Below are 72,089 nucleotides of genomic sequence, written 5' to 3'. Positions count from 1 at the left end.
TGCCATGAAAAGGAATGTTGTCTTTTGAGACTTTTTTTTTTTTTCCTTACACTTTTCCGGCATAAAAGTTAAAGGAATTCATGTTGAAAACACAGATTTCTCTTTTAATTGCTATTGGCTAGCATATACCCTGAAACAGGCTGAGACAATACTCTACTTAAGCCTAACTGTATAATTACGCCCTATGTCTTTAATTTTCATCTCCTCAGAGCAGCCACCTGGACTGAGCCTGTCAAATAGCAAACTACCCCTGGATACAGGAGTTGAAGTTTCATTTGCAGGTATTTTTATACCAAAGGATAAGATTATTATAATTCTTGAGTGGAAGGATACAAAGCTTTAGCAACGTTCCTGAAAATGCAGGAAAGCTGCTATTTAACTTAGATCGTTTCTTAACTGACCAAATAGGCAGGATCAAGTTCACCTTTATTTTATGTAGCAGTACATAAAAAAATAGCCTACCTGAGGTGGGAGCCTGTTCTTCTTCTGTACTCAGTAATCCACAGAGAGCTCTGAAGTTTGCATACCTTTCTGAAGGTTCCCGTGAAAGAAGATTAGACTTTTAACGCATCATCAAAGACTTAGAGGTATGCATCTGCACTTAAATGCCCTTTCTTTTCACTTAAACCATTAGCTTCAGTTTGAAACCAGTGAAAAATAAGAAACTTCAGCATGAGCCTGGCAAAATGAGGCTGCCAAAGTGTGTTTCAGATAGTTTTACTTATTCTATTTTTAAAGATTTAAATTTATTACTGACTTTTTTATTATTCATATTATTGCCCTGAATCTACTGCCTTTATTAAGTATCTCTACAATAGCTTCTTATTTTTAGTGTCACTTACAGGTTATAATAGATCAGAATTAAGGAAAAACAACAGTTCTAAAATTAATATACCATGCCAACTTCATTTTTTTAAAAAAATACTTTTATGAATACAGTATGAAGTTATTTTGATCCACATTTACAGTATGTGTGTGAGAGAGTCTTTCAAGACATAAAATCTTATTAATATTGTATTTCTCACTATTGGAATAATAGAGTATTTTATGTCAAAGAGTATTAACTTTGGTTATGATTATAGAAGCAACCCCAAGGTTTTTAAGATTCTATTGAAACTTATTCTGATGACAATAACAGTGAACATGTGTTTCCTTTGAAAATGCTGAAACGTACGGAACAAGCAGTTACGTGAGTAGATATCCTTAAATAGGAAAGATTACCTAAGCTGACATGAAACAAATGATAGCTACTCTCCATACTATGGAAACATTTTCTAACTTCTTAGAAACAAAACAGAAAGGATGCTCTTCTTTACGACTGTATCCTTAAATATACAGTACCATATTCTAGGCTGGCAATGAACAACAGACTTGGAGAAAAGAAAGTTGCCTGACAATTTGGCTAACATTTTCATACCAAGAGACAACTTTTTTCCTATTTTCTGCAATTCAGATGGAACAAAGACTCATGATGGAGAAAAATTATACTCTTTCATTTTGTTGGAAAATATAAACTTCAGAGACCCTTCATGGATCATGAGGCTGACCTCATAGGGTTGTCACAGGCAAAACTGAGAGAAAACTATCAAAGTTTTATTAAAAAAGGTATTGAAGTTCTATAAAGATGATTAACTCCTGTTTGTCACAAAACTGGCATGTTACTTGGAAGTTTTAAATACATTTATTTTCTAGGAAAAATGAGCAGATATAAATGCATTTGTCATTAAGCTGGGAGGATGGTTAAAAATTTTAAAAAAAGGATACAAATGAATCTAGTTAATATTTATGATATTATTATGTTTATCAGTGAAATGAGAAAAGACCATAAAATTGTTCTTCATTACAAATTGGTAGATGATACAAAAAAAAAGAAAAGGTGTTTGTATTGGGTTCACATGGCTGGGTTTTGGCAGCAGGGGGCTGCAGGGACAGCTGCTGTGAGAAGAGGTCAGCTTAACTCACACAGTCCTGTCTGGTGCCATACATGGGGTCTTGTCCTGGGTTTAGCAGTAGCAGTCAATTTTTCTCCTTCTTGGTAGCTGGTGCAGCACTGTGTTTTGACTTTCAGCCTGGGAACAGTGCTGATAATACTGATGTTTTCAGTTGTTGCTAAGTGATGTTTACCCTGACCAAGGACTTTGTGAGGCTCATGCTCTACCAGGGAGGAGGGGAAGCTGGGAGGAAGCAGAGACAGGACACCTGACCCAAGCTAGCCAAAGAGGTATTCCATACCACAGCACGTCATGCCTGGGGTGGGGAGTAACTGGGAGTTACCCGGAAGAACACAGGGTCTTTTGGGTTGGACTCGTTTCTCGGCAGGCGGTATCATATTCTCTTCCTTTGTTATTTTCTCTTATCACTGTTGTCGTTGGTGGTAGCGGTGGTGATTTGTGTTGTACTTTGGTTGCTGGACTGTTCTTGTCTCAACCCATGGGAGTTGCACTTTTTCGATCCTCCTCCCCATCCCTTCGGGAGCAGGGAAGTTGAGAGCCCCCGGGGAAAGGGGGCCCTCGACTGCTCTCAGCCCAGCACCACTCACTGGGAGTGAGTGAACAAGCTGTCTGGCTAGGGTTTAAACCATGACAGTTCTTTTGGTGCCCAACGTGGGGCCCGAAGGGTTGAGATAATAACAGATCTGTCCAGATTAATAGTCACTCGTCACAATGCTGATTTATTGGCTCTCAAGGTTGTTCCTCTTGATCTCACAGTTTCAGTATATCGTGCCTTACTTCCATCCGGTATTTGCTGTATTAGTGTTTTTCAAGTGTGGGGCTTGGGCTAAGGTTTTTGTCCCATTGTACTTTATGGTAATGACTTGTAATACAATAGAATCATTGATCATGAAACTGATCTGGCTTATGTTCCCAGTGTGGTCACCACCTTTATACTTTGGGAGGTGTATAATAGAAGTGCTTAGCAATTACACATCTTCCTTCTCCTTCTCGGGTGGTCAACATGTGAAGGAGACATACTTTTACCCTCCCAGTCCTCCCCCCAGACCATTTACATTTGAGAGTTTTGAAGTTTTTGAATGGCCTTTTACTACTGTTGAGAATTGTTTGCTGATCGTGATGGGGATCACCATGTTGGCACACGTACAGAGTGTATTTTGCTCACAACTGATTTCAAGAGTTAAGCAGAGTCAGGTTTGGGTCTTGTTTGGGGTCAAACGACAACATAGGAGGACCAAGAGATGGATGGACAGTCATGAGTGGCAGGGTGTGTGGGATAGTATGGGCAAGTATCTAGGTCAGTGGACCTCTCCAGTACTTTGAATTTCACCACCGAACAACTGCAAAATCCAGAAGAATTAGTAAAGCACTTAAATGAGGTGTATGGTCATTCTGGCCATACCAGAGATGGACAAATCATGGCAACGTGCTGGGGCTTGGCTTATGCTTACAGGGCCTTGTTCAACACTATCCAGCACCTTCAAAAGGAAAAGAATGTCGGTGGATCTGAGGGCAAAGCAACAGTCAGCGCAGCTACTCCAGCTCCAAGCACAGCAGCTTCACCAAGGTAAAACCTGGAGTTGTAAGTAAGGACAGTAATTTGGAGAGGTAACAAGCAAACCTTGGCGTGGACATTGCTGAAAAGTGGAATATTTGGCAGGAATACTTTGTTAAAATGTGAAGGGTTGAGGAGTGGAGTGTGTGTAAGTTGTCCACCTTTGTCAGTGCAGTGAAGATAGCTTAACATAGGGAGCTCTTTTTATTGATGTAGATGAAGTTTTGCAGGTTGCGGGATGAATGTGTATTTTATTGTTAACTCTTAAATACGCGTTTTACAGAGGAGAAGGGTGGATGTATGGGATGCAGGTGCCCAGGTCCTTTGGAGAACCTAATGCCGCAGCAGCTGGATGTGACCTGAAGAAAGTTGGAGCCTGTGGAGAGCCCATGCAGAAGCATGCTCCTGGTAGAAGCTGCTGCCTGTGGGACATGCACACTGGAACAGTTCTGGAAGAGCTGCACCTTACGGGAAAGATGCATGTTAAAGAAGTTCACAGAATCGTAGGATCAGCTAGTTTGGGAAAGACCTTTAAGATCATCAAGTACAACCTTTTACAGTCCTTCATGAAGGACGGTATCCCATAGAAGGGACTCTGCAATGGAGCAGTGGAAGACCAGGAAGAGGAAGGATCAGCGGAAGACCATGACGAGGAAGGAGCAGCAGACCTGAAGTGTTATGAACTGACTGCAATCCCATTTCCTGACACTATTCAGTGGACAAGGTAGGGGAGTCAGGAGAGAAGTTGCACCTGGAAAGAAGGGCTGTTGGTGGGAAGGTGTGTTTAGTTTTGGTTTAGTTTTTGCTATCCTACTGTCCTGGTTGCAGCTGCAACAGTGTTGTGGTTTAAGCCCAGCCTGTCACTAAGAAATCATGCAGCTGTTTGCTGACTCCCCTCCCTTCCTCACCCTGCTCCCAGAGGGATAGGGAAGAGAATCGAAAGAATGCAACTCCCACGGTTTGAGATAAAAACAGTCCAGTAACTAAGGTATAACACAAGCCACTACAAACCACATTATTAGGGAAATAATAATGATAAGGTACGACATGCTGGAACTGTGAGATCAAGAGCAACAACTCTGAGGGCCAATAAATCAGCATTGTGATGAGTGACTATTAATCCAAAACAATAAATGATTATCACAAATACGATTAGACACATTCCAGTCAGATCTGTTGTTATCTCAACCCTTTGTGCCCCATGTTGGGGCGCCAAAAAGAACTGTCGTGGTTTAAGCCCAGCCTGTCACTCAGAAACCAAGCAGCTATTCACTCACTCCCCCCCCTTCCTCCCCCCCACTCCCAGAGGGATAGGAAGGAGAATCGAAAGAATGTAACTCCCATGGGCTGAGATAAGGACAGCCCAGTAACTAAGGTATAACACAAAACCACTACTGCTACCACCAGTAATAATAACGATAAGGGAAATAACAAGGGAAGAGAACACAATCGCTCACCACCCGCCAACCGATACCTAGCCCAACCAGAACAGTGATCTAACCCTTCTGGGTAACTGCCTGCAGTTTTACCTCCTGGGCATGATGTGCTGCGGTATGGAATACCTCTTTGGTCAGTTTGGGTCAGGTGTCCTGTCTCTGCTTCCTCTCGGCTTCCCCTCCTCCCTGGCAGAGCATGAGACTCAGAAAGTCCTTGGTCAGAGTAAACATTACTGAGCAGCAACTAAAACCATCGGTATTATCAGCACTGTTCCCAGGCCAAAAGTCGAGACCACAGCACTGCACCAGCTACTAAAAAGGAGAAAAATGACAGCTACTGCTGAACCCAGGACAAACAGTTATTTTTTTCTCCTTCTTAGTAGCTGGCACAGTGCTGGGTTTTTAACTTTAGTCTGAGAACAATGCTGATAACACACTGATGTGTTAGTTGTTGCTAAGTAATGCTTATCCTGATCAAAGACTTTTCAGTTTCCCATGCTCTGCCAGGGAGGAGGGGCATTGTAAGCCAGGAGGAAGTAGAGACAGAACACATGACCCAAACTAGCAAAAGGGGTATTCCATACCACCTCACTTCATGCCCAGTATAAAACTGGGAGGAGTTACCTGGAAGGCCCAGATCACTGCATGGGTTGGGCTGGATATCAGTCAGTGGGTAGTGAGTAACTGTATTCTCTCCCCTTGTCATTTTTCTTATCATTATTAATATTGTGGTAGTAGTAGTAGCTTCATATTATACTTTAGTTATTATACTGTTCTTATATCAACCCTCACTCAGCCCATGTGTTATTTCATCCTTTTTTGTTGTCTTGTACTACTGAGGAGCAGGATGGAGAGAGTGGCTGGGTGGGCACCTGGCAACCAGCCAAGGTAAACACACTGCAGTATTGAATAATGGAAAATTAGTTTTTAGATATCCATGGTGATACATATATGTGCAAAGTCTGTGCAGATAAAACCAGATTCCATAAGCTACACAGTCAGGAGGAAAATTCTTTAAAAGTGGTGACTAAGGAAAGGATACTGAGACAGTCAGCTGAAGGATAGTCAGCTAAAATTGCCTTCTGGCAAATGCAATTTTGGGGAATGCCACGTGAATCTCTTACGTGTAAGCAGAACATAAGGATTGGAAGGTGCAAGTATAGATACTGTGATTTCATATTGCTTTTCTCAGCATGGCATTTGTGAAATCATTATTTGATGATGATGTCCACATCTGGTGTTCATTCAAGAGAAAAATAAAGATGATTTTATTACATTTTGTAGGTAAGTGTGGAATAAATATCATAAAGCACAAGGATTTTTAATCTGACAAGCAGAAACTTCACAGTATGCGATGGCTGAAAGCTAATGTAAGACATTCAAACAAATACTGAGGAATGCATTTTTTATGACAGAGTAGCTAACTGTTAAAATAGCTTTCCTAGTGAGCAGTGAATTCTCTATCAACTGCAGACTTTAAATAAAGGCTAGATAATTTTCTACATAAATTCTCTAGTTCAGATGTACATGGCATACATCACTTGCTAAAGCCTACAGAGTCTGCAAGCAGGTCAAGCTATGATGATTTCTTGTAGAATTGAAATCTACGCTTCTTAAGAGGGATAGTAAATGTAAGTGATATACTGGAAAAGCAATTGCTAAGAAGACCGAGGAAAGCTGGACATAAATTTACAGTGAGGTGCTTGCAGAAGTGAAAAAGGCAAATGCAGATTCCTTTAATAAACACAAAAATCTGCATAAAAAAAAATGTGTGGATTCTGTGCAAGACAAGAGATTTCCTTTTAATGTATCTTATTCTGGGTGTTACCTTATAAGACAAACTGGAAAGATTCTGGAGGAAATCAACAATTCCACAGGTGCAAGAATTTTTTTTTATATATTTGAATTTAATTATGTACATTACATGTCTGAATGGTAACATTTTAGTAAAACATTGAATTACATAAAGGTTAAGGTTGGGGACCTTAAAGATCATCCCTTTCCAACCCCTCTGCCATTGGCAGGGACACATTACACTAGACCAGGTTGCTCAAAACCCCATCCAACCTGGCCTTGAATACTGCCACGGATAGGGCATTCAGTTCTCTGGGCAACTTGTTCCAGTGTCTCACCACCCTCATAGTGAAGAATTTCTTCCTGATATCTAATCTAAATCTATCCTTTTTCAGCTTAAAGCCATTACCCCTTTTTCTGTCACTACATGCCCTTGTAAAAAGTTCCTCTCCAGATTTCTTGTAGGCCCCCTTTAGGTATTGGAAAGCTGTTCTAAGGGTACTAAACATACAAATATGTACATTGTATAAATATGTAAATTGTGTAAATGGGTACAGATGGCAAGGAAAGTGAATTTAAGATAGTTCAGGATAATCATCAACCCATTTTTAGTTTATAATTACTCACACACAAACCTGGTTTCAAAGTAGGATCACTAGCATTTCAGCATGTCCAGATTTTGGTTCTCTTCAATTTTCATACGTCAAGTGGGATTTACTGAGAAACAGCTCTAAGAAAGGGTGAAGCCACATGATTGTCACCAACTGTATTACATATATAATCCCAGATCATTTTTTATGACTCTAGATAGACAAAGATCTCCATTCACACTGAAAGTTGCGCTGTTTTTTGGAGATGTTTACAGAACAGTTAGAGTAGATATAGAAGAAATTACTCATAAATGTGTCCAGTTCTAAGTAGCTAGTGCAGGATTCCTCCTTGACCTTTTAGCCAACAAGAAGCTGACTTTAATGTGGTTGCTGACAACAGCTGCAGAAAACAGCAAAAATAAGGTGTATAAACTTGAGGCAGATTTACAGTTAAGCAAATAACACTAACAGACTGTTAAGGCTGCCACCATGCAAATCGTTTCTTGCTTTCCAGTCTACATGTTAAACCAGAGTAAATATATGCTGTTATTAACAATAATGTTCTGCTCCAGAAAGAGTGATTAATGATTGATTAGATATTGTTCCATATACTACCATGTGGTTCTTACTGTACTTCAATTTAAATGTAGGATTTATTGTCAACAGTTTTGTTCTACTTCCCTCAAAGCTTGCTTTTGCACAGTAGGAGTAGCAAGGAAAGCTGCCAGAGGAAGGCCAAACTTTTCACATAGCACCTGTGCACACGAGAGCTGCATGCTGCTCATCTGTCACAGGGCTGACCAAGTTGATCCATATGGTTCCCCTTTCTTTTAAGGGCGTTGTGTCTTGTGGAAAAGCTGCATCTGAAGTTTTACTGAATCTTTCCTTTGACCTCCTACTATGTAGTTCCTAGTCTGACAAATAAAAATGGGATTTTTTCCTAGTTCATGGGAGCTGTTCAGATTTGGGAGTCACATATAGCACAAGATAACTGGTATCGAGCCCATTTTCAGAAAGTGCTGGTTCAGTTTTTCCTCTCCCTGTCTTCCCCCTAGGCATTTAGCAGCTTACCTGGTCTATCCAAATGTGGTCCCTCCTTTTCTGGATGACATTTACAGGCAGCTCATTTTTCACCTCCACACTGGAATAGAGGTTTCCTGGAACTGTTCTCCTGTCTCAGAATTGAGGATGATAGCTTAAATGTTCCTAGAACCTTTGTTAAATGGATTTTGGATGTTTTTTTAAGACTACACAGAGCTGGATACTGATCAGTATCTCTCGCTGTACTGAACTAAGATGCATGGGTTCAGCAACCTTAACCCTTTTTTCATTTTCTCTTTGGCTGCAGGGAAAAAGCATTGTGTCAAACCATAGCAATGTAGACTCAAATACAGGCAGTCTGGTGTTATTTTACAATAAGTATCACTCGATTATCTTCCTTCTTGTGGAGCTCATCAGTTCTGCCTCTCAACTAACACAGCAGCAAACCCCCATCCCTACATCCGTTAGCGTATACGGATTACTTTGAACAAGTGGAGCTGGTGGTTTCCTTGTAGAGTGGCAACAGATGACGTGCCAATATCATAACCCACTTCTAGACAATAATCTGTAAAATATGATTGCCAAACAGATTCATGCATCATCATGAAATCTTTTAACATTCATATTACATATCATAGAATCAATCATAGAATGAATTAGGTTGGAAGGGACCTTAAAGATCATACAGTTCCAACCCCTTTTGCCATGAGCAGAGACAGCTTCCACTAGACCAGGTTGCTCAAAGCCCCATTCAACGTGGCCTTGAACACTTCCAGGGATGTGGCATCCACAACTTCTCTGGGCAGTCTGTTCCAGCTGATTTCCAATATCTTTTTTGCTTTGCAAAAAAAGAAAAAAAGAAGTCTTGACTATGTGGGAGTCATGGGGGGAAAGTATGCCGCTACCTGTGAAATGTAAGAAGATATGCTAGGATTCTCATTGGGTGGCTATATGAAAATACAAAGCAGTGAATTGGCTTGCTTCAAACGAGTTATTATTTGGCTCCTGTTGTACATGAGGATAAAAAGTATTTTCCAAGTATAAAAACAGAACAGACCTTTTTTATGTCAAATCATTCATCTCTCTCCACAAAATCAAAAAGCTATTTCCCTGTAAAAGTTGCAAAACAGAACACACAGTCAATCTAGAAAAATTGAGTTCTGCTCATAGCAAAATATGACTAGCTAGTAAGTATGTATTTCTTTACAGAAGCAGAGAGAATGAAATCTCTTTTTGCTTGTGGATTGAAATAAACAGCTGCACCTCTCTCAAGGTGAGAGTGGTGTTCACATTTAGAAACATGTCGTCCTTCAAACAAAATTAAATTTATTTTCTGTACATGAAGTAAAGAAATTTAAGCTCTCTTGATAACTGGTGGGGGTTCTTTAGTGTGTTTTGAGGTGTTTCTCTAGTCTCTTGTTACCAGACAGAATGACAAACCATGGCACTACATATAATATTTTTTTCCCTGCTTAACTTATTTGGCTAGCAGTACTGTTCACTTTCAGCAGCTACATGACTATACTGTACTGTGTCTTTTTTGTGTCCACGAGTTGGATCTTTCCAAAGCTCAGAAGTGTGATCCAAAGAAACTATTAAAATGCACAGGCAGCAGAAATGGCAACCTGCAATATCTCCTGTGGTTCATGATGAATTTGAGTCTTGACTTCAGACTCCTGTTACTTTGTGTGGGTGGTCATTTGAAAAGTTATCTGCAGGGGTATTACTAATGCACTGATACTTTTATTTGAAGTCCAAGCCTATCAGTTAGAATGAAATCATTCTGAAGAACAAACACATTTTATGAGGACAGGGAAAACGTACTTTCAAATGAAATTTAGCCTCATGAAATCCACAGCTCTGGCAAGTGTCTCCAATTGGCTGACCTACCCGTCACCGGCAGTTTCTGTAGGGGGCTGAGGAAAACTATCAACAAAACACCTCATTCCCATGAGCATTAGAACATCCCTGCTGCCAAAAATAGCCTAATTTTTATGACTATATAACCTGCCAGAGTCTAAATATGACTATTAGCCATAGCACTGGGGAGAAAACAACTGCTTTAATTTTGTGAGGAGCTGGGTACTCACAGTTTCCCTTGATATTATAGTCTTAATCAGAAAATCAGGCCTGATATGGGCTGCAGTTGTTTGAGAAGAGCTACTCCAACCAAGGTCTCAACATCTGCATGTACATTAACTATAGGGGTACTATTTCCCTGAATACAAAAGCCACCAAAAATCATTTGCATCAGTCTACACATGGTATAGTTTTTCTAAAAAAGATAGATATACCTTCCACTATGACTAAGATTAGGACTTAGTACAAGGTTGCAAAATGTGACATTCTCACCCTGTTCCTTGGAGTGGTTTTTACCAGCACAAGCTGGAAAAAATGAGCATCTTTTTTCCACAAAGAATTTTAGGCAACTACCAACTTCAGCTTGTCATCTTTTCAACATTATTACAAAATCCCAAACCCTCCTTGAAACCTGCATGTAAGCCTGTCTTTTTGTTCTGTAGTGTTCTGAAACAGCCTTGCCTGTATTCTCCTCACTTTATGGGATATTGAATCAAACTTGGAGTAAGTGTGCCAAATTATGGTGCTAAACTGTTTGAGAAGAGCTCCATCTATTGTCCTTGATGGATGCTTTTTCATGTTCCTCTTCTGTATGGGGCAGCATTATGTGTCATTCTGTCTAACCCACTTTATTCTTGATCACCTCAAGTCTGTTTCCATAAAACTGAAATATTATGCACTACACTGTACTGAATGGGCTGGATGCACACTTTTGATTACACTTGAGAGAATGAAATGGGTATACACACAGCCCAGAATATAGTGCTTTATACTGCCATAATGGAGAAAACAGATCAGTGTCATAGACAGCTCTGAGGCATTTTTGTCATTGAGAGGAATGTTTTTTAAGGGGATTGAGTGATCTACCTATCTCTGTACCAATCTGTATTTCTGTCTCCATTAATCTATTTCCTAAGAGCTATGCAGTGTTTCACCAGATGTGTTGTATGGATTGGAATCAGTGCTTTTATCAGGAAATCTTTGCACCAGAAGCATTTTAGCAGGATACAATGAAAGACTCACAAGAAATTAAAATGTACTTTTGTTAACAAATCTGTTAATCTCTACAGGTATTTTACTACTCTGGTTTGAATCTATGAGCAAACTTTTAACTGAAGGCTTAAAGTTTGCCTGAATTTCCTTCTGCCTATGAAGGGGCATAAATTCTGCAGATAAGGTTATTATTTTTATTATAATGACAGGATTCGTGGTTGAACTATTCCACTCCTATAGTAGTATATATTGCTGGTAATATTGGTAGAAAATTGGAACATAGCATCAATGACTCCTGCCCTTACAAAAAGGATTTTTGGCATGAACAGACATGGCCTAATTAAAAAAGGAATGTGGAATTAAATATACACCAAATTACAAAATTACAATGCCAGTTCCCTTTAGAAAGAGCATATGTTTATCTCTCCAAGTTGTCCACAGTATATTTGGCTTAAGATATAAACAACCTGAGTATTACATGATATCCCAGGCTATGAAAAGTCTATTTTTTGGCTAAGTTAGATAGTGGTGAATGTTTTCTGTGGAGACAAAAAATCAATGGAATGTCTACTGCCTGCGGAGCTGCCCAGGTCTGACTGTGAAATACCTCTCACTTCTGATCTGGTATAACTTACCTTAACTTGAGTGCAGCTAGAGTTCCTTATGCCTCCTTGAGAAGAAACTTATACCTAAAAATAGAAAACTTTTATTAGGTAGAAAAAGAATACCCATTGCACTATATTGACAGTCTTCAATGTATGAACAAAAAGATTATTGTTCTAAGAATGCTAAGATATGGATTGTAACATTTTTCATACTTTATGGAGAAAATAACAGATATGAAGAAAGAGAAATTAAACAATATCACACAATAAATCTATGTCAAAGTTACATTTAGAATTGTTATTCCCTGATGCATGATTCTGTATTGGGACCTTAAGAAATTCTCTCCTGTCACTTATATGTGGCAAATGTAGATACCTGTTGCATCTGCAAAACAGGCTTGAAGCTTGTATTGTGTACCTGTCATGACATTCTTGGTGCTCAGCTGTCTGGACGTTTATTCACCTTATGTCACAGCTCTTCATGTACCTTGTCCATACAGCATCTGCTGCCACATGGTCTCATTCTCCAAAATGACATTCAGGTGCTACTCATGGCAGCACCTGAAAGAAATGCCTATGAGACATTTGAATTTTCTACTTTTAAAACAAAAAGCCCCAATTAATTTTTTCCACCTTAAAAAGAAAAGCAATAGGGTAAAGGGTAGTTAAAATCCTCAATTATACTAGATAGCTGCCTTACCTTTCTGTTAGTTCAAAAAAGCTACAGAACAAGCACAGAAGAAAACCTAAGGTAAACACATTGGCCAGCAGTGGTACCCAGCTCTGCACTAGCCATGTGAAATTGCACCAGTATTCAGCATCTGCTAATACCAGCAGTATATGTTTTCAAGTAAGGATACATTTGTTTCTTTGACTTTATAAGGGAAGTGTCAGTTCCTTCTCCTTTCAAGTGAGTGTGATTTGATCTTTAGATCTGTCATAGACTTCACTTGTGATCTTTCTAGTCTTTGTCTTCCCTGCAAAATGAAGATCCCAGATGTTATTTCATGAAAGCTTTGTGCAAGTACACATTTAAAGTTAAAAATGAAAAAAAATAAAAAATAATAAGAAAAGTACATCACAGGCCTCACAGTTCTGGAAAGGAGCTAAAATAATCTAAACTATTCTTTCAGTCTCCCAGGCTTAAACTGTTGAAGAATCACTGTTGTCATAACTCCAGGAAACAGGAAACTCTTTTGTAGGAAAGTCCTTTGTAGGTTGTGCAACCCCTTTGCACTGCACTGTTTCCAGCAGGTCTCCCAACCCTTATTCCTAACAGTGCCCTGCCTCTTGTAGGCTGGTACCTGAACCTTTCCAGGACTAGTGTACTTCCTGGGAAGGAGGTGTATCTCATGGAAGTCAGACAGTTATAACTGCATTAGAAAAATCCTCATCCATGCTGGCTTGTAAGTTTTTATAACATACCAAATGTTACTCATAACAAGAATGACAGTCTCACAGCTCTGGTAACAATCTGGCCTCACTGGAATCAATTCCCAAACCTGTTTCTATTCCTATCTATTGAAAAAAAAAAAAAAAAAACGAGGAAAAAAGAGGGGAAATACAACATATACAGCCACCTACAAGTCATACTCTTCTTCTTTCCAATATCACATATATTCTTGGCAAAAGCTTTTTTACAAATAGAATAATTCAGTCTTAATAGCACCTATCAGTGAGTCCTCCATGCAGGAAGGAAACATTTGCCAGCATAGATGAATTCTTTCCAACACAGGTGATGCAGCTATATCAGTTTGAGTCTAGACTGTCAACCTAAATTTGGGCCCAGAGCATTGAAAATGAAAAACATACTGCACATAGTGCATGATTTAGCTCAAATGTGTGACATTTGAGCCAGAATGTGTAGCACATGAAAGATTCAACAATTAAGATCTTTATCCTTAACGGTTGCACAGGGACGCATTTTCACAGGGTTAAGCTGCATGACACCCATTAAAGTAAACAGAAGTTTAAAGCTCAAATCTTTCTGTTCTACTTGCAAGACTTTCCTTATCATAGCATATAAGGAACATAAAATATCATATTTCCCCTTTAAGACCTGCAGTTAACAAAATGAGGGGCTAGCTTGTTTGGTTTATTATACACCACCTGACTCACCTTCTTAACATTATACAAACAATAAAAAAAAATGATCAGAGGACTTATTTTCTCAATTTGGGAGGAGTTTACTCCTGTACTTTGTTAAAAAAAGGAAAGCGGACAGGAATAAAAAGCATTTAATACCTCATTTTGTTGCTTTTGCATTTCTCTCCGTGTTTCAACAATTGTCATAAATCTTCTGGGGTTAGAGAGATGTAGGTTGCAGGGTCAGAGTGATGCTTCTGTCAGAAAAAGCAATCTTAAGAATGTTCAAAATGTCTGAGAGTGGATGAGGTTTCCTTGTGTTTTGTTCTATTCTCATTAAAGAATCACATCCAAGTCTCACTAACACTGAGTACTCATTTCCCCTTGCTAAAACACTCTCTTGAGGGAACAGCTGGTATCTCCTACTGTATCCCTTTCCCTATACCACTGTCTGCTAGGCCAGATTTCAAACTGTAAACTACAATCCTTTATTAGTAGAGCAGATGGGGGGCTAATCTCTGTGCATGTGTGTGTTGGGGGGTATTTCTGGTTTACTCTGCTTTCCATAGTGGAGTTTATACCCTAGCCATGGTCCTGGGATGTGCTAGCTGAATGAATAAACAGCTGTACAGATCTGTTTGTCCCCTGCGAGGCTGCATTTTGATGAAGAGGGTGCAGAAGCATGCACTGTGCATCATATATGTACCATATGTGAGGGAACAGAGGCAGAGCACAAACATATTTTTGCCCTGTCTGTTGTTGTTTTCTTGTTCCAATCAAGCAATACTTATAAAATACCCTTCATTCCTGATGTTCACAAAAGCTAGAAACAGTGGATTATTTCTTTATTCTCTTTAGTAACCAAATTAAAGCATTTTTAGGTCTGTATTATTGTGATATCAATGTCTGAACATCATTTTTTCCTCTGCATTTTCTTTTCCACAACATCACTCCATAACTCCCCTTTTATTGGCTGACATTGTCCAGTCACCTCAATGCTTAGTTAAGTACTTTTTAGCTTCATTAGCATAGGACATCTTGTTGTCTAAAGTAATCACCCTATCATGAGCTCAGTGAGTTTCTGGCTGTTTGCATACTTTACAAAGACAACATTCATGGGGAGCTGCTTCACCCTATGATGAGAAAAGGCTTAACCTTCTGTGCAGTATCTGTTCCTGAAGCTGCAAACTCTTCTGTTTTTGTTCCTGATGTTGTGTCTTGAAATTAGATTTTCTACGTGTTTTATGGCATACAAATAATTATTCATAGAGGCAGCAAGGACACTGAAGTGTTTAATTTTCATTATGTATTTTTTTTTTCATTTCTAGGCATACTCCTAAAATCTGTTACACCACCTGCTGAGCTTCTGAAGTATTTTGCCCAGACAGCACTCAAAACCTCATATATGTCTGTAAACATGCTAGAAGTCAAATTTCAGATCTGACTTAGACACGTTTGTATTGCCTCTGAAGAAATGGGTTCCCATAGCTAAGTAATGATATTCTGTAAAATAAAATTAGCCATTCAGTGTTATGGGTGTGATGGTGAGAAGTCAACAGCACAATGAAGCATACATCAAGGCAGGGAAAGCACTGAGTCAATTCTCAGCAGCAATCAAGAAAAGGTAAAAACTAAGGGAATGGCAAATTATTATATTCACATCAAAGACATGATAAGACATTAACATTTTCCTCACAATTTGTTCTAGAATATTATTAACTTGCTTTAATAAGAATGTGCTTTTTAAATTCAATTAGTAACACATACCGAGAAAGTTCATGTACACATAATATGGGGGTTTTAATGATATAGCGGATCTGAGGATTGCTCCTGTTAGGCCAAAATTCAGATTATCCAGTCATACACCTCCACTTTCGGCTAATGTTGCATGATTGAGCAGATACAATAATTTCATTACTACCAAAAGAGAGGTCCATCCCACTGCAGCTGTCTATTCCTTTCCTAACTGCAAAGTCACCTCCTCCCTCCTGCGTCTCTGCTTGTCCTGACTTCATCCTGTGATAAATCAGTTTAATTCACAATAAAAAACAAACTGAAATAAAAACTGAAGCATTTTGCTTGCCTAACAAATTACATCTGTGTGTGAAGGTCTGATGAATGCCAAAGTGGGCAGGAGCCAGAGTAAGAAGATGAAAAAACACCCTCCTCCTCCCAAGATTGCTAGATTTGTTCAGTTGGGTTTTATAGCAGAACATTCCACAACAGGTGCTTCACCTAAGAATGGTTTGAAGAGTTTCAGAGAACAGGAATTAAATCCCTGGGTCCTTTACACAGCTAATACAGAGCATGTGTACACAGAGTGTGATCTGGCCCAGACAACTTCTGACCCATGCAGTGTTGGCACAAGTGTTTTCTTTGCAGCACAGCGATACAGACTCAGCTTCTCTGCATTCAAACTGCAAATGCAATTAAGAAACCTGATGCAGATAGTTACAATGTAATTTCTATGTGTGTGATAAATGCTGTTAAGCTGATTCTGCAAATTCCAGGTACTTCACCAAACTCTTAAGTGAATCCTGAAAGCTGGTAATTGTGTTAACGGGGAAAAAGACAGCTATAGAGGGCTAGGAAAAGTTATCTCTGAAAACAAAAGGAAAAAGCTATGGAAAGAAATTTAAGAATTACAATTCAGTTAATTATTCTTTTTTTTTTTTTCAGTGATTGTGATAAAGTCATGATTTAGTGTCACTAGCATTTTTTATATGTCTATGTAGCCACATATCTCTACGCCATGTGTTGGATAATTTTCAGCTACCTGTCAACAGTAAATTAAGTAAAATCTTTAAGAGACAGACTGTGGATTTTTTTGCTACTGTTTAGTTGTTCATAACAACATTTTCATAGAAAAAACTTGGTATTTTTGAGGCTGAAAGCAAAATTCCATGTTTCTTTCTTGGGTGGCAGTGCAGGTTTAAGCAATTTCCACTCCCAGCTCTTCCTTCCTGCCTCCACACCACCACATCCATTGTGACAGCGCAGCTGTTTGTGCAGCCTGTGGTGAAAATGGGAACCATCTGAGAAATCCTGGGGCAGCAGAGAGGAATCAAAATCAAAAGGAAGCTTATAACAATGTGTGAATTAAGACATACGAGAGCTTGACCTTGCACTGGGATATCTATGAGATCTATGGAGGCCTTGTTAAACTGACCCTAGAAGACCTGAGGCCTGGGGAAGGTTTTAAATTTCAAAATTTTTCTCAAGAAGCCTCTTATTTCTCTAATTCAAAAGTTCTTTCTTTATGTAGTGACCTTACTTACTTTCAGCCATTTACCACTTTTAAGACTCTTTATAGAATAATCTTGAATTCATTTGGAAATAAATCTTCTTCAGGAGTAGACAGATCCTTAAGTGCCTCCTGTTCCATCCTTATTTTTCTCTTCTCTCAGAAAGCCAGCTGAATTGTAGCCGTACGTTTATGTAGAGGTGTAGGTAATGTGTACATATACTGCTTACCACATGTTTGCAAGCTACTCAGTATTTTTAAGTCAGATAACCAGTTTATATTTTACAGTTTTGCTGCCTAGGGGCAAGCAGAACATTCATGACATCTTCGTTAAATATGACATCCATGTTATTAAACACTTATTTTACTCAAACTATTTTTTACTTGAACAGAGCTGAATGCTCAGTTTCCGTAAAGACCCACAGATATTAATGTCTCACCTGCCTGATTTCTCCAGAGTGCCTCAGATTTTCTTTTTTGAGAACAAGGGGTTCTGTCACACTTGAGTCCCACATCAAATGTCGCCCATTTATAGATTCATAATTTTGGAACACTTGACTGTCCAGATGCATTGCATATGGGAGGCTGGGTATCTAGTTTTCATTCCAGGGACCAGGCAGTAAAATGTATATCATTTAGGTGCTTTGAGGTTTTGGCTAATTTCAAGTCTGTAAGTAACGGCTGGGACTATTGACGCTAGGGAAGTGCTCAGGAGATTTATTACAATGTTAAATCACAGCAACACAGAGATTCTGACTCTGAGCTGTTAGTCACAATCTCTCATTTTTTGTAACCTCACATCCTCATACATTGAGTTTTCTGTGCTTTTAAGTAACTACTTTTCTCCTTAAAACTTAAATCCATGGCACAATGTCCTGGGTTCAGCAGTAGCAGTCATGTTTTTCCTTTGTGTTAGCTGGTGCAGTGCTGTGTTTTGACTTCCAGCCTGAGAACAGTGTTGGCGAAGTCAATGTTTTCAGTTGTTGCCCCTGACCAAGGACTTTGTGAGGCTCATGCTCTGCCAGGGAGGAGGGGAAGCCAGGAGGAAGCAGAGACGGGGCGCCTGACCCAGGTTAGCCAAAGAGGTATTCCATACCACAGCACATCATGGCCAGGGTGGGGGGTGACTGGGAGTTACCCGGAAGGACACGGGCTTCCGGGTGGAACTCGTTTTCTTGGCCGGTGGTATCGTATTCTCTTCCCTTGTTATTTTCCCTTATCATTGTTGTAGTTGATAGTAGCGGTGGTGATTTGTGTACATTGGTTGCTGGACTGTTCTTGTCTCAACCCGTGGGAGTTGCACTCTTTCGATCCTCCTCCCCGTTCCTCCGGGAGTGGGGGAGAACCCCGGTGGGGGGGGGGACACGGACCTCGATTGTTGTCAGCTCGGCACCACTCACTGGGAGTGAGTGAACAAGTTACCTGACTGGGTTTAAACCACGACAGTTCTTTTTGGCGCCCAACGTGGGGCACGAGGGGTTGAGATAAGAACAGATCTGACTGGATTGATAGTCACTCGTCACAATGCTGATTTATTGGCTCTCAAGGTTGTTCCTCTTGATCTCACAGTTTCAGTATATCGTATCTTACGTCCATCCGGTATTTGCTGTATTAGTGTTTTTCAAGTGTGGGGCTTGGGCTAAGGTTTTTGTCCCATTGTACTTTATGGTAATGACTTGTAATACAATAGAATCATTGATCATGAAACTGATCTGGCTTATGTTCCCAGTGTGGTCACCACCTTTATACTTTGGGAGGTATATGATGGAGGTGCTTAGCAATTACACATCTTTTTTCTCCTTCTCAGGTGCTCAACCTGTGAAGGAGACATCCTTTTACCCTCCCAGTCGTCCCCCCAGACCATTTACATTTGAGAGTTTTGAATTTTTTGAATGGCATTTTAATGCTGTTGAGACTTGTTTGCTGATGGTGATGGGAATCACCATGCTAACACGCATACAGAGTGTATTTTGCCCACTACTGATTTCAAGAGTTAAGCAGAGTCAGGTTTGGGTCTTGTCTGGGGTCAAACGACAATGTAGGAGGACCGAGACATTTTCCCTGAGGCTGGACATCCATGAGTGGCAGGGTGTGTGGGATAGTATGGGCAAGTATCTAGGTCAGTGGGCCCCTCCAGTACTTTGGAATTTCACTACCGAACAACTGCAAAATCCAGAAGAATTAGTAAAACACTTAAATGAGGTGTGTGGTCATTCTGGCCATACCAGAGATGGACAAATCATGGCAACGTGCTGGGGCTTGGCCTATGCTTACAGGGCCTTGTTCAACACTATCCAGCACCTTCAAAAAAAAAAAAAAAAAATTTGCATGCTATTTCACCCTGATAGTTTTGTCTTTAAATCAGACAGCTAAAATAAAATAATTTTGGAAGGCTGCATTTCTTTAACATCTTTCTCCAGAACATTTCACAATGCTTTATGAAAAATAACCAGACTTTTCAGTACATCAAAGGCACTTGAGTACTTAAAGGGAAATTGATTTTGACACAGCCCAAGTCTTTCTTCTGAGCCCAACATTCCCTTGCCCTGATTCGGTCCTTTTCTCTCCCACTCCTCCTATACTAACAAAACTTCAACCACCTTTGATTCATAGAATAAGAACCACAGAATAGTTAGGGTTGGAAAGGACCTTAAGATCATCTAGTTCCAACCCCTCTGCCATGGGCAGGGACACCTCACATTAAAACCTCTCACCCAAGGCTCTGTCCAACCTGGCCTTGGACGCTGCCAGGGATGGAGCATTCACAACCTCCCTGGGCAACCCATTCCAGAGCCTCAGCACCCTAACAGTAAAGAACTTCTTCCTTATATCCAATCTAAACTTCCCCTGTTTAAGTTTCAACTATTGCCCCTTGTCCTGTCACTACAGTCCCTAAAGAAGAGTCTATCCCCAGCATCCCTATACTCCCCTTTCAGATACTGGAAGGCTGCTATGAGGTCTGCCTGCAGCCTTCTCTTCTCCTGGCTAAACAGTCCCAACTTTTTCAGCCTATCTTCATACCTCTCTTTAACAGCTACATCTAACTGTAGACTGTTTCTTCTAAAGGCTTGATTATATCATACTTCATGTAGCCACCAAAATCTGTTTTCTTACTGACGTCCTTTTTTTCCCCCCATATCTTTTTATCTTTTTAATTTATGCTTTGCCATTCATTGAGTCTTATTTCCTCAGTATTTTTTTCTTCCTTCTTTTAATGAGCTCCATTTCAGTTCCACCCCCTTTCATGACTCTCTTAACATTTTTCCTAATTTCTCATTCTTTAGTTTGCAAACCTGACTCTTCCTTCACGTCTGCACTTCTTGCTTGAGTAAAAAAATCTGAAACTAATTATTCTTGCTTTGAAGCAAATTTATTTTTTCGTATAATTTTTCTGTTTTCTAATCAACTCTGCTTTTAGTTAAGAGAGTATCTCTTATCTTTGAATTTCTAGTGTTTGAAAACACATTCTTCATTTTCCACCTGTTGAGTTTGGATTAGACATGAGACATCCAAGAAACATCTTAAAAGCAGAAAAGGATATGGGACTGAATAAATAAGGAGAATGTCTAAATCTGGTTTGTTGGTTTTTTTTTTTCACTGAATAAATTCTTTATCTTAACACCATAATTTAAGGACTATGGCATAGGAGCTCTCATTACCATCCTGTGTAATATGTCGGAAAAAAAAAAACAAAACGACAACAGAGAAATGTATTGACACTGACTTGAGAAGAGTGTCTTAGTTAATATTTTTCACTTATTTAGTACTAAGTTGTGATGAATACAATACAGACGAAAGGCACAGTGGTTCTGTCAGAGCTAGTGAGAAATGCTTTCCATTTTCTTTATCAAGAGGGTTAAACAGCTGCCCAAGACATGTTTTAGTACCTGTACTACTTTTAAAACACTACCAGATATCACAGTAGTTTCTTTCCTCAGAAGCAAAGTTGCAAGCTTCAGTTGCTCCTTGAGCTGCTGTCCATTTTCAGTGCTTCTTGCTGACCGTCAGTTCTCATCTACAACTCTAACTCGTTGCAACCTTCAGCATTTACTGATGATGGCAGTGAGAAGTGTTGAACTCTTTAATATTATTAGTGTTAATAGTAATACTATATTTTGAGATTTCCTTATTCCACTAATTAATTTGCCAACTAATTAACTGTCTAATTTATGAAATGAGAATAGCAAGAAATAGGATATTTGAAAAACAAAAGCATGTTAGAAAATTATTGATTTCAAAATATTGAATCAAGAAGCTGCTGCTTGCTTCCAAGACCCAAAAGTGTACTACTTGGCACTGGGATACTGACAGTGTGTTGCTGCTTTTACAAGCATTGAAGATTCAGAGCCTCTTTGTTTCTTGGATATAAAATAATCAACTATCTATTAAAACACCTGAAGGTACAACAAATTAGTAAAGTTCTGGGTTTTAATAAGGCTATGATCTCTCTGAAGATTCCTCTGTCTTGGTAAAGAATAAAAGTACAGCATTCTCCCCTTTTAAAAACTCCTGAACATGCCATTTTACCAATACACATGAAATATGAGCACCATCCAGTGGCAAAGGAAGTAAATCACATCTCGTATTTCTGATTTCTTCCTCAAATCACAGCATCTAACTAGGCATTTAAATGTTTATGTTAAGTATGCTGCATTTAAAAAAACTGTCATAACTACATTTCTGCTAATTCCTCAAAGATGTTGCAGCAGTAAAAAGCTTTTTTTTTTTTTTTTTGAATACACTGCATCTCAGCTGAACACTGCACGTTTGTCTTTCATGGTCATCAATTATGTTTTAGTATCTTCAGAGTATCTAAAACCTTTTGCAAACACATCCTTCTTTTGTCTGCTACTGCTATCACAAACATAACTGATTCCTTCCTAGTGTGAACATTATGCCAGCACGAGGATTCATCAGCTAGCATGTGCCTGCTGATCCCTGAAAATAGGGTTATGATTGTTCAACTTTTTCTTCCTTTTTTTTTTATCTTATTCTTATCTTTTTTTTCTCTTTTCTCTTTTTAATTCTCTGCATGATACTCTGTAAGCTATTTGTGGTGAATTGACTGTGGCTCGATGCCAAATGTTTACTAAAACTGCTCTATCACACCCCTCAATTGGCAGCAAGGGGAATGTACAACAAAATGCTCCTGGGTCAAGGATGCGTAATTCATGAATTACTATCATAGGCAAAACAGACTCAACTCAGGGAAGTAAGTTTGTTTAATTTATTGCAAATCAAATCAGAGTAGGATAATTAGAGAAAAACAAATCTTGAAACACCTGCCCCAACCACTCCTTCCCTCCCTCCTGGGCTTAATTTCATTCCTGATTTTTCTACCTCCTCACCCCAGAACAGCTCAGGGGAACGGGGAATGTGTATCGTGGTCAATTCATCACACATGTCTGCCACTCCTTCCTCCTCAGGGGAGGACTCCTCACACTCTTTCCCGGCTCCAGCTTGGGGTTTCTCCCAGGGGAGAGAGCCCTTCCCACAGGCTGCAGTTCTTCACACACTGCTCCATCATGGGCCCCTTCCATGAAGTGCAGACCTTCAGGAAAAGACTGCTCCAGCCTGGGTCCCCATGGGCTCACCAGTCCTGCAGCAAACCTGCTCCAGTGTGGGCTCCTCTCTCCATGGGGCCACAGGTCCTGCCAGGGGCCTGCTCCAGCACAGGATCCCCACAGAGTCACAGCTTCCTTCAGGCATTGCCCTGCTTCTGTATGGTGTCCTCTGTGGACTGCAGGTGGAGATCTGCTCCACCATGGACCTCCATGGGCTGCAGGGAGACATGGAGTCTTCAGAGGTGTTACTTTCACATATGGTCACTCCTGCTGTAATTGCCGTTGTGCAGGTTTCTTTTACCCCCTAAATGTGTTATCCCAGAGCTGCTACCAGTGTTGCTGTTGGGCTCAGCTTTGCGCAGCAGCGGGTCCATCGTGGAGTCAGCTGGCATTGGCTCTGTCAGGCACCAAGGAAGCTCCTAGCAACCCTTTAGTTCCCCTTGCTGCCAAAACCTTGCCATGCAAACCCAATACAGTATTGATAAAATTTTGATACATCATAAAAGACTAAGAACGGGCAACAAGACTCTGTGGTAACTGTCCTGAATATATGTCACGGCATTCAAGAACCTTCATTGAAGAATATGGAGGTAATGAAATGGCCTCCATTTGTGCCATACTGATGCTTACTAATTGTGTTATCTCTGGGGAAATCAGATCTGACAAAGAATACTGGTTTCAGACACCTTAAGCCTTCTGCAATAAATTATATTGGAAATCTATTTTCACTTTCCACATGAATGAGTCTGTTCTTAGGCTATTTCTGATTGTGTAAGACACAAATAAAACTTTCTTTAAGCATGACTGCCTTTTGCAATGATCTTTTCCTTAAAAAGAAGAGGATAAATTAATTGTGGTTATGACTGAAACACCATAGACATTCTGGCTTTTTAGATAAATATCTGAAACCTCTCTCCTGCTCTTTCTTTTTGTTCATAAAGACAGCAAGTAGCAACTTGCTCCCAAAGTTGAAGTGTAAAAGCAGTGGGAATTCCCTTAGTTTCACCAGCAACTCTACATACAATTTCATACTTTGCTTCAGCAGTTCTTTCATTAATATCTAAGGGCCTGGATGTTACACTTTATAGTAATTATTTCTGATGTTTTTAAACCTCATCTAGCTACTTTTTTTTGACCAGTCCTGCTTCTTTACGAAAGACAGACAGTGCCTTCATTTTTAGCCCATCAGACTAAACCCGGTTAAAGAACTTCTGCACTTCAGGTTGTTCAATCATGGTAAGATCAAACAAAGAATCAAACATCTGGTGGTAGACAGGGTATACATTCTGACATACATCAAGACTGAAAATTTCTATAAAGCTGAGGTGATACATGCTAATTGGCTATTAGGAAGCAATTGATTTAAGAAGCAATAGTTTAAATGGGTGCAAAATCTAAATACTCATTAGTTGAAGGAGACAGGCAAAAGGGCAGAAACAAGACATATTTATTCCATAGCAGAATGAACTTTAGTTGTCTGCTTAAGTAGCATTAGTCCCCTGCATGATTCTTTAAAACAAAGTAGCCTATTGCACTTTGATAGTAAGCTTTTGCTCATGTTCTAACAGGTCTTGTGCAGCAGCAGCAATTTGGCTATCAATTCACATTTAAATCTAGCGTCTCTATTACTAAAAGCAGATGTCACTACAGGCAACTAGTCTGTAACAACAGATTTCGGCACTTTGTGTACTGGGCACAGAGGGGATGCATGACAACTACCCTGAGCAGTCACTTACTCTAGAAGCCTGATGCGATATGGTGGTGGAAACCTGCAGCTGCTCTGCTATAGCAGGAATATTTTGTACATGCTTGCTCTGTGTCTATAATAGCTATCCATTATACACATACTAGTATTGACAATTGATAAATTATGAATGAGCAACCTGCTTAAATTATGCCATCTCTACTGTATGTTCTAATACATGCATTTTAGAGGGCTCCTTGTAACCCTATTTTATGTGCACAACTTCTAACTACTGTAAGATGAGCCTGATAATCAAATATAGCTGTTTCTCAGCTAATGCTACTAGTGCAACTTCGTGTTGATTGGAATTATGTGAAAAGCTCCAGGTAGAAATGAAAAAGGATTTGGGATTATCCTCCAAAACCAAGTTATCCCTAAGGAATTTTATCAAGTTGCTAAGGTGTTTTAAGATTTCCGTAGTTTTCATTTGTTTGTCATAGCTTTTCTACACTTGACACACTCAAAATTGTGCTCTTGAAGCACACAGCTTCTGAAACTTACATTTACCTCAAATTAATTTGGTTCTTTGTCTGATGCTGGGACAATGTAGCTAGGTTATGCCCTTAGCTTACTAGAGGTAGTGAAGTCAGGACTTATGCCTAACTTTAAAAATCCTTAAGGTAAGGAATAAATCAGGTACTAGCTTCCAGAGCATCATGCCAGTTTACAGTGCAACATCAACTACTATATTCACAGTAAAAGTCCTTGTCTAACAGTTTATTAAGATGACTGATGTAGGATTTTTTGTTTTCAGGTTCTTTTAGCATCTCTACTCAGGTGGTAAATGTTATTCTTTCAGACAGCCTAGCTGAGGGAAAAGCAGGCTGTGTTATAATAAGCATATTAGGAAATCACAGAGAAACACCTTGTCAATCTCTTTATTCATAGGTTAAAATGTAATGCCATACAGTTCTCAACAATTACCGACTGAAAAAAATTACCTGCATAAAACAGAAGCAAAACTGAAGGAAACTAATTATAAAAGCCATCTTGCTTCAACTTTTGAAATGATTACGTACAGAATAATATACATATATACATTACAAGTATATTATATAAATATAATATATATGTAATTTTGTAACCACAATAAATATCAAGAAGGTCTTTTTTAGGCACACAGCATAGAAAAAAATGCAGAATCTGCACAATCCTTAAGATTCTTGGAGTGACTCACTCTAACATTGTTTTCACACTGAAAAAGCAAGTATTTTACACAAAGTATACAGACGCAGTTTATGCAGTCCCCAGTGAACAGGGAATCTTTCCTCACCTTCCTGTAAGTCTACTTGATTTTCTAATCCTACTGCTCTATACAGCTATTACATAAGAAAATAGTTTGCAGGTTTGTTTTTGACTCAGCTAATAGCCTAAGTAATTATCAGTGCTAACGAAATAAGTACAGCATATCTACATAAAGTATACAAGTGTTTACACAAACATGGATTTGGTGAACTACTTTGGAGTTCACTTTTAATACTGGGGAGTTAACCTAAAAGCAGAAAAAAAAAAGGATTTTCACTGATATTATCACACAAATAGTTTCCCATTTGAGTGACACCTGGGCTTTGGAGATAGAAAGCTTTAAATTTAGAAATGAATTAAATCCTTGGCTATACTGGCAGATGTAGGCTACCACTGATTTCGAATGTGTTCCCTTCAGTGCAAACAAAACCCCAGAGGATTAATCCAAAGCCAGTTTTCTCAACCTGTACATAGAGTCATGACATTTTAAAGACTGTCGCTGTGGAGCACCTGAGATCGCACCCTACTAATTGAAGCTGACCACTTCTCGTAGGAGAGCCATGATCAGTGAGAGAAAAGAAATTAACAGCATCTTTTTTTCCACAGTTACAAATCAGACTCCGGCATATCAGGCATATCAGCCATCAGGTATCCAATACCATAACGTCCATTTGGAGCAGTATCTAGAGTTGGTGAACCTGTCTGTTTTCGATATATGGTTTTGCCAAAATTTGGAGACGGCACTTCACTTGGACTCTTCCCATGAATCAGACTTGTATTATCTCCCTCCAGGTTAACAGGTTCCTTTATTATCCGGCCTCTTTTGTAGGATACAGATGCCAAACTACCAGAGCTGTCATCAATAAGGTTGCAACGGCGCACCATGAAGACTATTGGGACTGGCAGTATGGCCAACACCATCAGGGATATACAGACAATCATTCCCCATGTTGGATAGCTGCGGAACTCTTCCATGGCCTGAGGAATCCAAGAGAAAAACAAAGAATAAGTCTTCACTGAAAAAGAGCAAACCTGCAGTCCTCACTGAGGTGTGCCATTTTCATCTTCCTGTCACCTTGCACCCACAATGTGGGCATCATTACAGGTCTCAAATGGAGATGTAGGATTGCCATCTTTTTGCCAGTCAGTAGGACCTGAACACCGTCCCACAGTTTCTGAGATGCTCAGAGTACTCCAGCAGTAAACAAAAATTTTCACAATAGCCTTTCTGGTGCATTTGTCTGCAGCTGCTCTCCAATTCTTTAAAGGATGTTCAGGACAGACAAGTGTGCAGTGGAATTTGTTACTGTGCCTGGAAAAGAAGTCCTTGTAGGCCAGCAGCTAGTCTAGACAGGGACAGTCCCAGATGACTCTGTGGAATTGTTCCACTTCTTATAAATTTAATGCAAACTATAACAAACACACTTACTGGGGCAGTGACTGCACCCCATACCATGACTCACTGGCCAACAAATTCAGTTTGCTTGATTTTATACACATGGAAAGGAATATTCTATTTGTTATTCTAAGGTCATTCTCTTTCTAATTTTTGAGGGCAAGAATAAAACATAAATAAGAACATTTTTCTAAGAATCCTGAGAAAGTAGCAGTGGTTGTCTCATTAAAAGCAGATGTCTACCTATTGTAAAGCCAACCTCTTGCATTTATACTTTACCTGTCTTTGCTGCAATCTCACCACAGCTAATTCAGACAGTTGTCCATTCAGAAGAGTCCCCAAGATTCATTTCTCTGGTATTTTTCCCTCCCTGTGTTTTGTATGACAAGCCTGTAGAAAGAGCTGAGGGCTGTTGAGCCTAAATGCTAGTAGAACTCTTAGGAGTTACTTCGACTGAATTTCTTTCTGGAGCCAACATGCAGCACTTACTTTACTATTCACACAGACAAGTTTTGTACAAATCAAACACTCCTATCAGAAACAGATTTTAATGCAGCTGTTACCTACAATGTGATATGCATTCCCAAAGGGGAAAATTTATGACATGGCTAAATCACAGTATTTAATTTTACATTAAAAAATAAATATGCCATCTGAAATTATTTATTTAGTGTTATCGCCCAACTATTTCCATAGAATCATAGAATCATAGAATAGTTAGGGCTGGAAAGGCCCTTAAGATCAAGTTCCAACTGATTTTTTCTAGGAAAATAAGATTTAAGGGAAGTGAGTAACTTCTCCCAACTTTAAGAATTTCTCCAACATGCATCAACAAACTAAAAAAGTCACAAAAACCATGAAGGTTCATGGCAAGTAGTTGTATTTTAAAGCAGAACTACTCTAAAATTTAAAAAATGGCTGGTTTTACATTAATATTACTTGAGATAAAAACAAACATGTCATTATTTATACTGATTATGAATTTCTAATTGCAATTCTTTTGTCTTTTTATGTATTTCTGAAATACTTCAGATATGATCACTATGATAGCCTTGGGTGACACGGTTTAGTGTGAGGTGTCCCTGCCCATGGCAGGGGGGTTGGAACTAGATGATCTTAAAGTCCTGTCCAACCCTAACTATTCTATGATTCTATAGCAACTGTTAGATACATACCTTATCTTCAATCCAAGCATTGTAGCCAGGAGGACTTAATCCCATTTGGACAACACTAGCTACCAACAAACACAACAATACTAAAGGTGAAACATACTTCCACATGTAGTAATAATACTGGCTTGGAGAAAACCCAAGCATATCCTTCAGATCCTCCATAAACCTGTGAAGGGAATAAAAGCTTATTGTTAGTGCGTGCACTGAAATACTGAAATTTTAAGTACTATAATTGATACATAGCAATGAATTTGAGGGAACCGACCCTGAAAAACTGCATGTATAGAAAAGGCTGCAGTTTAGATTACTTAATAGGCTGAAAAAAACCTACTTTATATCTCTAGTTCAGAACAAATGAACAGGTGGATTTGCTACACAGTGCAGTGATTTAGTAAAGTGCTTGTTGGACTGTGCTGGAAAGATATTTAAACTCACCTTCCTTTTAGAAGATTGTTTTTTACACCTTCTAACATTGTCTACTGGGTTATTTACTAAGGCATGTGTCATTACTTCTGAGGACATATAAAACCAGCACATCTTACAGATTCCGCAAAATTAATATTGAACCCACATGTTGGTGCAGTGTAAAAAATAATTTTATGCATAAGGTATGGTTTGCATCATGTAAGTGCTGAAATAAAACTTTGTGAAGTTTTAAATCTGTCTCCCTGTGCCTCAAAATTGCAAGTTATGATATGAACAAAACTCCTATTTTTATACTCTTGACAGAGGAGTACATGGTTCCAGAGCCAGTAGAAAAAGAGAGACTATTTTTAGAATTAATTCTTTTGGAGTGTGCTCAAGCATTAATTCTGTTTTAACTCCCTTCTGATCCCACTCCCTTCTGAAATGTGCCTCTCAAAAAAAGCTCTCATAGAAACAAATGTTTTCAAAGCAGTTACACATGTGAAGCTACTGTCATATAAACTCAAAAATGTTTTTGAACTGCATAGTGTGGACTGTTCTATCCCTTGCTTACACTGCAATGAAGCATATTGTTAAGAAGAAGCTGAAATTTACAAATGTATTGTGCTCCACTATAGATAGCCTCTCCTTTCTGGAATCTCCAGTACTTCATCCAGTTGAGCATAAATCTATTATCTTCACTTTAAGTTTTTCACCATCTCCATCCTACTTATCCTCTTTTAAAAGCTACCAAGCTCCTTTAGCACTCATTCCAGCATAGAAGATTTTCCTTCTTGGCTACAGGAAGGATATTGCCTATTCTTTGGCTGTAATCCCTTTGGATGCAATGTGTTACTTTTTTCCTATCTGATCAAAGACAGAGGAAAAATATGTATGGATCCTCATCTACAAGGAGGACCCCTCGGCGCTATCACAGCTGATGACAACCTGAAGCTGTTGATTCTGGCAATTTTTGCAAGCAAGAATGCTGGGTTCCTGAAGAAGGATATTCTGGAGAAATATACATCAGAAAAAGTATTAGGAATACTCCAGAGGGAGATTCAGGAGGCCATTATGAATAAGAAAATTGGCTATTAACTTTTCACTTTATCCTGTCAGAACCCTTTCTGAAAACATGAATCAACTGTGCTCTGATTCAGAAGCAAAATATTACCGTATTTCAGCTATTCCTTAACATCAACTTCCTCACAGGTAAACTTTTTTGGCATGTCTATCTTCACAGTGGAACTCTACTTGACTGGACATTACCGACCTGATCTTCCGCTTTATCTTTCATTTGCATGTGCAAAAACATCTACATGGTGTTTTCACGTTTATGTGATCAATCATAGCGTCATACATGTGGCCCAAGTGGGAATTCTCCTTTAACAAGTAAGCAGACACAGCACTACTTGCACAGACCAGAAACAATGTCTGGAAACCATTAAGTTGAATTTTCTTAATATAGTTTATTTCATTATGGTGAGTGACTGGCTGATTACTCAGATTGCGCAAGCAAAACGTCAAATGAAAACCCACCCATTCTGTGCACCCTTTGTGCATGCAAAGGAATCACAGATGTGTAAATTACTTCAGCACCTAGTATAGTATACTCTGTTTTATCTGTGGATTGTATGTGTTATTTTGTCATACAAACTCTTCTACTCCTTAAGCATGGCACATATCAATCTCGCTAAGTGAACGCATTCTGGTGATTGCAGTCTTAAAGTGTAAAAAATTAGAAGGACTTGATGGTCATTTCTCTTCAGCCTTCACTGATAGAAACTCACTTAACTTCACTGTCAACCAGGCTGCTTCCAAGTAAGTTTTGATGCTGTCTTTTCCTATAGTTTTCTCTATTTCCTCTCACAACTAATGCAAAGAACAGTTAATTGTTATGACCCTTGCTGTCTTATTTCTACATAAATTCCTCATACTTGCATATCCAGCCGCCTTTCTAACTCTCTTCTTTTGCTTCTTTTTCTGTACTCTCCTCTCTTTGTATCTGTTGCAATTGCTCTTTGGGTTTCACTATGTGAAATGCAGTATATCTTGCTTCAAACCTGTTTTCAGTCACATCCAGATTGACCCACTTTCTGCTTAATTGTATCTATGCATACAGAGCAAATACTTCACGCTTTAAATAGTAATTGCTATTGTAATGAATACTGTTGGTATGTACAGGAAGATACATTTCCTTCACTTACTTGTTTATTCCATAAATTCTGGTGACTGCAATATTCTCCAAAATGACCACAATAAGCAGGGGCAGAGTAGCTGAGTAGTCATCAAACATCATCACAAAATAATTTCCAGAGCGCTGCACAAAGATCAGGCCAATAAAAAATGCTACCAAGCAGCAGATGACTGGAATAAAGGACAGAAATGTGAGCTGTAATTAAAATGAAGTTCCACAAGAGGAAATAGGAGAGCTCTAAACAGCAAAGATATACTTTAACTCATTATTTCATTATATTTAATATAATCAAAGTTTGAAATGTTTTGCCTTTTTTTAGGGGGGGGCTGGGGTCTCAATTATAAGAATACTAGGAATCCTACCTACTCCCTACATAACAGAAAAGCTGTTAAACTAGAATTCCTGGAATTACCATATTGCAGCAATACTGATTACGCAGCAGAGATTAATCAAGTGACTATTTCTCATTAAACATTCAACTTAATGTGAATGCAAGGCTAAAATACACAGAATTGGCAAGCTAAACATCATACATCATGTTACTTGGTCAACAAATGACTTTTTGGAATTCAGAATTGAAAATAACTTAGAAGTGAAAAAGTGAAAAAAAAAAGCTAAAAAGTTAAAAAGTTTAGGACTGTAATTCTAAAAAGTATAAAGGCTGAACATACTTCCCCTAATTACTTACAGAATGAAGTTCCATTAAGATCAGTCTAAGTGCATTTTTACACTAAGCAACAAAATTCCTGCCCCTTTTTTTTTTTGTTTAGGGGCAACCAATTCAATATATGAAAAGATTTCAGCTGTCATCCAGGTGAACATATTAACACCTAGCTGCTCTGGTGCTGGGATAATGGGGCTGGAAGTTTGGAATTAGAGGACAGGGAAGCCAAGCAGATGGGATCACTTTCTAGGGAAAGGGGTATTGAACAAGGCAATTGGAAAAGGGACACAAGTTCTCAGCCTCTGGGAGTCTCCTGTCAAGTGTGAAGAAAAGGTATCCCTTGAAGGAAGATGTTATCTGTCACCCAGGCAAGTGACACACAGTCATTCACAGATTCAGATGAAGTCCAATGCACACAACCCATGTGGACATGAGGAAGAGAGATGGAAAATCTACCTCAGCCCTAGAGTCACAGCTACATGAACTGCAAGGAAAAACAATCACAAATGGATGTTCTTCCAGGAAAATTGCTGCTTCAGTCTCCAGTGAGCAGTGCTGCAGACACAGTGGAAGGACTCCTGACTGTATAGAAAGGAATTCTAATCCACTTTCACAAGAAGTGAGTGCAGAATTCTATAACCAGCACTAAAAGGGCCTTGCCTCCAGCCAGGTGGAAGCTAGGGACAGTTGGGTTTACTGGAGTGTGTAGAGCAGATGGCTCGGCACATGAGTCCCACAGGAGTATAATATAAGGCTCTAGTAGACACTGGTGCACAGTGTACCCTGATGCCATCAAGCTATCAAGAGGTAGAACCCATTTGTATTTCTGGAGTGACAGGAGGATCCCAACAGCTGACAGTACTGGAGGCTGAAATCAGCTTGACTGGGAATGAGTGGGAAAAGTACCCCACATTGACTTGTTCAGAGGCTCCGTGCATCCTTGGCACAGACAGTCTCAGGAAACGGTCAGCGGGACTAGTGGGCTTTCAAGTATAGCTGCCTTGGAGACTGAGGAAATGAATCTGATTTGGAAATACTTGAATGCAAAAAATCTTTTAGCTTATGAGTTTGTTTCCCTCAGCTCAAGAGGAACTGAACTGGAACCACAGTGCAAAAAACTGCAGATGTGCTCACAATTCTGTAAAAATTGAATATGTGGGTTGTAAGCACAAACTCTAGTGCAGGCATAATCCTTATTAAATCCTACCAATACTGCATGAAGTATAACCCAGGCACTTTAGTTTTATAAGTTAATTATATAAACACTATATAGAGTTATAATCCTTTGAGTATAACTGAGTTCAGCAAAAATCATGCATGCATACCACTCAAAAAAATTACAAGAGAAAAGCAGTTCTTTAATATACCTTTATCTTAAAAGGTTTCTCTCTCAAATGCAGTTACAAGGAATTATTGTAAAATACTCCTTTACGCCAGAGTAATGGCTATATATCATAGTACTTGCATATAAAATTAGAAAGAACAGCTAGTTTCTAAATGTCACACTGGTTATTCAGTAAGAATTAAAGAGCTGATAAAACAAACAAAGAAAACCAAGTAAACAACTGCTCAATAGGTTAGAACTTCCTAAAGATAAATCATCTGATTTTTCAGAAGAATTTTCCCCTAGCAAAGCAAAAGAAAAAAAGTTTTCTGTTAAATCTTATTAATATAAGGTAAGGAAAAGGTAAGGAAAGCAGCCAGGAAAGAGCAATGCTCTGCCGCATCCAGGGTTAACTCTTAGAAAATATATTATTATTTCCTTCACAGAGTTAGATGATGGTTAAGCAGCTTATTGTATTTTTATTTTTCTATCCTTTCTGTCACAAAATTTGTGCATAACATACCAAGTCCTTTGCAGATGTCATGCAGATTTTCCGAAACTTAACTTTCACATTTTATGCTGCCCTTCTACCTCAAAAAGAGAAATTGCTACAAGATCAGAGCTATATAAACAGGCTACACCTCAAATAACTTTAGGCATTTAAATGAAAAACCCCAAACAACTACACATTTTGTTTAAGTCTGGAATACAATGATTTACTGCTTTGTAAAATGTCAGCACTGAAAACTCTCATGTCAAAAAACAAGAAATGATCGTATGATCAAAAAAAAACCCCTTACCTTAACTCTCTAGTGAGAAAAGAAAGTTTGTGCAACTCACCAGTAAGAATTTCTTTCCTGACTTTGAAGGTATCAACAATAGGTGTGATGATGCCTTCAATGGTTCCAAACATACTTCCAAGTCCCAAATTTACTAACATGAGGAAGAACATGACTGACCAGAATGGAGAAGCAGGGAAGTGGGCCATTGCTTCTGTGAAGGCAATAAAAGCTAAACCAGTTCCTTGAACCGCCTGTCAGTAAGAAAAATCCCCATTACTATTCATGGACAGTATTTCTTTTCTTTTTTTTTTCTTTTTTTTTTTTTTTGTAGTACGATAGTCTGACTTCCTGTTCATACAACGTCATTGATTAAAACTTAAAGGTAGACATCAAATATGCAATTCTTCCAAACCTTCAAACTTAATTAATACTGGATTTACTGAAACATTGGATTTGGCTGAGAATCTGTAAATTGAATGATATTAGCAACACATTTCTTTCAGAGGATCATGGAATACCAGGTTGGAAGGGACCTCAAGAATAATCTGGTGCAACCTTTCCTGGCAAAAGCATAGTCTAAACAAGATGTTCCAGCACCCTGTTCTGCTCAATCATAGAAATGTTCAGTGCTAGGCAATGCACCACTTCCCAGAGAAGATTACTGCAAAGACTGATTGTTCTCATTGTGAAAAAAATTTCCCTCTTGTGTCCAGCTGGAACTTCTATCTCTCTTTCATTAATAATTTTGCATAACAGCTATTATTATACAGGACTGCTACAAAATACAGAATTTTCTCCACTAAGTATATAAAGGAGTTCATTTCTATAATTATTTCTTTCAAATTTAAATGGCAGGAATAGTACAGAAACTTTTAATGTCTAAGTCACTGATTTTACGTTTTAGCTTCAGACGCTGGCACAACCATATAGAGGTCTATGCTTGTAACTGGAAGTCCCCCTGAAAAAGCTAGAAAATTTACAGATCTGGCTTACAGTAAAGATTTTAAACCAGGATGATATTCATTAAACAATTATCTAATAAGTAAATAATAACTTTTTTACTTTCTAATGAAACCGTATTTATGTTTAATGATTGTATCTTAACATTGGAAGACATCAAAGTATGACACTGTACACCTCTGTTCAGTCTTTGGAAAAATTCTCATGCTCTACTCTTCTAAAGAACAGAACTTTAAAAACTTATCACTTCCTGAGGAGAGCAATATAAGGATCAAAATACATTATAAATCAGTGAAGGCTATATTAGGACATCTGACCCAAAAGTCCTTAGGTGAGCTAGAATGTAACTCTGCACAAAACCGTGTTTTCATATGGATCTCTATAGGTGTACTTCTCACAGGTACACTGTACTGATAGTCTGAAACAAACTGTGAAGTATACTTACACAGACTTACAAATATTCATCTGCTCATCATCTCTGTATTCAAGACTCGCTTATTACTCTCACCTTGTTAAGTTCATCTTCAATTTGACAAGATTTCAGACCAAGAGAATCAAACTCTTCTTCTTTAACTTTCTGAATAATGTCATAAACTAAATTGTAATCTTCTGCTGTAATGCTTGAGAAATTGATATGATGTGGGATCATATCCTGGCTCAGATTGCCCATTTTTAAAAGTTTTAAAATCTTGTCTGAATTTCTGTAAAACATAATAAAACAGAGAAATCAAACTCAATGACCTATGTTAATTCATACATGAAATATAAATAAAAAAAAAAAAATCATACTGGATAACACATTTTTCATTTATGATATTGGCTTTGAAGCCCAGAACTGCAAACACCACCAAAGTTGCCAGCACAGAAGTGAAAAAATTGATGAAGGACACCAGTACAGCATCAAAATGGCAGTTGTTGTCTCTCTTGTTGTAGCTTGAAAAGGCAATGACTCCACCAAATCCAAGCCCTAAGGCAAAGAACACCTGAGTAGCAGCTTCTCTCCAGACCTTGGGCTCCAGCATTATTTCAAGCTGTTTGAAATTAGATATAATATATGTCAGCTATAAAATGCATTTCTATTACAACAGAAATAGATAACAGAAAAACAAAAAAAAATAACAACAGGAAGACAATCTACATCATAAAACACTAATACTGAACTACAAATGTATTTTCATTATGATAGAATGAAAGCTGAATGTGACACCTAAAGTTCAGTGAACTTATGGGCTAGAAATTCTCTTAATTTTATATGATACAATCCTTAAAGAGAAACGTGCTATATACTGTGTTCCCAATAATGAGACACTGCTTGAGATATATGATAATCCAAAAAGCAGCTATACTGAGAAATAAGATAGAAGTTATATTTTAATTTTGCAGTATTTATTGTCCTTTTTTTAACAGTGTATGTATTGAGAGTTGTTAGAATTACAGTGTATTTTGAGATGATCAACCCTCATAAATGCATTAAGTATGCTGAAAGTTGCTTTATTGTTACTTGTCAAAAGAAAAAAAAATGGTGAACATGAGATACACATGCTTATATGGGATTCTACACATGCAAATATGTAAAGCAAAATGCAACAGATGAAGTAAACATTGTCCACCACAATCTCTATAGCTCACGAGTCAAGTCTTCCTTAAGCCAGATGCCTTGAACTTACCCTAAATTAAATGGGTCAGGTATTTGAGGGACACTTAAGCGTTTATCAAAAAAACTGTATTGTTCATTCAGATGATTGTACTTCAAGAAATATCTTTGTTACAAAGTTATAAGTCATCTTACAACAAAGCTGTAAGTCTGTCTATCTCAGATTCTCTTAGATACTGAATCATAAAAAGAATTATATGTGAAATTTATACATTAAATTTTCTGAAGTTGATTCAGGGCCTCCCTTTAACAGTGAAAGGCCTTACGTTTGCACATGTAATTTAAAAAAAAAACAAACACTCAAACCCTAGGCTTACTGAAAACAGTAAAACCAGAAACCATGAGCATAGATGCCAGCACTGTTAGACTGTCTGTCTTACCTTACTTGAAGGAAAAAAAAAAAAAAATTCTGTTATTATAACGTTTTGAAAAATTTTCCAGTTCCCCATAAAGATATATCATTTATTATAAATAGGCAGAAGGTACCTGCTTTATTTATTTATATATAGCTAAAATACAGTATATTCGGGGAGGGGGACAGTGTTTATGACAATAAACTTGTTCCAGACTCACAATTTTCATTTTAATTACAATGCACAAGTAGCTATTGCACATAGTTATAGCTGTCTGTATCACAGTCATGCTGGAGCTTTTCCACTAGAGGGAGTTCAAGGAATATTCTTTATTTTTTGCCAAATGTGTAACTGGATTAAGTATCAAAACACTTTTCGCTTTCTGGTATGGGTAATTCAGCACCATCAAAGTCAGTATGCTCTCAGACACACATTGTCTAGCATTTCAAAATAAATTTGTAATTGATTTGCTATATAAGATTTTTTCAGTGAAATTTTGGGGGCTTTGTATTTAAATTTCATTCACTCCTACTGCAGTTTCATTACAGCAGTTGACTTCAGTGGGCTTTACATGTACCTTTCTTTAGGTTTTTCATTAAGGTTATTATTTAGATTTTATCCTTTATTCATCAACCACACCAAACAGAGAAATTCTCACCCTCTTCATAAGCCCTGTGCTCTCACACCTGCACCAATGTGCGCTAGCCCTCTGCTGTGCTAACACAACTCTTCTGTGGGAGTATGTTGTGGTTGTTGGTGGTCTAAATGTGGTTGCAAAACTGAACTAATCAAGGCTAAGAAGATGTTTTCCTCTCCCCTCTCATGTCTATCTGACTGTGTAATTTTCAATTTGGATAAGTTTAGCAATCCTTTTTACAGCCTTCCTCCCCAGAGAAACTGTTAGCACTATGGAGTGAATGGAAACAAGTATGGGAGTCTAAATTCCCTTAGGTAGTTTCATATGAATCTGGGCCCCAAATCTGGGCCCCAAATCTGGGCCCAAGTACAGAAACAATCAGACATTATAATGAAAATACTTTTGAAGGTTTATATGCACATATACTGTATGTGACATACAGGTCTCCTAACCTCAAATTTAAACCACAACTTGAGATACAGAACTGGAAACCAGCAGAAGGAACTAAAACTTGGAACAACTGTGTAACTAAGTTAAAATATAACTTTTAAAGTAAGCATCAGCTGCAATTTCTTTTAGGTCTGACTTATGAAAGATGAAACAGTGAAGAGGTGTTGGTATTCAAGGGGTGTTTCAGTGTTTCCTTCAGTATTTAGTGACACTTCTCTAGTTAAAGAATGGACTAAAAATGTGGTCAAGAAACTGAATTATAACTTCGAGAGGCCTGTATTCCATCTCTCCATCTCTGCTACAGACTTTGTCAGTAAGCATTACATTTATCTGTTCCTCTGATTTCCAGGATTTGCCAAAGCAGCCTGCAAGCTCCTGAAGAACCACAACTCTAAAGCCGTGACAGTGAGTGGTCCATCTACCATGACTATGACTATGTATCACAATGCAAGAAATAACAGCGTCATAGCTAACAAAAGTCATTTTTATGACAGTTCTCCAGAGACTCAAAACACCTGGGATCGATACAACTGCCAACAACCTGTCATCTGGCATTAGCCACTATGTGCATTGATTTTAATAAGCCTATTATTTGGCTTTTGTTTTTAAAATATCACTCCTGTCCTGCTTAACTGTATTATGAAGTGGACTTGTTGGGAAGTTCATTTCATAATACAGTATGAAGCCCAGCATTATGCATTGCTGAGTATGACTCTGACTACTCAAATGCACTGTTCCCGTAGTCTGCATATGGTTACAAGCACTTGAGATGGGTGTGGGCCAGCATAATTTAGATCTTCAGGCTAAACAATGATTTGCAAAAGCCTTTCTAACCTCCGTAGTTATAAAATCTAAAGCTCTGTAATACACACTCCCAGTTAAAATGTTGACAGTCAAAAAAAAAAAAAAAAAAAAAAAAAAAAAATGTTTAGACCTGCTGCTATCTCAGCATGACATGACAACCATAAAGAACACAATAAGGAAAGCTGAGTGGTGAGTAGTTAGACTATTTTAGTATTAAAGATAATTCCTCTGTACTTTGGGCTACTATGCAAACAGAATTAATTTATTTCTAAAAAGGAACAAACCTGTCCTCTTTCAGAAGGTGTCAGTTAATTTACTAAAGCCATGACAGCGTTCAAGGTAAGGCATTTCACTGTGACATCCCAGAACTAGGCATTTCAATCCTATCGAATGGCAAGATTTAAGATTCACTTCTCTTTTCAGTATTTGGACCTCTCTGAACATCCTGAATCCTGTAAACAGCACTTTCAGTCATTAGCTTTGTAAAAGCATCTAACTCTGGGAACCTTTCACCTAAAGAAGGTAACTCTACACAGGCGTCTGTGACAGAGCCTTTGGACCTCAGGGCTTGTTATCTCATTTAACAGAAATATGGCTAAATGTTCTATGAAGACAATAAGCTTAAATGAGAGCATTCATAAATGGTCAAATTGCCACTGCATACATTGCAAACAGAAATTAAGCACGCACGCACCTTAGGTGTGAACATGTGACGAATTCCATCCACTGACCCATTAAGGAGCAGTCCTCTGATCAGAAAGCATAAAAGTACCACATAAGGAAAAAGGGAACTAAAATACATGATCTGAAAGACATTAAGAAGAAATTTAACATGACAGCCATGCACTTTATTTTCAATAGCTTCATTCACTATTCAGTATCTCTTTGATATACGACTGAATTGATAATCATATGGTGCTACAGAACATGTAGGGGAACTTCCTATTCCCTTTGTCTCTGCAGAAGAAAGCAAAATCTCAACTGTAAAATAAATTCTCTACTAAAACAATACAGTTGTCATTGTGTTGACTAACTGAAAACAGCTGGGCTTTCAGGGAAATTCAGTGCGAATTGAGTAAGATGATGACAAGGACAGAAGTAGATTGTTTCAGAAATGTTTCACTTTACAAATGCACTTTGATTCAAGAACATGGTATAGTAAAGCTGTAGAGCACAAAGAGAAATTCTTTTTGTCTTCAGGAGACAAAAGTCAATGGAAGTATATAACCAATGGATTAGAACCACTAAGCAACACTCAATGCCAAAACAGCAAAAAAATAAAAGTAATCAAGTACAATCTTTCATTCTCCATCACTGAAAAGCAAATCTATTCTGTACTTTACAGTAAAATAATTCTCTCGTTAAACTTGCTAGTTCTTTAATTAAAATACACTAAAGAGGTCACAGAATTTTCCACCTCAGTACCAAACTTTTTAATAGCAAAAAGTTTTGCTATTGAAATAGATTACTTTTCATTTAGAATCCCACAGAGATCAACAGAGCTAGCAAAACACTCACTAGCCAATCCAGCTGGCTGCATAGAAAGGAAAGACAGGGTGGTGTACTCAGATACAAAGGGATGGCAGTCATTAGACAAAAGAAACAATCCAGAATCCTGAAAAGCAGCTGTGCTAATGACAGAAGCATGTATACCAATGACAGTAACAAAAATGGCAAGGCCTTTTGAGGATCTGGGTGCAATGCAAACATAATGTGAGTATACATGGGAACCTAATTCGTAGACATTTAGAAGCACACAGACTTATGCTGCACATTATGTTATGAATAACAGTTATGCTGACGGGAACAGAAAATTATTCTTGAGATCTCAACTCCCAGTAAATTAATATAATTCCCACTAAAATTACTACAGTTTTAATGCTCAACTACCAACATTCTTCTACCTGAGATTATACTAGGGTGAGTCACAGCTTCTAACCTGCTCCTACAGATTTCAGGAGAGAGTAAACAGAGCATATGGTGAACAAAAATGTCATGAAACGTTTCAAAGTAAAACACTATCATTTAGGTAAACAGTATACTCACTTTTCCTGAGGACTGAATTCCTTTGATCATGGCTAGGCATACCATGACCCAGGCAGCCAGCAAGCAGATAGTCATCTTCCAGTTTAAACCCCCGCTTTCTGACAGAGAGCTGGAAATATTCAGTGCTTCTCTGTACCAGTAATAAGTGGTTGCAGAACTCTTTTCACACTCTGGCTCCACAACTGTCAAGAAATGTTAGCAAGTAAATAATGGGACTCAGGACAAAAGTATTTTCCCAACATTTCATAACAGTGTTATACCAATTCTTAATATCTGCAATTGTGTCACCATCATTTCCGAAAAACTAAACTAAAAGTGTCTTAAAATGTTGTCTAAAAGAGAAAGTGACTGCTGATGGTGAAAGGTTCTGGTTAGACCTTTCTAAAACACACTTTTCGGATAAGTTATTTATTTGCATATGGTCAAGACAAGTGCGAGGCAGAATTTATTTTTCACTTAATTACTAAATAGTAGGCAGGCCCAGATGAAGACATGCATTCTCTTTATGACATTACCTACATATGATACTGTGATGTAAACTATGAAATGCATCTCTCTAAAATTGAACACCATTTTGAAAATATATGGAAAACAAATTCTTGCTTGTGTCTGCTTTGATATGACACTCAAATCAGCAAGCAATTAACTACTATTAGAAACAATAAAATCATCATCAATGAATCAAATCAAAAACAAATAAAATCAAATAAAAAATCAATCAACGAAATCATCATCATTTCTTGGTTGATATTCAAGGATCACCTGCTACAAGCTCAGGAGTGTTGCATTCCAACTAGAAGGAAATGCAGCAGGAGGGCCAGGAGACCTCCTTGGATGGATAAGGAGCTCCTGAGGAAGATTCAAATGAAAAAAAACACTGCAAAGTGTTCAACACTGTCCCACACAACATCCTTGTCTCTACATTGGAGAGACATCAATTTGGTAGGTGGACCACTCGATGGATAAAGAACTGGCTGGATGGCCGCACACAAAGAGTTGTGGTCAATGGCTCAATGTCCAGCTGGAGACCAGTAACGAGTGGTGTCTCTCAGGGATCGGAGTTATGAACAATCTTGTGGAACATCTTTGTCACTGACATGGACAGTGGAATTGAGTGCACCCTCAGCAAGTTTGTCGATGACACCAAGCTGTGTGGTTCGGTTGATAACGCTGGAGGGAAGGAATGCCATCCAGAGGGACCTCGACATGCTTGTGAGGTGGGCTAATGCCAACCTCATGAAGTTTAACCATGCCAAGTGCAAGGTCCTACACCTGGGTCAGAGCAATCCCAGGCACAGCTACAGGTTGGGCAGAGAAGAGATTCAGAGCAGCCCTGCGGAGAAGGACTTGGAGGTGTTGGTCGATGAGAAAATGAACATGAGCAGGCAGTGTGTGCTCGCAGCCCAGAAAGCCAACCATATCCTGGGCTGCATCAAAAGGAGTGTAACCAGAAGGTCAAACGAGGTGATCCTGCCCCTCTACTCTGCTCTTGTGAGACCTCACCTGGAGTACTGTGTGCAGTTCTGGTGTCCTCGACATAAAAAGGACATGGAACTGTTGGAACAAGTCCAGAGAAGGGCTGTGAGGATGATCAGGGGACTGGAGCACCTCCTGTATGAAGATAGGCTGAGGAAGTTAGGGCTGTTCAGCCTGGAGAAGAGAAGGCTGCGGGCAGACCTCATAGCAGCCTTCCAGTAGCTGAAGGGGGCCTATAGGGATGCTGGGGATGGACTCTTCATTAGAGACTGTAGTGATAGGACAAGGAGTAACGGGTTAAAACTTAAACAGGGGAAGTTTAGATTGGATATAAGAAGGAAATTCTTTCCTGTTAGGGTGGTGAGGCACTGGAATGGGTTGCCCAGGGAAGCTGTGAATGCTCCATCCCTGGCGGTGTTCAAGGCCAGGTTGGACAGAGCCTTGGGTGGCATGGTTTAGCGGGAGGTGTCCTTGCACATGGCAGGGGGGGTTGGAACTAGATGATCTTAAGGTCCTTTCCAACCCTAACTATTCTATGATTCTATGATCATCTCGAAGTGATGAGAAAAAGAAAAAATGGCTTCTACACAGGAATGTTAAATGAAAGTTTCTACGTGCATTCCAGAAGTGGGTTTTTTTAATTATCCTGAGTCAAGGCAATTAATGAAAAGAAGGGAAAGATACACTCATTTGAAGAAAACCTAACACAAATTTCAGATCCTCACTGAAATAAACTGTCAAAAATTATAGGAAATTATCTTATGTAATACTTTTCTTGGTGTAAGCATAGTTAAGACGACCTCTGCTGAAGTTAGTCTGACACACTGTACCTTATTATTTAAACAGGGTAAGAATACATGAACAATCACTGTGGCTCAACTAATAGACAACAGCTTGTGGAACTCTGGCTACCTGTGTGCCAATATTCAGAAATACGAATTATTTCAAGCAACTGAAGCAAGGAACTTAGGCAAAGACACTATAAAAACGTCATAGAACTTTTTAAATGTCCCTGATTATGTACTTTATTAAATCAGTAAAACAAGCCCCAAACAAATAAATCAGAGGTAATTGAAAAAAAAAAAAAAAACAGCAACCTGAAATAAAAAGAAATTAAAATAAGCATTTTGTATTTCAATAGCAAGGGTAATGCAAAGTGTTCAAAGTGTGTAACTTGTTACGAGATAACCAAAACCAAGGGATAAAGAACTTCTAAATACGTCCATGTAAGACTATCACATTATAGTGACAAACCAATGACCAATTATTTCAATTCTACTGGTTTACAAAGCAAACAATACTTTTATCACATGAGTTTTATTAATGTTTACAGTTTTCAATTTTCTGCTTTGTTAGTAATGAAACACCAGGAAGTATCCTACCAATTGAAGTGTAGAAATATCCTTCCACCTTTGTTTTTCAGCAAGTAAGCATAAAAAGCAGTCTGAACATCAGGAAAAAAGTAATCAGAACTTTTTTTATCCCTGTAACACACTAAGCAGCACTCTCCTTATTTCATTACTCTTTAAAATGCCGTTGACGGTGATGTTCTTTTCAAAATATTTATCTTAAATTACGGGGTTTTGTTGCATTTTTTCTAAGTATAATAATGTGACACTGCATTAAGATGCAAAACCAGCTTTGCATGCAACACTCTTTTCCAACAAGTATCTTTTTGAATTGTTGGGGGGGGGGGGGGGGTGGAATTTCTCCATTTGGTTTGAATTCTTAAGAACATTAATATAGACTTACAGGTACGAGATGTATTTTTAACTAAAGGACATTGGTCCCACGGTAATGGATGCTGAAAAGACTGGGAAAAGTAAAACAGACTCCATCCAATAATGACATTGTAGTACAGAGCCACAAAGAAACACACCTATAAAAAAAGACAGATAAAAAAGTTAGTACGTGCAACTACATTTGCAAATTAAAAAAATAAGAAAAAAATCCCAACTGAACTTCTGCATATTTCAGCACATCAGCCACTGAACCTAATTTTAATTAAGTCAGAAAAAGAACTGAATGTCTTTCCCAATTAAAGAACTTGCCAAAATTTTCGCTCTTCTCTGTATTTATCACGTAACTCCTATACTTTTACAGGCTTTTCTTCTCCAGAAGACTACTTTGTTTCCTAGTTCCTTATTTCAAAAGAATCACAAAATACATGTTAAGTGGTTTTACAGACACATCTATATCAACACTTTTTAATATTTTAAGATCTCCCAAAACATTGTAAACTGACCTTGATGCTCAACTACAGATCAGTAGCCTTTCCCTGCAGCAAAACAAAGTCTAACAAACCACACAATTAATGTTAATAACTTACTACGCAGCTTGCAAATCCAATTCCTCCAAGTTTGGGGCTGATGTAATTCCATACACCAATACTCCCTCGGCGGATCCTCTGCCCAACAGCAAGCTCCAAGAAAAAGAGTGGAATCCCTATTATCAGTAGCAAGATTAAGTATGGCACAAGATAGGCACCTATGAAAGGAATAAAGAGTCAGAGTGACTGAAGAAGAGTCAGAACTTGACACAACAAATGTGAAACCTAACAGCTTCAAGCTTGAATTAGTGTCCACAAAGCTTTTCTGATCACATGCAAAGAGTAATTTTAACTGATGTAATTGGCCATACATCTTCTAAGATAGGAAAAACCCAGAGACAGCAAATTTCCAAAGCACTGTAACATTGTGAGGCAAACCCTACTGAAAGTTAATTATTATCTAAGCTAGTTGTTCACTTGTGTGAAATTCTAGACAATTAATCAAACTTTTAAGATACACAGTGAGGCAATCAGGAGCTGAATCGACATCTCTTAAAACACTCAACACCTTGACATCTAACACAGCAGCAAGACTTAATTTATAAAAGAAATACAGAAAATACTGTGCACATAACATTCTGAATTACATCCAATCTTAAAACAGTTTTAAAAGATCACCTGTTGATTTCTCCATGTGCACTTCAGATGCTCAGAAAGAGGATTTCACAATATACAAAGAGTGATTATACCCAGCTAAGCAAAACACTACATCAGCCCATTTCTACCAGGCTCCAGAAAGAGATTAGGAACATGAGGTGGAAATTAAATGGAGTATTGTAGGTCCATATCTCACATTACTCAAAAATGCTCAAAAAAAAAAAACAAAACACAACTGTTATTTCACCTTTGTACATATTTGTAACACCTTTTTTCAACATTTTATTCCTAGGAAGTGGTGATACAATACTAACTTAAGCACATATCTTCATTTATTTCAGTGAAACTAATACGAAGCAAATATATCCATACACTAAGCACACTGAAAAGTTCAGAGCCTGACTTACTCCTTAGTGTTGCAGAGTATTTAACACTAGAGCTAACAAAACATTCAGCCATCACCAATCAGCAACGTGGCATCTAATTTTCAAAAGCCTGGCTCTTATGCTGCAACATAAGAGTACTGTGCTGCCCAACAAACTCTAAAGGCTTAGGACTTTTGATTGCAACCATTGTAAGGTTAAAGAAAAGCACCTGAGAGATGCATACTGCAGCATGTCAGAGCAAGCTACAAAGCAAAGACCTAAAGACCTCAGGAGCTTAGACTCAGAGCTATTAAGTTGTATAATCAATCTGTTCATCTCTGCAATGAGAGAGAATCCGAGCAAATTTCAGAAACCTTGGGATTCATCTTCAACTCCAGCTAAGTTTTACTTCAAGTTTCTTCATCCAGCGTCAACTTTCTAGGGCCTTTTTTTTTTGAGTCAGAATACACTGTCATTTGCATATCCTTAGTAGGTAACTTATCTCATGGGATAGTTTATTTTAGAAGAGTTAAATTTTCCTAAGCTGTGCAGGAGACTGCAGATTTTCTGGTACTTTCCACTCCTGTGTGGGTCCACTCGCTACAGAAAAACTGGACATCACCTTCTGCTATAAAGATCTTGCAAAGATCCTAAGCATGGAGTAACTACAGTCTCAAGTCTAAGAATAGTAGGAAAAAAAAGACGGAGTAAATAAAACCTGAAGAAACCCACTGCTGGACCAGACAAATAATATTGATCTTATTTACCTCACAGTCTACAGGCTATTATAAGAATGGAATATCTCCTTGTGCTTTATTTTCATGACATGATAATACAATATCACTGACATTGAGCAGCATTTGGTCAAAACCTGTGCCAGGCTCTGAACAATATACCTGTTTTGAGGTTACAGTACACCCCTCATAGAGCCAAACATCATGGTCTACCTACTCACTGCTATGTCTACTGAGGTAGCAACTACATTCCCGTCCAGTATTTTGGTGTTTTGTGTATCATCTTATGTGCACTAAACAGAAAGAATGCAAAGGACTTACTGTCTACTCTGAAAAGTGTGACAAGAGACAGAAGGGAACAAATGTAAGGAAAACTTAGGAATAGAGTGACAACCACATTCTAAAATGAGGGTGACCACCTGTCTAAGAATGTACAAGACAAATAATACCATTAAACACCCCTGATTTATCATCTACATTCCCTCAAAATTCCTGCAAGACAGAAGTACAGTTAACTCACATTGCAAATGAGAAGCTTTGGCATTACAAGCTTTAAAAATTTGGTCATACAATTAACTGAAAGCCAACAGTATATAGTTTCTTCATCATGTAACACTACTGTGAATGATACCTGAGGTCTTAATTAGACAGGTGTTCACAGCTGTGCACAGACAAGCCTAAACAGCTGAAAATAACTGCGCCCTAAATGACTTACCCTGTATCCCACTGGATGACTGTACTAGAGCAGGAACTGAACCCACCTCTTCAGTGTCCCAGTCCACAACCTTGATCACAAGGCTGCAAAGTTAAACACGTATTTAAAGACTGGGCTGACGTGGGTGTTTTATAGTGCAGTATCAATGTAAGTTGCAAGATTAATCAGTCAGATTCAACTAAATGATTTACAGAAATGTGGTGTTAAATCCATGTCACATTACATATGACACAATCCTATATTCAGTGTGTATAGCCAGCAGAGTTCACCTGTATACTGCAGGCCTTGTGCAGAGCAACTGAAGCACTGGTCTTCTCATCAATCCAACCTGCTGAAGTCCCTTTTGTTCTTGTGCCCCTCCCCAAAAGTGGGACATAATGGAAAATAGTGTACCTATGAGTTTCAGTGCAATACACTTTGGACACTGGTGGATTATACAGTGGTGTATCGCAGCTGCAAAGGGCTTCTACGCCCTATAAATAACATGAAACCACTGCATCTCTAGACAAGTATTTTCTTTCAGCCTTCTCTTGAAGCTAGACATCAAAGAACTGTAAGACATCTTCACCTCATCACAGACCAGAATCACTATGGAAACAGATCAGTATGACTCTAAGTTGCTAGCGCATGAAAACATGTGTCCTTGGAGTTAGAATATTGGATAATTTTTATTTGAATAAGAACAATAAACTATACATGGTGGCCTTGAACAGCACCCTACAATTAGTTATATCATCTGCTACATCTACCCGCTATGCAGCCTTCTGAATATTACAATTTTGTGCAGTTCAGGATCCCCAGATTTCCCCTTCTATATATTCAAAATTACTCTACTGTAAAGTCACTTTTTTTCATATTTTTGCCTTAAACAACGGCTTTGATATTAGAAAACTTATCTCAGCGTCATAAGGACAAAAAAAAACCACCAATAAATCCTCATCCTTCTTCACTAGAATGAATAATAAAGATAAAAAAGATTGCAGGAACTGGTGAATGTTAATACTGTACACAGCACTGCTTTGATTTTTGATATTTACAGTCTACTAAACTCCTGTAAGTGAAAATATTTACCATTACAAATTACAAATTGTTTTTTATCAGGAAAATCTGATAAAAGGTTTTATGTTTTATCTGTAGGTTTGCAGTTTATCTTACTGATTGGACAGTCTTCCTGTCAGTAGTCTTTCATGATATAAGTAAGTTCAGGTATGCCTATTTACAAAACTGTGCTTAAAGGATGAAAATGACCTTAGCTAATAAGCTTTAATGAAGAATTACAATAAAAAAAGACATTTTCAGCACACTGAAGTACAAATGAATTTTGAGTCTGATCATACAGTTTAAGTCTGAGCTCACAAAATAGTACTGAAGTCATCAGTGAATTCAAGACACTGATCATGAATTACTGATCAAAAGCTAAATAATTAAGCCACTGAACTCATACTCAGTGTTGGGAATACTAGGTAATACCTGCTTTGCTCCCATTTTGCTTGTATTAGACAATCAGACTGCAGCTCGTAATGACTACCCAGTATTTAGAGTTTATATAAGTGCAGCAGGAGGGCCAGGAGACCTCCTTGGATGGATAAGGAGCTCCTGAGGAAAATCTGAAGGAAAAAAAGAGGCTTATAATAAGTGGAAGCAAGGACAGGTGGCCTGGGAAGAGTACGGGGATGTTGTCCAGGAAGCAAGGGACCAGGTTAAGAAAGCTAAGGTCCTGTTAGAATTAAACTTAGCTAGAGGTATTGAAGATAACAGGAAGGGATTCTACAGGTACATAGCAAATAAAAGGCTAGGGAGAATGTAGGCCCCCTCAGGAAGCTCTCTGGAGAACTGGCTACACAGGATTTGGAGAAGGCTGAGGTTCTGAATGACTTCTTTGCCTCGGTCTTCACTGGCAAAGGCTCTGAACAAACCACCCAAGTCTTGGAAGGCAGATGCAGGGACTGTGAGAATGAAGACCTTAGGCCCACTGTAGGAGAGGAACTGGTTCGAGACCATCTTAAAAATCTGAATGTGCACAAGTCCATGAGATCCATCCGTGGGTCCTGAAGGAGCTGGTGAATGAAGTTGCGAAGCCGCTGGCCATTGTATTTGAGAGATCATGGCAGTCAGGTGAAGTTCCCGATGACTGGAAAAAGGGAAATAGAACCCCCATTTTCAAGAAGGGGAAAATGGATGACCCAGGGAGTTACAGACCAGTCAGTCTCACCTCTGTGCCTGGCAAAATCTTGGAGGAGATTCTCCTGGAAGGCATGCTAAGGCACATGACAAACAACAAGGTGCTTGGTGACAGCCAGCATGGCTTCACTAAGGGGAAATCCTGCCTGACCAATTTGGTGGCCTTCTATGATGGGGCTACAGAACTGATGGACGGGGTAGAGCAGTTGATGTCATCTACCTGGACTTGTGTAAAGCGTTCGACACTGTCCCACACAACATCCTTGTCTCTACATTGGAGAGACATCAATTTGATGGATGGACCACTCGATGGATAAAGAACTGGCTGGATTGCCGCACACAGAGAGTTGTGGTCAATGGCTCAATGTCCAGCTGGAGACCAGTAATGAGTGGTGTCCCTCAGGGATCAGTGTTGGGACCGGTCTTGTTTAACATCTTTGTTGCTGACATGGACAGTGGGATTGAGTGCACCCTCAGCAAATTTGTCGATGACACCAAGCTGCGTGGTTCGGTTGATACGCTGGAGGGAAGGAATGCCATCCAGAGGGACCTTGACATGCTTGTGAGGTGGGCTGATGCCAACCTCATGAGGTTTAACCATGCCAAGTGCAAGGTCCTACACCTGGGTCGGAGCAATCCCAGGCACAGCTACAGGTTGGGCAGAAAAGAGATTCAGAGCAGCCCTGCGGAAAAGGACTTGGGGGTGTTGGTTGAAGAGAAAATGAACATGAGCAGGCAGTGTGTGCTTGCAGCCCAGAAAGCCAACCATATCCTGGGCTGCATCAAAAGGAGCGTGACCAGAAGGTCGAACGAGGTGATCCTGCCCCTCTACTCTGCTCTTGTGAGACCTCACCTGGAGTACTGTGTGCAGTTCTGGTGTCCTCAACATAAAAAGGACATGGAACTGTTGGAACAAGTCCAGAGAAGGGCCACAAGGATGATCAGGGGACTGGAGCACCTCCTGTATGAAGATAGGCTGAGGAAGTTAGGGCTGTTCAGCCTGGAGAAGAGAAGGCTGCGGGCAGACCTCATAGCAGCCTTCCAGTAGCTGAAGGGGGCCTATAGGGATGCTGGGGAGGGACTCTTCATTAGAGACTGTAGTGATAGGACAAGGGGTAACAGGTTAAAACTTAAACAGGGGAAGTTTAGATTGGATATAAGGAGGAAATTCTTTCCTGTTAGGGTGGTAAGCCACTGGAATAGGTTGCCCAGGGAGCCTGTGAATGCTCCATCCCTGGCAGTGTTCAAGGCCAGGTTGGACAAGGCCTTGGGTGATATGATTTAGCGTAAGGTGTCCCTGCCCACGGCAGGGGGGTTGGAACTAGATGATCTTAAGGTCCTTTCCAACCCTAACTATTCTATGATTCTATGATTTTCTCAGCAGTTCCCAGCAACAGCTGCTGGACCACAGAACTTAACAATTCAATCTGCTGACATTTTGGTATAAAATACAGAATACTTAAATGTAAAGACTCATGGCATGACTCTACATGTCTACCTCCAAAACATACTGGCAAGATACTCTGCTACAGATTTCACTATGCTGCTCGTAACTTTTATCTGTTTATCATTTTTACTATTCTTTTCAGATTTTACATCACAGAGATATTAAAAAGACTGACTCCAAAATGAATAAAAAAACTACCAAAATCAGGAAAATTAAGCTAACGCTCATCAAAATGCAACACAATTTGGTGTGCAGTACTTTGTACACTCCAAGTAAATCCTCTTATAATACACAACACTAGAAGCACCTCTTGGGTAACTATGTTCACTTGTCTTCATAATAACACTTAAATATCACCTAATCTAGCAGAACAGATAATGTTGTTTGCTTTTGTTCCTTTTAATATGTGAAAGTACCATTTTTTTTCTGCTAATCCTAAAGGGAAATGATAACAAAATCGAATAAACTTTAAATAGCTCTTTGAAAAAAAGCACAAGGTATGCAAGCTACTCACCAGGTGATAGCTATAAGCAGCAGGCAAATATAGGTCTAGTCTGTCACTATTTATTAGCCTTATGGCAAGACTGGGTACACCTGAGTGGTTTATTTTCATAGGAAGCTGAGGCAGCTCTGAACCTACTGCATGCTAACATGGGTCCTGAAATTGTTATATAGGAACTGTGTCTATCTGAACAAACATACATATTTGTCTTCATATAGTAAAGGAATTATAAATAAACTGTATAGTATAAAAAATTATAAATATAAAAACTTCTAAAGCTAAGTTAGAGAATACCCAGGTCCAGTGCAAATAACCTTCTTGAGTAATCAAGGAATAAACAGCTTTTTTTCAGCTGTAACACACTGAAAATTAGTACAATAGGTACCTTAAGTGACAGATGAGAACTCGGCATTGCTTACCAGAGGTAAGGAGGACGTGGTGAGGACAGAGGTGAAGTAGGCAAAGATCTATGATCAGTTCCTCAAAATTTTACTGAACACCTTCAGACCCTCATTCACAAAGGCTACAAACTCCTTTGGGCCCTCTGTCTCATTACAAGTCTAGAAAATGAGCACCCTGAAGTGCTCAGTCTCCTTCAGCCATGTGTGAAAGCCAGCAAAGAGCTACCCACTCTAGTCGTATCTTAGTTGAGCACTAACAAAACCCCAACAGGTATTACTCTAAATATTTACAAGTTTATATGCATGAAAACAACAGGAGAAAACTGTTAAACGATCACAAGAAATAAACTGATTTTGGTGGTGCAGACCAGACCCAGAAACACTGATTGGAAAAATACCTATGGATGGCTAAGCATCAGTGAGTGTAGCGACACACAAGTTACTTTTAAATATGGTATCACAAATAACTTACTGACGCAGTACAGAGCTCTGAAGTCAGGAATGCTGGCATACCACAGGCCACAGCCAAAACCAAACCTAATCTCTCTAGAAAACAGGGCAGTAAACACCCAGTGTTTTCCCCGCAAAATCCTCTTATAATATATATCTAATTGGGCTAACTTGGCTGTATCTTTCTGTGCTTCTTTTGTTTTGTTCTTCTGCATACAAAAGGTTGGGTTTGGTTTTTTTCTTAAAAAGATAAAACTGAAGACTACTATGTGGTTATGATTTGCCTCCTCCTTTACTGGTGGCTTTGGAACACTAAATGTTCAAAGAAACTTGTGAAGGAAACTAATGAGTAACTATGGGTTTAGATTTTTTTGGTTTAAATTTTAAGTATTTTTAGTGGTTTACCACTTTTTATTATACTCCCCTTGCCTGACAGTATTTGCCAGATATAACTTCATTAAATGTAGGGAAGAAAATGAAAAATGCTTGGACAAAACCTAGCCATGTTTCAGTGAAACATCTCTGATGAAAATCCACAGAAAGGCTGTTTACCTTATAATGGAGACTCCAACAGGTATTTATAGTAATGCACTCTCAGCAGAAGACTACAGAGCAGTTCTGACACTGACACTTAGAATGGGTTGCATAAAACCACTCTTTTACCTAGAATTAAACATGTAGCAAAAAACTGGAACCTCATATAAAATGTAGATACAGATTTTCTCACCATGCATTTGAATTTTTCCCTCCTTCCTTTTTCTCTCCTCCTATTCTTTTACTTGTGAGAATTATCTCTCCATCTGCAGACACATATACAGGCACCAATGTACTTTATGTTTCAACATTTTGTGTCACCCTCACCATCTTGCATTAAGGTTAACTTGAACACCAAGAAAGCTTTAGCTCTAATGATCACTTGCTTTTCTCTGCTGTTCTGAAGGTTGCAATTCACTAAAATGGGGAAAAAATACTGTTAAAGCCAAATATATCCTTGGCTCAGCAATGTGTAGAAAACATTATTTCTCCACAGACTCCACATTCAAGTTCCTGCAATCACAACACAGGGGAAAACGTTTAATGCCAATCTGAAATGAAGGTTTTGGTTTTTTTTTTCCAAGTTTGATTAATGAAGTGCAATAATGTCTGAAGGTTGGTGGGTTTTTTTTGGTTTTGTTTTTCCCAAAATGTGAAATTATTAACTAAATGCATTTAAATTTTATCTGAATTAAATTAACACTTGCTGGCAGAGTAACTTTAAAAAGCTCCTGATGGCATGAATCCAACAGCCTAAGGAATATACCAATGGATCTTTAATGTTGGTTTGAAAGACAATCCAGTGGTCTTGCAAATTTAGGAACTAACTACATCAAACACAAACTTTCAAAACGGACGCCACTACACAGAACAAACTGCTTTAGTGCATTATCCTTGAGATTACATCCTGACATCCATACTTAGGATGAAATTATAACATTTTAATAGCTACACCTTTAACTATGAACCAGTTTGGTTTAAAATTATTAGCATATGTATTATTTTCTTCAAATAGCAGTAATACTTGATTAATTCTATACTGTGTCTAGTAGAATATATGAGATTGCCATCAACTGAAAAGCTATGGGTTTTGAGAAACTACATATAACAAGTTTTCTCAGTTAATGTTACAGTTACAGATGAAGAAAATTTCAGATTCCACAGGAATCATTAAATCAACCATGTAATTGCTTTCTCTCCAGAATAAAGTTGAAAAAAAGGAAGTTAAATGAGAATTAAAAAAAAAAAAAATCTTACAATAACGAGATATAAAAGAATTCTATAATAATTTCATCCTGGAGATGGAATATTTCAAAGTATATCCTGGAGATGGAATATTTCAAAGTATAACCTTCATTTTTACAGCTTGAACTCTCTGAGAGAAAATAAAAGAATTGTACTCTGATCATATTCTAGGCTTATTTCTATATTCTTCAATCACATCAGTTTTGTCATCCAATTTTTAAAATCCAGCATGAGTAAAATCTTGTTCGGTATTTTCTATTCTGTGGTACAGATTCACTTTTTGTACCATAGAGAGTGACAAGTTTGGTTTGAATTCAGACAAGTAAATTGCTACAACAGGATGTGCATTAATGTAATATAGCAGTGTACAGTACAGCATAGGATAAAACACTAATCCTGTATTCAGAGGAAGGGAGGTCTCCAGCCTCATACTTCATACTACATTCAAGACCACAGGTGGACAGCTAACAACCAAACAGCTTGATGTTAATGTTCTAAGTGAAAGGTAACTTGCTGTTTAGGAAAATAGTTAGCTATAAAACAACACAAAACACCTGCATTCTCTTAAGGTAATGATTTAAATTCTTCATTATCAGTAAATAAAACCTTTTCACTCCTACAGTATTTTGTCGTTCCTGCAGGAAATAAATCATGATCAAGTGGCCTAGGAGCTAAAAACAATTAAAAGCAATTAAAAAGTAAAGGTGTGAAGCTTAGTACTGCTCAATACTGAAGACTGAATGCTGCTTTAGTCTTTGAAGTGGATGCAGATATAATGCCCTGATTTATTGTCCAAGTACTACGAAGAACACTTCAGCAGAACAATAGCCAGGTCCTAAATAATGCAACCTCTCTGTAAATACGCGTTTTGCTTAGACACTAGTTTGACCACTAAAGTCATACCAAGAGCTTTATTCCCTAAAATGTGTAAATTGAATCTTAATCTGCTACTTACTTTAACAGATGTATCTCACTACGTAAAGAGAATATGGGTGTCTCTTCATAGCTTCTGGTAGAAATTAAAGGAAAAACCTGACATGATGTAGCAGGTTTTGTTGTTGAAACCTCTGCTAATCATGAAACCAGATAGGTTAGCTTTATCATTTAGATATGGCCAGCTATCACAAGACTTACCTCCACCATTTTTCTGACACAGATATGGGAATCGCCACACATTCCCTAATCCCACGGAAAATCCAACTTGTGCCAGAATATATTGGAGTTTGCTGTTCCAAGCAGGTCTTTCATCTTCTACATCTGAACCTTCTTCAACGTCAACATCTTTTTCTTCCTGATCATCAACCATAAGTTCACTCTTCTTAAAGGGATCATCTGAAGAGTCTTCATTAGAGAGAAGGTCCTTAACTGACTCAATGACCTCATCATCTAGTTCTCTTTTCACTACCTTGCTGTTCTTAGGCATTTGTAATAAAGAGAAAATCAGCAAGGAAGTCAGGTTCAGCTGAGACAGATGGACAAGAGCTGAAGAAAGCTCTCCCTCTGCTTGGCCAAGAATACTGAAGCAATAGGCTGAAGACGGTGCCTGATGAGTCCTTGATACCAGGGAATCAAGAGTTAAGGACTTCGCTTCCTGAAAGTTTGTTCTACTGAAAGTACCTGTGAAAAAAAATAAAAAATAAAGAAGGATTAATGAGAAGAAACTTATTTACAAATCATACACTTTGGTGCTTATCCCAATTATCTGAAAGAGGTAAAAAAGAAAGGGATGTTAACTCATTTCCAAATTGTAGAAATTAAGTTCACTGTACTTAAATATTTATGTAGAATACATTTCATTCACTTTCTGAGAGTTTTGGTTTTGTTTTTTATACCTTCAATACTGATAAGCTAATTTTTCATATTTTGACAACATAACAAGATTGTTTTTATCAGGCGTAACTGTGTATGCATTTTATAGAAAAATTAGTAGCCCAATTTCATTACTTCCTGATTTAACAGCTGTACTTCAATCTATTAAAAATGTATTTTAAACAAAACAGATTAAGTTTTTCAGACCACTTCAGAAAGTCATGCAGCAATCAAAATTTTTATATATAGGATGCATCTAGTGCTTCAAAGGGTGACTTGTTTTCCTGTATTCTTCAAGGAAAATATAATCACCAACATATTTTCAAAGGAGAGATGTTCATCATGTATGAAGTTTGATGCTTTAGTTAGTTTCTTAGAAATAGGAAATAAACATATCTGAAACATCTGAAAAGCTGTAACCAAACCAGTTTTAAAAGCCTGCTGTTTCAATTGTGTATGTACAGACACAAAAAAAGCCTGCATTTGAATACGTATTGTCTTTAACACAATGAATAATTTAAAAAGACACACAAACTTGCTTGCAGCTGCCACACTGAAGGTAACCCTAAGATTTTGGGGAGGAATGTTTTTCAAGAAATTCCTCACTAATCACATGGCATAAAACTAGTATGTGCAAAGCCATCTGCACAGCTAAGAGTCTTAAAAGGGATTTAGATTACGTGTTAAATTTCATGAAAACCCTGAAGAGGGAATACACAAGGAGTCTAATCAAGAACTGCTAACTGATGAACATCGGAAATTACTCCAGGATACAGGAGACCTTTCAGCTTTTGCTGCAACATCTGGTCCTTAGCACTAAGGCTGTATCATGTTCTGATGAACTCACACATAGCTGAGAACTGCAAGGTATTACTGGACTGTTAGTAAAATAACTGAGAGATCAAGCACCCTACAGCTGCTTCAATCACAGACCAGAAGAAAGACTTCAAGTCACTGGAACCCAACCCACACCTTATGAAGGTGAGACTGCACAACACAGAAGTAAAACCTCTGTCACTGCAAGTACTATCACTAGCCTCATGGCTGACACAACCATTAAATTTTTCAACAGTTTCTAAGGATTTGGAAGTTGAACATCAGTCCAGTTGCCTACTGAACTCCACTGTAACCTCCTTTCCTTCATTCCCTAGGCTCCCGTCACTGCCTTCTCACGTCTCACTCCCTCCTCACGTCTCACTCCCTCCTGTTACTGCCTCTTCTCAGCAACTCCAGTTCTGGCAGTCAGCCCAAATGTTTTACGCACAGTAGAGCCTACCAGTTTCTGCTCTGCTTCATGCTCACCACTGTCACTGGAAAGGTTCATGGTCCTATAAACCTTCCTTCTGACACCTGAGGAACTAGTACCAGGCTTTGTTTTGACTGATACCAGTTCTTTAAAAAAAAATTAAGTGTATGAGCTATACACAGTATAATGGAGAAAAAGAGTTGTTGAGACAGTGGAGAAATCCTAAAACCATATCCTGTATATCTAGGCTAAATCAGTGTCTATTTAGGCCTCTGTTTTGTCTTTTGGGTTGTAAACTCTTCAGAGGACTACACCCTCTTATAGTTCATGTATGGTTCAGTAGCTCTTAGCTGTGACTGAAATATGCAGGTAGAACCAGAATGCAAACACTAATAATACACTAAGTTGAAGCATTTAAGCAGTTCTAATAGAGCTTTGGGACTATAAGCCGCAGCATCTGGTGCTTCAGCTACTACTTTCAGTCACATTTGAAACTTGTCTTTTCCTTTTGTTCCCCTGATGCAAATCAGAGCAGCTCTCAGTTCCAGTAATTACTAATAAGTTCAGGGAGTACGTTAAAATGAAACAGTTTTCTCTCTGTAATAATGTAACGGCTGTATAAGTGAAACTACACAAGTATTTGTCTGCAGGTCTGAAATCCTGCTCTAACTGTAATAGGCAAAATATACTTTCAGTAGAAAAGGCACAAGGCACCTACCAGTATTTAATAAAATGTTTAAAAGGTCTTATCTGTATTAATTATCTTAGACACAGTAGCTTGCAGGGCAGCATCTGGAGCTCTAACAGATGAGTCAATTCCAACAGAAATTGCATCATTCTGTCCTGTCATGCATTAAACATTGCATTAGTACACTTCAGAATAGACTGGGCTTGGTACTTTTATTCCTAGCACAGAATAGTATTAACATCCCTTTCATTAATCTTCCATTAAGCAGGATGTTACCCATAGCACTATTACTGTATAGATTGCAGTACTTGCAGGGCTTGAGAAAATGTGGGAGCCATGCTCAGCACATTGGTGCTTGGCTCTTCCAGCACCGGTTTTCTAACTATGTGTCACTGTACAAACTGCATCAAGGATGCAGGACAGCCCTTCAAGATGATACATCACAAATCCACAGGTGGTCTCTGACTGACAGATTTAACAACTTGTTCTCTATACTAAAGGAGTCAGTACCAAACCAAATGAGTCCTACCTCACCGGACACCTCAGGTTCAAATGCTCAAAGCATGGTCCCAGCTAGTTTGTGCAAGGACTCTGCCATTCCATGATAAGCACTCCCAGAATACATTCTAAGACACCACAGAAGCCTCTTGCTTTGATCCAAATCAAACCCTCACTGAAGGCAGATGCCAAACTACTCCGCCTGAGCATCTAGGCAGGGATGCTCCCAAGTGAAGACTGAATAGTCATAGAATCATTTAGGTTGGAAAAGACCCTTAAGATCATCAAGTCCAACTGCTAAACTAACACTGCCAAGTCCACTTTTAAACCACGTCCCTCAGTGCCATGTCTACATGTCTTTTAAATACTTCCAGGGATGGCGACTTGACCACTTCCCTGGGCAGTTTGAAAACCCTTTCAGTGAAGAAATTTTTCCTAATATGCAATCTAAAACAATCCCTTGAAAGTGTTACCTCTTGTCCTATCACTTGTTGCTGGGGAGAAGAGCCCATACCCCACCTTGCTACAACCTCCTTTCAGGTAGTTGTAGAAAGTGGTAAGGTCCCCCCTGAGACTTCTCTGGACTAAACAACCCCAGTTCTCTCATCCACTCCTCGTAAGACCTGTGCTCTAGACCCTTCACCAGCTTTGTTGCTCTTCTTTGGACATGCTCCAGCACCTCAGTGTCTTTTTTGTAGTGAAGGGCCCACAACTGAACACAGTATTCAAGGTGTAATCTCACCAGTATAGGGACATACCTTGTAAAGTTGTAAAGTTATTCACCAGCATAGTTCAGCTAAATACGAGCTTAGCTGAACAAGTTCTTTTTTTGTTTGTTTGTTTAATAACACAGCATTGAACTTCAGCCCTTCAACCCATAAAATGCTGGTTTAGGTCCCCAAATCATTTCGATCTGGTCCAGTACAGAACTGAAGCTCTTCATTAGCGCTGAATAGCAATTAGACAGTAACAAGCCAAATTCTGTTACACAGCCCTTTCAGGTAGTTCCACTACTAGCTACCTTCTACACAGCCTTGTGCATCAGTACAGCACTATGAGATATTCCTCCTAAATACCATTAAAAATCTACATAACAAACCACCATATTTACTGATGAACTAATGAAGTCACTATCAGACTCAGTCATTCCTGAGATCATTTTAAACTCCAAATACTAAATTTTGTCATGTATTTTAAAATAGTAATATTCTATTACACCACCTTGGATTAAAAATAACATGTCAAATATAACTTAGCCTTATTAAAGCTCTTTAGAGGCTGGGGCATTGTTTTGGTTTTGGGTAGGTTTGCTTTTTTTTCCTATCTTAGATCAGATAGTGGAATTTGATCAATTGATTTAATCTGGTTTCCAGGCAGCTTCACTCATCTTTTTCATAACTTCAAATGATGTCATGTCAGGTGAAAACACTGAAAGGAACTTTTTATAATCACATTTACTTAAGAATATAACATTTCTCTGGAATTTTCCACAAGTGAAATGAACAAAGAATGATGGAATCCCTTTTCTTATATAAAATCCTCTTAAAAAAAAAAAAAAAAAAAAAAAAAAAAAAAAAAATCTTAAAGTGACCTGACAAGTGTCTGTATTGTTTGATGGAATTTAACAGAATGGAAACCGCAGAACAGTACATGGGTACATGGTTCATTTAGAAGAACATTTAGAAAATTATTCTGTCGCTGAGCTAACAGTAATCAATAATCTAAGTTAGCATGAACACACTTCTGGAAACAACCAAACAACTCAGCTACATTTTTATGTCTTACTAGCACTGTCCTGGATATGTTTAAATCTCTATTTCTCATACTGAAATATAAATCAGTGAGTCTTTTTTTTGACACATCGAGCAAACTGCAGACCCAAGCTTTCTCAGAATTCAGTGGGAATTTTGTTATTTTCTTCTACAAAAGAAGAATCAAGACTGCATTAGCATGCACAAGCAACATAACCTCATTAGCCTACCACATTATTAGCAAATTAAGTAATAATCCCTTGTGACAGGGAATTCAGTCCCAAATTAGCTCCCTGGGAGATCTGGGCTTGCTCTAGAACTTTTACGTCAGCATCATTCCCACATTCAGAAATGCTGGCACAGGGAGATAAGACCTGTAAAGCCCTCACTGACCAAACTGCAAACATTTGCAGTAAGACTCAAAGGGACTTCAACAGGCAGAGCACCAAAAGACACAGTGAAAAAATTTACTGCATGCCATTTTCTCACAGTCTTTCTTATATGTAATGTCTAGTAAGAGAGTCGTACTAGTGCTGCTCAACACTGCCTGCTCCTCTTCACCATTACACTGGTAATCTTATGTCGGGATCCTCTTCAATGCATTTCTACTAGACACATCTGCATGCCAATATAGAGACACTTACTAGATGAACATTCTACTTCTCGTTCTCCCAACTGTGTAGCACCAGTAAACAATTAAAAGTTACGAGGCTGGAGAATTTCACATGTATGAAAAAATAGGTGCAAAAAAAAAAAAAAAAACTCGCTTACAAATTTGTAAGTATAATGAGTACAACCACCCCATGTTCTTGCAATCACAGCACAAGTCTCTATAAAAAGCCATTTGTAAAGCAATTTCATGTTTAAAACATCCCACAATACTATTGCAACAACTGATATAACTATTAAAGAACTTTCAGCAATGATTTTCTGACATAAATTAAACCACAATTATTTTTACATTGTGTTCCTTTTTAAAACTTTCATTATAAACCCTCCATTCTTTTCTAAGACTGTACTTTATTTCTTTCATTATCTCATTTTTACATCTGATCAAAATGCAACAATTCGGCAGCTTCAAATTGTAATGCATTACAAGTAATCCTCACATCTTTGATCAAAAATTATTTAAATCTTCAGCATGAACTGGAAGGGAAAGAAACGAAAGAAGGGGGAAAAATATCCAGGCAGAAAATAACTTTCTAGAAGGCTAGTGTAACATCATTAAAAAAAAAATAGAAAAAAAAACCAAACAGAGAATTGATACCTTTTTAAATTCAATGTCTGCCGTTAAAGGGAGAAAAAGATTAACATCCTGTTCTTCAGACCTCTGCGCTCTTCTCTGATGGAGCAGTTAACATAGCAGCACGCTGCTGTGGGGATAACAAAATGCAGTATGAAACTACAGTCAGTTCACAGTACTATGATCTCCGCTTTGAGGGTAGACTGTGATAGCACAGCTTACCAGTCCGGTCCCACAAGCTTACATCTTGCACTCCAGTTCACAAAATCTCCAAGACTTCCAGTGAAGAAACTAGTATGAGTCAGCACAGGACACAGAACTAAAAGTCAGGATTCTCACCATGGCATATGTTTGTAAAAGATCCTGACTGATATTCATGACAAAGGTTTCAGTCCCTATGAAATCACTGGATGAGAATTATATGCAGAAGTGAAGAAGATGAGCTTTTTCACCTTGAAGGAAGCCTATGAAATGCATCTCAAATACAAGTCCATGAGGTAGGCATAGAGAAAGCATAATGGAAACAACCAATACAGAAAAAGGAACACCAAAAGGACTACTGAGAGTCTGCATAAAGGAATCAGGCAACTGGTGCAGGCAGGATGCTAATGGCCATCATATCTAAATGAGAAAGAAAGAAGACTGCAGGAGAAAACTAGGTTTCGTGGGAGTACTGTGATTGTGAAGAATGGCTACCATTGGGGGAAACCTGTGTAAGACGACTATTTCAGCAAGAGTTACACTTTGTAAGAGTACTCATAGCACAGACTGAATTACTGCTGCAATGCACCAGTGTGTTCTTTGGCAGAAACAAGAATATGTACCATAGCTTTTTTGCCTAGTCAAGCCCACCTTTACCTGTCTACTGAAGCAGCCATTATGCTGCTCTTCCGCATGGACTACATGATCTGGCATTTTGCCCTGGCTAGTTTAATAGAGCCTGTCAGTAACAGATATCTATTCAATAGGTACTTAACTCAATCATAATGCAAGATAATTATATTCTATGCAATGCAACTCACATTTATCTGCATTCTTCAGTGATGTTATCAGAGACATGCTAATGCATGTTACACATACTACACTACACTGTAAAACAGTAACAGCTACAAGAGACTTGAAACCATTAGAAAAAATGAATGGTTTTGATTCTGGTGTCACTATACATTTAAATCATTTAGACTATAGCAAAACAAGAGAGACAAGACTAAATTCACACCTCCTTCAAGCAGAGGTAGTAGTTGTACAGACTTCAGTGACACTGCACCTGTTTCATATGCCTGGGAAATTTGTTCTCAGTTCCTACAAAATGTTTTTCCTGGTTTTGTCTTACATCTAGGCCCTGCACAGTCTCAAATGCTGACAGTTTCTCTCCCAGATTAGTCTCCTTAAATTTTAGTTACAGGAAAATACTTCCTACTGTTGTAAGACAAACAGAATTATTTGTCAAAAATAGTTAAAATTTCTTTCTCAGACTTGTTCATTGGTGGTAGATTTGATTTTAGCAACTTGTGTGACTTCTTCCATATCACTGGCCCAACGGAATGTTACAACCTAGAGATCATCAGTCTTAATTTTTTCTTTTCATTACATGTAATCTTTAAAGACTTTACTGGCCTTACTGTAGTTTCTCACCTGCTTTCACAGGTTTCTTAGTATTTTCTTCTCATAAATCAACCTCTCTGAAATACTTCACAGACTTACATGATGTGCTAACTGTAATTTCTTATTCAGATGGAGAAAAGGCATGACTTATTCTCTGGTCTTTTCTTACATGTACTTTATTGAAAGAATAAATTCAGTAGGTACCACACCTTCAGCTGAAGCTGATGAAGTAATCTCAGCAATACTGACAATACTTGATTGGTCAAGTTCAAACTGCTGGCAACTTGAAACAAAATCTCAATTTTCTAAGTAAGTTCACCACAAAATACAACAGCACCACAAATGTATTTTAAAATCTTATCACACTTCTAAGAAATAAGAGACTATAAAACCATATTAAATATTTAATTAAATAGTGAAGTTATTTAAGCTGCAAATCAAGTACTGAACATTAGACATTACCAGATACATAGTTGCCCTGAGACTTCAATTCTCCGACCTGTGTGTTTTGGATCACTAAGTAAATCAACTTGTCCTTGCAAAGAATTTATGTGATTACTTTGTTGTCTGGTTTTTATACATAAGCAAAGAAGCTGAACTGTTCATAGACAAATCCCCCTCAAAGATGATTATTTCATTATATAAATCATGCCTCCAAGTTATGTTACAGTAAATCCTACATCTTTAAAAAGAAAATTATTAATACCAATTCCGCTGTAGAAAATCCAACACTGTAAATGTCCTATTACATTTTCCCATCCCTTCTCCATTTCGGCTTAAGAAGAGCATGCTGACTCATTAGCACTGCAGCACCATTTCTGCACTTGAAATATGAAAAATAGTATCACTTGCCAGCAGCAGAAAAATATTTTCCTGCAGTGGAAAACAGGCTACTGGCACCATGACTCAAGGCATTGTTCTACACTGTATTATGCAACTTTTCTTGCATTTCTCCTATACAAAAAAATACAGAACCCTTAGTCTTAAGAGTGAAGGATAAAAATGAAGATATCTATTTCAGTGAAGGCTTCTGGGAAGCTCAGCCCAGTTACTGCCATTACCTAAAGCAACTGTTCTGGGAGTTACCACTACTCTTTCACACTACTTTGTATGGGCATGTCAGGTTTTGTGCATCAGATCTTCAGTAGAATAGTGCTCAGTTATTATTTACCAATGATAACCTTTTTCCTAAATTATTCAAGAACATTTCCTGTGTAACAGCAAGGTTATTTTGAATCAAATCTCAATAAAGAATGGAGTTGCTTAAGTTTTAAGCTGCCACCTGTCAAAGTTATTCTGTTAACAAGAATTCAGAGATCTTTAAAGTCACATGGAAAAGCTGCTACTGGCATTTCCATTTTCTACAATCCATTGCCATGACAATCTATAAACTACATGAGCAAAAATGTTCTTTCAAAAATCAACAGATACTTTCTCTTTTGAGCATTATTCCTTGATATGAGTGAAACAGCACAATGGAAAGTAGCAGGGAACACAGGTGAACGTGCCCTTGATGTGAACGCTTCGGGTTGCATACATGAGAATTTCAGAAAGAAAAAAACAACAAAAAAAATCTGCCTTCCACAAAAGATTCCTACCACTAATACTTCTCAAGTGATGTAATTCCATACCACACGAGCAGCAGCTACTCCAATATATCTTAACAATGCATTTATGCCAAAAGGCATAGCTGTTATTAGTAGACTCTGTTTCTGAATAACCTGTAAGGCTTTTTTCTTTTCTGAGAACTTCGGCATTTTAAGTCATGTGCGTACAGGCTTTTGCAATATACAGCAAAGAGAGTTGTTCAATCTATATGGTTCTCATCTGCACCATTACTTTTTTGCTTGCTTGCCTGTAAGAAAAAAGAAAACTGTAAGAATGACAAGATACTAAAGGTCAAAAGGAATCGGCTTATGCTGCAAAACTCATTTCAAGATGTCTTAGCAATTTCACTTACTCAGTTTCACTGCTGGTGGTACATCTGAACAGCTATGAAATGGTTTGGATTTTCATGCACAGATCAACATCAATGAAATTTTTTGTGCTTGAAGTGCAGAGCTGAGCTCAAAGGAAGTGTCTGATACGCACTGAACACAGGCTGTAATGCTACTGTTATCTTAACATGGTCTATGTGTAAACCACGAGATCTTGTAGATTAACTAAGACAAAATTAGGCAATCTTTCCTAGGTATTTTTTAAAGTTTGCTTTTTAATGAGCTGATGATAACAGGAAACACGCTACTAAACAGAAGGGAAAAAAGTATGTTGCCATGATTTTTTAATCAAATGGAGTAAGCTGTCTGCATGATACAACCAGTGCACATGTACGTGACATCAGATTCATTTACACTTTTCCTTGGAGGGGGAAAACGAGATTTGGATCCCTGTCCTATAGCATGTCACACTGACACACTGATGGTGACATGCTACTTAAAAATTATTAGGCTTCTCTTAGAAATCAATACTACAGCAATGAGCTTTTTATGTAGCAATACCATACAGAAAATAAAATGGCTGATGAGGATGAAGTCTTGACTACATCTTTTACAAATAAAACGAAGTGCAATTCACTTAAACGAAAGTATTCCAGTGGCAACCTCTCATGTGGCAGATCAGTGTGACTATACAGACGTATTTCAATCATCTCATTTACTTTCACAACAAAAGCAGAGCCTTCCAAAGAAATTCTAGTTCACTTTAATACTAGCAAAATCTGTGCAATACCTGCCAATATGGGCATGGCAAATAAGAACAATTAGTAAGAAAACTGAAAGAGGATAAGAATCACTGGGAGAAAACTGTAGGTGTCAATCAACCCCGTGGATAAGCCGTAGTACACAGAGCTCTGGAAACATTTAAATCCTGACCAGAAAAATCCAAGACGCACAAAGGTTCAGAGCAGGTCCTCATTACCATACCCACCCAAACATGGCTGACACCAGGGTGCACCAACTAACAGCCCAACGGGGCTGCTGAGTGATGCAGTGGCGGAGGGAAAGGAGGGGACGGGAAGGGAGGTGACGGCGGCGAGAGGGGAGACACCGGCAGTCACCGCCGGGCGGCTCCCAGTCCCCGGAGCAACAAGGTAGTGCCGAGGGGTCGCAGGTCTCCCTCGCCCACCTTCTGCTCCTCCGCCCAACCCTCGGACACGGTTACCGCAGCCCTCGCCCAGCTGCGGCTCCCTCCTCCCTGGCACACGGAGCCCGCGGACCCCTCCCGGCATGACTGGCGGTACTCCCGCTCCCTCATCTAGAGGAGCGCCCTGCCGAGCCCTGCTCCCAGCAAGCCCCGAGCCCTCCGCGCTAGGAGGAGCATGAAAGCGGCGCTCCCCCGAAACACGAGTTTCCCGTACATCCAAGGTGCCTCACCCAACACGCGGGAGATGAATGAATCTTATGTCACTCGCGGTACCAACAGGATGCAAGTTCCCTGCCTCCCCTCAGTAATTCTAATTATTATAAAAGCAGCCCCGTACATCCTTTTAACCTACCGCCGAGTTGGTTAACACATGGGCAGCTACCACGGGGCACTCGCTATTGTCTAACACGGGCCGCTGTCTCCTTGCCGGGGCGAAGGCAGCCTCCCGTGGGGGAGCTGGGAAAGCCACCCCTCAGGAAAGCAGCGGACACCGGACAGAAAGGGACCCCACGCGCCCGGCCCATACTGCCCGTTCCCGCCCGGTGACACACGGGAGGCGGAGGGCCGGCGGTGCTGTTCCCGCAGCACAGCCGTGCTGGGGAAGCGCGGGTCGCGGCGGCCACCAGCCTCTCCTCGCTTACCTCTGCCCGCGGGGGTCGCCGGGCGCCAGCTGTGGGAACGAAGGAAAGAAGGGGGGGCCCGGGTACCCCCCGGGGCACGGAGCGGCGAGCGGGGCCGTGAGGGTACAGGGCTCAGAGACGGGCAGGCGGCAGCAGGGACATGTGTCCAACCCTCGCTGCGACGGCGTTTAAAGACAGACATAAAAAGCGGCGGCGGCGGCGGGGGGGGGGGGGGGGGGGGGGGGGGAGAGGGAGGAAAGGGGAGGGCAGCGCCGGGCCCGGGGAGCCGCACCTCCTGACGCAGGGAGGAGCGCTCCCTCCCCCCGGCTGCAGCAGTGGCAGCATCGCCTGCGGGCGGGGAAGACGCAGAGGCGGTAGCGATAGAAAGAGGGTGATGGCAGGGCCGTCGCCGCGCCAAAAGCCCGGCGGCCGCGCTACGACGCTGCGGGTGCCCCCTACCCAGCCACCTCCTTCCCTCCCTCCTTTCCTCCTTCCCTCCCCTCCCGCCGCCGGGACGCGTGGCAGTCACCGTGTCCCCGGGCTCCGTGTGCAGCGCACGTGGGCTGTGCGCTGCCGGCGGCGTGGTGGTGGGGGCCATCCTGGAGAGTGAAGGGGTGGAGAGAAACTGAGAGGAGGATGGAGAGCACCGACCAATACCCGTGGTGATGGGGCACAAGTCTTGTGAGCCATACCTTGGCTGCTGCTGCAACCTCGTGTAGATGCTGTTTCGCGTAAACGGCTCCCCTAAACTTCCTGTCATGAAGTCTGTCCCGTGCCCTTCTACCGGCTTTTTTCTTTTACTGGCATTTTTCTATAACTGAAAAAGGCAGATGGATCCTGGCTAGAGAGAACGGCTTGTAGAAGAGGAAATCAGCTGTTCAAAGGGGCGTCAGGGAGGCAGGAAAGGCATGTTAGCTTTGATGGAAGTAGGAGCGATGGAACTGAGTGAACGGTTTTAATGATCATGCTGTGAATAATTATCGCAGCAGCTTAAATCTCAACACATGCCAAATAAAAATACATAACTTTCTTACACCACGTGAATCATGGAGCAATTCTTCTTCAGAGTTACGAAGTTAGTCTGCCTACATTTCTTTCATATTTCACTGAGAAAGCTGTGATGCAAACTTATTTTTGTATTTCTGCTACATTATCGAAAGCATTTTAACATAGTATGGTGATTTTCTCATCAATAGTAGACTTAAATAATAATTTCCACAATGCATTTCAGTTATATGTAAAAATGGTCCTGTAAATGACAGATTTTGCACATAGTGACTGAATATGATTTGGAACTCAGTTAAAATGAGCTTATCTTGTGTAAGTTTCCAATTGTGAACTAAACTTCTTTTCTAGTAAGTACTAATGAGAGGAAGAATTTATGCTTTCTATTGGCAGATTATGAGTGATACTTTTATTTAGTAAATTAACTACTAATGTTATCACATGACTGCATAGTTAATTGACACAGCAAAAGGTCATTCCTGGATCTCTCCGAATTCTGTATGCAGTTATTGATGAGCATATATCTGTAATTGTGTTCTCGATTATTTGCTGCCTCTAATTTTAACAAAGGAAAGGTATCATGCAACTTTTAATGTCCATCAAACATATCATCAGTCACTTAGAGCTTTTTGCAGTTCCTTGACGAATTTGCAGTTACTCAAGTACAATGTAAAATACCACATTGATAAGCATCCAGTAGCAATCTTCCCTTCAGACTTTCTGCAAACCAGCGATCTACATTCAGAATAGATTGACTAAGGTATTTTTACTGCAGCTCTTGTGTCTTTTACTCCAGTGCTTTCAGTTCCTTTCTAATCTTTTCTAATTAGGTTTATTGGTATTTGAAATAACCATCTTTAAATTTCACATTGGTTTAATCTTCAAAGTGCAGACATTTCAGCTTCAAAACTGTTAAAGCAATTCCACTTCCAAAGAGAAGGATTTCCACTTTTGTTTCTGGGTACAAATGACAAAAATGTGATGGAAAAAGTAACTTTTGCCTTTAAAAAAAAAAAAAAGAAGAAATCACTGGTGGACTCAAGGGTTGTGATTTAGCTATTACAAGATTGAGCTATCATTCTCTAACATCGAGTTATGGGCCTATACACATGCACACTGAAAGCTTCATTTGCTGATCAGACTCTCAGTGTGTCTCTGCTTGTGACCCAGAAGGTTTGAGGACAGAGAGAAACAAGGAAAGCAGGAAATGCCAGCATGACAACAAACATCCTAAAGCAAAGCTGAGATGCTGAGGTACAAAACCTCTACCTTGTCAAAACTTTAGATTAAAAAATGCACAGAGAAGTTATGCCAGTTTTACTTTTCTGCTAGGTTTTACTGTTTTGTCGCTTGCATAGAGATTTTAAATAGAGCACATTATTTCATAGTTTTGCTGGAAGTGAACATATATAAAATAAGCCACTTAATAAAAATACTTTTATACCTATTTTAACTATTGAATAACTGCAACCTTAATAATGTATTGAGTTCCTTAAAAGCATCTTCTGACCTGAACTGTTTGTATTCCCTAGATTGATGGTGTGCCATTCAGTAATAGGTGAAAGTTAGGAGTAGCATTCTTGTAATTATAATGAAGTGGAGAAGCACATAGCAACACAGGAGTAAATATGAGTCAGTATACACCAGTTAATTAGAATGGAAACAATCATAAAGAATTTTCATTTTTACTGATTAAAAATCATACCTCAGATTCATAGTTCAGGGCTTGAACTTTCAGGACAGAACCCTTAGGTGTTTTGGACTTCTCCATCAAATCTGTTGCATAGTGCTTCAATAAAAAATTACAGTTTCGTGTTAAATAGGCCTTTTGTATTAAAATTTTGTTAATATTCTCAGTGTATGTAAATGGCACTTTTTCACATGCCAGTTAAATGTGGAATTAGATAGTATTGCATCTTGCACCTTTTGAATCTGTCACTACTGTTTATTTTCTCTCTTTGTCTCTGTATGAGCTCAGCACTTAATTTTAGTTTAAGGTATTGTGATTCAGAATATTGTGGATGGTAAGCTGAGTTACATCAGTAACAATCGACTATGCTATTTAACTACTCTGCTACAGCTGTACCACTATGACCTAAGTCTCTGGAAGACTGCTTTGCGCCAATTCTTTATTTCTACAGATTTTAAATACAATTTGAGGCAGAGTAATCATGCAGATGCTACAGACAAAAACCCTCAGTAAGTAAGGTATGTAGTCAGTAGCAAGTCCAAACTCTCAACTAGCTTTGGAACTCCAGTTCTGGACAGTTGAATAGCTTTTCAGCTTATTAAAATAAGTCCAAATAATTGCAATCACATTTCTCAGTGCATTAGTGGGATCTGCTGCATAGAAGAGAGAGAACAATCTTGGATGTTTATATCTAACTTAATTTATCCTTCAAAATGAGAAAATTTCAGGCAGGACAGCAGGTCAGTCTGACCCTACAATTCTTCTCACTGTAGAACAACCTGATGGCACAAGCAGACTTCCTTGGACAAGCAAGTGTAATAGTTGTATTCCCAAGTGTTCTTACCAAATCTACAAAAAATATTGTAGACTTCAGTGTTGTTCTTTGATGAGTGATGAGCTACTTGGATCAGATGAGAAGCCACTGTGATTCAAGAAATATCAGGCAATGATTATATAGCAAGTGATCTGCTGGCATATTGTCTAGTACTGTGAGAACCTGTAAGCCGCATTAGCTGCTTATACATTTTACAGTAATGATGAAGTCCTTGAAGTCTGGCTATGCTTCTTCAGTTTTTCACATTTTCATCTCTAAATATTTTCTAAGATATTAATAGATGTAAGAGATTTGCTACTTTTTGCTGTCTTTATCGAAAGATACGTCTTTTTCCATGTCAAAAATGTGGGTCATCTGTTACTCTGTGTATAACTTCATTGTTATATGTAAAGTAAAGGAGTCTGTTGAGAAGACGACTAAAACATTTCTACAACTGCACACAGAAATGACTAACATCTAGGCAAGATAAGATGAAAAATCAGTTGAAAAATCACATGAGTATACCAGTGGCACATGGCAAGGGGTATCTAAGATATCTCATATTCCTCCTTTCTCTGTTTTCTAATGGAAGTTGCATGAAGATTTCAGTGCATAGGATTTCTGTAACTTTGCAAAAGCATTGCAGGAAAAAGTGGTTGTAGCAGTTGTCCGTTGCTTATAATAAAAGTATGTTAATGATCTCTCAGCCATGGTCTTGTGTGGCCTTGCTGCATGAATACAGCAGGGTAAGACAGTGGCTGATGTGATTCCTCCCATCGTTGCTGTGTTTATCATGCTGAGAGAGGAATGTCCAAAAAGTTAAATCTTGCCTTCAGGCTTTATCTCCTAAATATACACATTATGTATATGTATATGTTTGTTTATATTTATATTTATGTTTAGGCAACTCTGGCAGCTGATTTAGCAAGTCAGTATACCTCAGTCTAGTAGAGAAGAACATGAGAAATTCTGGTAGTGGTGAGCTATTGTAGAAATCTGGCCAGAATAAATGTGCCCTTCTCTCACCTATTGAACAAAAAAACCTATTACAGATTTTTCCAAATGTGAAACAATGAATGATAAAATGGATAATTGGCAGAATACGCAAATCACAGATGCTCGGAGAACCACATATTTCATTACAGGTAAAACATACATTAAATTAGCATCCAAACCAAAGAGAACAATCATAAATAGTCATTTTTTAGCAGTTAATCTCTAATAAAGATTGTTATGCTACTTGTGAAAATGTGGAAAATGAAGATGTAATTCTGATAATGGAGCTATTTTCTGTATCTTTGACAATTTAGAAATCACCAAAATCAGGTTGATGACAGCAATGTAAAAAGCTAGCAGCCACCCAGCTACATCTTGAATATAAAACAACAGATACAATAACTACAAAAATATATGTGTATACAAGTCAAATTTCAAGGCAACAAACTTTTAAAAATAATATTTTGTAGTGGATTGAGAATGAGGCTAAGGATAAAGGAGCTAAGACACCACCCCCCCCCCCCAGCAAATGCACAGCAAGTAAAAAAATAAATTGGCTATGCAAATATTAGCCACAACTACAAAACACTGAAAGGGATCCTGGATAAAGCTAAACTGTGAACTCTTTAACATATTATACATTGTAATCTTAACTACAGTTTTCAAGAAGCTGTCATGCCTATTTTTTTCCATATTTTCCAAAAAGCTTCATGGTCTGGTAATTCTAAATCACTTATGAACATTTCCAACTGAAAAAATTATTTCAAATGTAGGTTGTTTGGATAAACTTTCATGATCTATTTATGGAATTCAGATGTGCTTTGTCTGCAACACTAATAGAAGGATTACATAAAACATTTGTACTCTTATGTTGCTTATTTTCACTGATTTTGTTTTATTTTTTTTTATAATTAACATGTTGAGGAGCACTAGCTGAATGGCACAGAATCACTGACAAGTCACAATGGCTTGTTACTGCAGCACATGCTGGCTGCTTTTAGTTCTCTAGGAGATGGTATCTGGTCAGGATTCTGAAGAAGGTTTTTCCTTATCCCTTGGGGCACGAATCATTCCATTGGACATACATACAGTTTTTGTTTTTCTGGAGATAATTAGGAAGGCACCTTGTTCTTCCCAGGCTGGGGCAAATCGAAGTGCGTTGCAAGACCTGGAGAGATTAAAAAATGCAGTTCCAGAAATGCTGAGATGAGGCTTTGGCTAGTTAGGTTTTGAAAT

At 38.8% G+C, this 72,089-nt stretch overlaps 1 protein-coding gene across 1 annotated transcript; it reads right to left on the bottom strand.

Moving 5' to 3' along the window:
- Positions 1 to 25,542: 25,542 nt before the first annotated feature.
- Positions 25,543 to 66,399, bottom strand: SLC6A15 (solute carrier family 6 member 15). Its single transcript, XM_057429462.1, has 12 exons — positions 66,370 to 66,399; positions 54,882 to 55,364; positions 44,577 to 44,734; positions 44,000 to 44,126; positions 40,772 to 40,953; positions 39,420 to 39,530; positions 35,617 to 35,858; positions 35,336 to 35,528; positions 33,926 to 34,118; positions 31,108 to 31,267; positions 28,499 to 28,661; positions 25,543 to 26,905 (listed from the first exon to the last, which is right to left on the bottom strand). Exons 2-12 carry the CDS (start codon positions 55,168 to 55,170, stop codon positions 26,534 to 26,536), a joined length of 2,190 nt encoding a protein of 729 aa, XP_057285445.1. The 5' UTR covers positions 55,171 to 55,364; positions 66,370 to 66,399; the 3' UTR covers positions 25,543 to 26,533.
- Between the last annotated feature and the right edge of the window lie 5,690 nt (positions 66,400 to 72,089).

This window comes from Pezoporus wallicus, unplaced genomic scaffold (genome assembly GCF_028554395.1).
Source record: "Pezoporus wallicus isolate ANWC-B61680 ecotype Strahan unplaced genomic scaffold, APGP_CSIRO_Pwel_v1 contig_5069, whole genome shotgun sequence".
NCBI lineage: Eukaryota > Metazoa > Chordata > Aves > Psittaciformes > Psittacidae > Pezoporus > Pezoporus wallicus.
Note: the sequence above shows the minus strand (reverse complement) of the source record. Positions and strands in the feature narration are given on the sequence as shown.

Excerpts from the sequence above, each read along its gene's own strand:
- SLC6A15 (XM_057429462.1), bottom strand. The coding sequence starts at position 55,170 with ATGCCTAAGAACAGCAAGGTAGTGAAAAGAGAACTAGATGATGAGGTC. Across the intron at positions 39,531-40,771 it reads GAATTCAGTCCTCAGGAAAA|ATCATGTATTTTAGTTCCCT; the intron begins GTGAGTATACTG and ends AATGTCTTTCAG. Across the intron at positions 28,662-31,107 it reads AGAATTTATGGAATAAACAA|GTTTATGGAGGATCTGAAGG; the intron begins GTAAGTGAAGGA and ends TTCCCTTCACAG.